The sequence below is a fragment of the Schistocerca cancellata genome, chromosome 3 (assembly GCF_023864275.1).
Source record: "Schistocerca cancellata isolate TAMUIC-IGC-003103 chromosome 3, iqSchCanc2.1, whole genome shotgun sequence".
In the NCBI taxonomy this organism is placed as follows: Eukaryota; Metazoa; Arthropoda; class Insecta; order Orthoptera; family Acrididae; genus Schistocerca; species Schistocerca cancellata.
Window position 1 is genome coordinate 910675364 of NC_064628.1, and position 72089 is coordinate 910747452.

Consider the following 72089-nt stretch of genomic DNA (forward strand, 5'->3'; position numbering starts at 1 on the left):
GGGTAGAGCTCTGTCGAGCAGCTGAGAGAAATCTGGTTGCAGGATCCTCGTTGCAATCTTCGTGAGTATTCTTCCCAGAGGACTCGAAAGAGATAGAGAGAATGAAAGGAGAGTGTTCCACAGCTTTTGACGTTAAAACATAAGTCAGGCACAGAGAAGGAACATCACCTCTCTTCTTTAGCATAGTAATAATACAGGAAGCACTGCATGCAGTAAGCAAAGAAGGAGAGGGAATTAACATAGGAATAAAAATGAATTACTTGCCTTTGCAAATGATGTAGCGTTAATCAGCGAAAATCTAGATGACCTGAAAATATTGGAAAGAATGTCATTTACAAACAATCAAGAGAAATTGGGTAGGAGGTAAACGACGAGAGAACAAAAGTTCGTAAGGAGAGAAAGAAATTACAAGGCAGTAAGGTGAGAAACCATGCAGATAGATGACAACATCCTTGAAGAAATAGATGAGTTTAAAAATCTGTGGGTGGTAGTTAACAAGAGAAATTACGACAACAAGAAACAGAAGTGAGGATCGAAACGACATCCAGAGCGTCAAATATACTCAACAAATTATTATCAGCCAAAACTTTTTAAGGGAAAGCAAAACGAGGATACATAAAACAATAATTAGAGCACTGTTACTATATAACACAGAAATATGTTGAATAGGTAATTATAACAGAGAGAATGACAAAGGTTTTCGAAAATAAAATGTCCCGGCGAATTTTTTAGGCAGGAGCATGACAAAGAGGACATAACAGGCAATTCAGGGAGATATAAAATGAACCACATAGTGTTGCGGACGCCTAGGTGAGGAGACTGAGACCGGTTGGCCATGCCTATAGTAGACGTGGGGGGGGGGGGGGAGGGGAGGGAGGGAATCAAAATTGATAGAAGCAACAGAGAAGAAACCAGGACGAAAATCTTTAGGCAGAACGCAAACAGATGTAGATACCCTGTGGCCAAAGGATCTTCAGCCACGTAGAGCAAGGGAAGAAGATGCGGAGGATGAACGCTGTGCAGAAGGTTACTTGACGCGGTCAAAAATCGACTGTGGATTGCGGGGCCAGGAGAGTAAGAGTAAGTAATTACTTAATATCGGTGCATTGAAATACGTAGACGCTACCACGTACAAATAAACAGAAAATTGAGAACGAAGAGTAAATTAGAAAACTGAGGCACTGGTTTTACGGTTTGGTCGCTGTTAATTTTGTTTCATCAGCTAGCTTCTATCTTTATAACCGAGGACAGGCTTTATTATAGTCTGCAATGAAAGCAGTCCTTTGAAAATATATTCACAGAGATTACAAAGGGATTTCACAGCCAGAGATTGTACACCATATCTCTTTCCCAGTTTTATCTCAGCTACTTTACAGAGTTCTAGCCCTGGAAGGATGATGTCTGGATTCCATCACGACAGTACCGTGTTCCTTGTTATAGGGAGCGCCGTTTCGTTTCAAATGAAAAAAAAAAAAAAAGCAGCAGCTCTGGCTCCTGAATCACTGCAGTTACATGAACGTAACAGAAAAACTGGGCTACGCCTTGTGCAACCAAATCCTAATTATAAAACCTATCTCACTTAAGATGACGGCATTAAATGGAAGGTAAAGAAGTTATTTATTTGGGCCAAATTTACTGTTACTAGGAATTTCGACCCGCGTGGACTTCTGGGTAAATAGGCATACGCATCCCACCAGTCCAAGTAAAACGAAATTCAAAGCTATAGACAGTGAAATTCCCACGAGGAATTTCATCTGACTGGGGAAGACAATATTTGCTAGTATTTTCAGAATCAATACTTGTTGTGCGTCCTATATCCAGAGTATTAGTGGGTACAGGATCTGACCACGGAATACTTTGCTTGCTTCGGCAGGTTAGGAAGCGTGAGATGACGAAAGCAGGCGTACATTTGGTAGTAGAATTTGTTTAGCCAGATAGGGCTGAGAAGTGTGAAGCCACTCTCAATCAGATCCGTTGTAGGTAAGTCAGGAACCCCTGCCATATGTCGCATGACCTCAGAACATAGAATCTGGGTTATATGCATGATTTGGAAGCAGAAGAATATCTTTCCAGACAAATTACATAACTGAGGAAAAGTACGCGTATACTCCGGCAATCAAAACGCTTTAAATCAGATTTCGAAAAGTTTTAATCTGTGCATTTTAATATGCTTGTATTTCGAGGTGGCACTGCCTAACATGGCTCTGTGACTCAGTGTTTTCTCTGTTGGCTTGTCCTCTTTCCAATCAAATTCGGGCAGTAAGTTACTTATTTTTCTGGAAAAGGTGACCCTCCAGGAGACTTTACAAAGGAACAAATTGCGACACTTCAGAAACAGGATAGCTCTGGAAACAGAGCCTTCAATTCCGGACACGACTGCTTGGCAAGACTGTCTAAATAGCAGCGTGCATCATGCACACTGTGTGTCGTAGTAAATGGGACGTCCTGACAAATGCTGAACGAGCTGACAGCGATCCAGGGAAAGAGGCAGAGGTGTGCACGCGAGGTCGCTGGCCACAGGGATGTTGGGAGACCTCGGCGGCACGTCGTTTCGCAGCTGCTTAGGCGGCTCCATGGTGTCTGGCGGCAGGTCTTCCAGTGGACAGGTGGGATGGTCCAGGACGTTCATCAGGAGCTCCAGGAAGCCAGTGTCCGCGGAGAGCGTAGCGTTGCATCTGCTCTGCAGCTACCACGCCTCACCTACCAAACAACAACAGCAAAGTAGGTGGTGCTCATAAGCTAAAGGCAGCTCAGCGGACCAACAACAGCAAGTAGATGGTGTTCGTACGCCAAAGGCACCTCAACTCACAATCTCCTCTGGAGGATAAGACTGGGTGATGTTTAAATAAATCGATGATCGATGATTAGATGATGATTAGATTATGTCACAACCAAGAAATATCCAACCCGGTATGAAGTAAAATAACAAGTCTGAAATTTGTCAGATGTTCATTGAATGAATACTACGTGAGTCTCTGTATGTCCCTCTTCTCAGAGATTGTTGCGGGACTGGGCTGTTCAGTATAGAATAACAAATCGAACACGTTTCAGCCGTCTAACTTTTTAACAGTTATTTCATTTGGCTAGCAGTTTCGGCTATTTACTACGCCATCCTCAGGCCCTCTGACGAACGTGTAGGATGATTTCGACCTCAGTTCCGGTCAAAATAGGTCCAAATCTGTAGATCTACATATACCGGTCTTTGACTGCAGGCCCCTACTTTGTCCGGGGGTTGGAATCTTCCTCCACATCGGTCAGGGGACCTGAAGATGCCGTAGTAAATCGCTGAAACTGGTAGCCAAATAAAATTTATGGTTTGGAAATGAGACGGCTGAAACTTGTTTGATTTGACATTCACTGTAGAGTGAGAAGCGCTGCTCCCTCCTGACATCGTAAAATTGAGGAAATAAATAAGTTTTATTGGTATCTTTGCTTTGAAGCCGACAAGAATCATTGTTGTTAGTATTGTATTGTTTTGTTTCAACGTTCCATTGTCTCGAGATGTGGAGCTAAGGCGACACAGTTACACTGTAAAAGAGCTATTAGTGGCGTGTGCGTGACGGTCGAATGTCCACGGATAGGGCAAATAGTGACTAAGATAACGATAGCATTTGCCATGGTCCACCTCGTAATACAACCCAGCTGGATTGAGAGGGATATGTTGTCTTTTCAGGCTTGTCAAAGACATGCCACTTGTTGGACGTGTGGTGCCTCCACCAGCGACAGCTGCAGAGAGGAAACTCTCAGGCCAGGCACAGCGGCGTGGTGCGAAATGTCTGAGGAACCAAGATTCAGGCCTCTCTACGACTGCCGTAAACGTAAACGTGTATTCCTTCGGTGTCGATCGTAGAGTAAAGCGCGTGTTGTGTCATCGTGTCATTGCTACGCGCTACCTTTAACCCATATCGGGGTAAAATCTACTTTGGTGACCAACGACGACAACGTACGGCTCATCTGAACACTTCTACGTTCTCATTTCGGATACTGCGCGCCGACAGTGGAGCCATCTCGCAACTTATTTACTTATTCATTAACATTACAGAGTAACCCATCACCTTGGTAACTGTAGTCCGCCAGCTTAGCTGGGTAGTAACGTGCTCGCCTCCCGTGCAGCGGTCTGGTTGGCGATTTTCTCCGCTCGTGGACTGGGTGTTACGTTGTCCTCATGATCATTCCATCCTCATTACAGGCACGCAAATCGCCAAGTGTGGCGTCTACTGAAATAAGACTTCCCCAGATGGGGCCTCCCGGCCAACAATGCCACACGCTCATTTCATTTGGGTAACAACTCGTATAATTGGTCGTTTATTACTGCAAACTAGACAAATTTCAGAATTTTAGTACTTTTATTGTTTTCTTAACAATTAAATCGTTACTTAAGAAAGAAAAACAAAACAAAAAACGCACGATACCAAAATTACCACTGGGAAAAGTTACTATACTATTAAGAAGAAATCAATACACGAAAGAAAAAATTTAGATAGGAAAAATAGATCCTTTTACCAAGCTGTTTAGAGTGGGAGGAATTCAGTAAATACTTCTAGTCTATCTCACCTGAATGAGCATATTCTATTCTACTATAGCTACTAGTATGTGAATGTAGGTTCTGGTATTACCTCTACACGGTTTGTGTTTGGGGCATGACAGTACTGTTTGTTACTACTATTGCTTCCTCCACTTCACTGCGCCGTAAGCAGGAGAGGAGCCTTTTGTGTTTGTCTATTTACATCTTATTACACTGCACATGTACGTTTATGCACAATTTTACAATGTTCACATGTATCACAGTTCGAATCTTATACATTTCACAAATTACACATTTACATGTTTGAAAATAATGATCCAAAGAACTAAATAATTACTTGTTTTACTTGCACAAACAGGAAAATTTGTTGTTTTATTTCTGTTACTAACTGATTTCTAAATTTTATGTTTGTATTACTTGTACTATTGTTGCAGTCGTGTATCTGTTACCATGTCGTACATGTACCTGGTGATACTGGAGTGTTCATATCGTCACCTGTATCGATATGTTCATCTGTTTCCATAACATCGTTTAGATCTCTAATATCCCATGACTCATGCTGTGGTGTAGGGTGAGTTTCGGGTCGTGATGTCACACATGGTCGTTGCTGCTTATAGGCCTTGTTTAGCGCTATTGATATTTCATCAGTGATATGGTTAAGCATGATACAGTTATCTGGGTCTCTTAAAGCTTGCCCTGCGTCTTCGATTTCTGACGTCGGCCTTAGATGTGTGAGGGGCCACATTTTAGTGTCACGTGTTCGGGGGATCCATGTTGCCCGTATTCACACACATCACTTTGGCTAACGGCAAAGCGGTGCAAGTGTGTAAGTGTGTAAGGTACGGGCCATGCCGCGTCAGGAAGTGTACCATACGGTGACTTGTGTCAGCGTGTCTGAGTCTCAACTGTTCCCTGATGTTTGGGAAGAAGGAGAAAACCCGAACGGACCTTGTGAGATGTTTCCTATTTTTTTTGCCATGTCTCAACCTTCCAAAGATTTAATTGGCGTTTTTCTGTAATATGCTCTCCTGTTATCTCATGTACTTTATCCACTCTTCCCCTTTTGAGCCAGAATGCTCTTCCTCTGTGTCTACTGATTATGTCAACAGAGTATGTTGCAAGTACAACGCAACTACTGCAACTACTGTCGCGAACAACTATTCCTATGTGAAGACAGGGATCAGTTTAGTGCTCCGCAGCGAAGTATTGAGAAACCGCCACTATTCAAGAAGGAAAATGTCCACGCTCCTTATCAGCGCAACCTCATCGGTGCGAACAGTGCTACCCGTGTTACCGAACGACTTGTTCCTACCGATAGTTTCTTGGGTGATTTCGTTCCAGTCTTTACTTCGTATGCGTAAGTTATCATTCCAGAACAGTGCACCAGCTTCTTGGACATGCGTTTTCCCGAATCGCCGATGCCAGCCGCTGTGGCCGAGCGGTTCTAGGCGCTTCAGTCCGGAACCGCGCTGCTGCTGCGGTCGCAGGTTCGAATCCTACCTCGGGCATGGATGTGCGTGATGTCCTTAGGGTAAGTTAGGTTTAAGTAGTTCTAAATCTAGGGGACTGATGACCTCAGATGTTGAGTCCCATAGTGCTTAGCGTCATTTCAATCGCCGATGCTGACGTGCCTACATCCCCGCATCTAACCTCGAACCACCCGTTCGCGCTGCATCACGTGCTCCATTGGGATGGACGACTTCTGGACACTGCTAATGTCCTTACACCCACGCCGCATACGATAACTGCGAACTTAGCCCCTGTGCCTCTCCGAACAACATCCCGGCCGTCAGTACAAACCATGCATCAACGACTCCGCCACTTGTTATGGTTCAGAATTTAAGTTGCCTCCATTCCGCCCAGACCAACCTGTGATGTGGATCGCGATCGCTGAGTACATTGAGGCCTCCCACGGTGGCTTTGCTCAGCCACCTGGGTGAAGACGCTATCAGTGACAAACCTGCTGTGATTAATATGTTTCTATTTAGCATTGGCCACCAGTCAACATTGGCGACGTCTCGTTCGCCGCCATCAGAACACAGGACACCCTCACTACTTTGTCGACGATTGTGTTCAATATCAGCTAGTAATTGCGAATTCTAAGCCTATGTTAAACAGAAGCTGGGAGAGGCCATCTCCTAGTGGAGCTCCTGTACGTAATTCAAAAGACTCACATATTTGTAGTACGAAAAACAGTCCAGATTACAAAGTTTTACACAACATGTTATGATGATTTGAAAATGGGACACTAGTCATCGAATGAATTTGCAACTTTGGACTGGTTTTTTGTTCTACTGATTAACAGAAGTTGCTGATCCAAGCTACTCCAGCATCTTGGAAGTTCGTAGACTCATGTATTTCACCAGGAAACTTCATTTGATTTTCTGAGTCTGTGATTACAATGTACTCATAAAAACTACAACTACAATCACGGTAATAATAATAATAATAATAATGCTATATTCAGACGTATCCGCTCGTTAGCGACCGCCATAAAACCAAAATGTCCATGAGAAAAGGCGACCGAAGACTTTCCGATACAAGCAATGACCCCCATTCGGGAAGCGGCATCGTTAAAGAGGGTGGAGGAACGGACAGACGATCGGAGCACCCTCTTGCGCCTGGGATGGGAAATTGCCCCTAAAAATCAGAAGAATCAGCAATCATTGTCAGTGGCCTGAGTATGCAGAAGGCAGTGGACACGTCTTTAATGAAGACATAACGCAGTCCACAGTATATGTGGCCTGTAATCAAAAAAGTGTCTTTATCGTCTCTCCATTGCAAAAGGTTCCGAATTCGCCCACCAGTCGCGTCTCTACGAGTGGACCGCCAAGGGAGAGGCTGTCGGGAGAAAAGTTGAATAAGTGACGAAACAAGCTGGAGCGTTGAATGTCAGAAGTCTTCATATGCTAGAAAAACTAGAAAACCTAAAAAGGGAAATGTAGAGGCTCTGCCAGTGAAGTGAAACGAAAGGAAAATATGGGTTTCTGGGCACACAAAGTAGTGTAATATCAACAGCATCAGAAAATAATGTTACAGGCGTAGGATTCGTGATGAACAGAAAGGCAGAGCAGAGGGCTAGTTTTTGTGGATAGTTCCTATGTTGGGAATCTCGCACTGCTTTATAATCTAAATTCAGAAGAGGTAATGACCTCGGTTTCTACTGCCGTAAAACATTAACCCTTTGCACGAGTACAAAATACAGGAGAACCAAAGGGAAAAAATATGGATGGAGACCAACAATAAAGTGCTCAGATTAGAAAGGATGTAAGACCTAGATGTAATTTTTCAACCCTTGTATTCAATCTGTGTGTAGAAGAAGCAATGACGGAAATAAAAGAAAGTTTCATAAGTGGTATTAAGATCTATGTTGATGGGTACGAATAATAAGATTCGTTTATGACGTCCCTATTCTCAGAGAAAGTGAAGAACAGCCGTAAGACCGGTTGAATGAAATGAAAAGGCTAATGAGCACACACATTCGACTGAGAGTTTACCGAATAAACACGAAAGTAATGAAGAGCAGCAGAAATGTGACTAGTGATAAACTTAACATCAAAACTGGAGACGGAGAAGTAGATGAATTGAAGGAATTTTATTAAGTTGGAAGCAAAAAAAACAGATGACTGACGAAATAAGGAAGACATAGAAAGCAGACTAGTACAGGAAATGAGAGCATTTCAGTCCAAAAGAAGTTATCTGTTAAGTAACGAATGAAATTTCTGAATTAAACGTTCCATGTAAGGCAGCATCTAAAAATCAGTCCTTAGTAGTTTTAAAACCTGCCCAGTACTGTAAATCAAGAAAGGACTGAAGTGAATGAGCAGGTGGACGAAATGGAAAAGAACCAACGATTTAATATTCTTCGTAGAGGCTTATTTTAGTAAAGCTCAAGGAGTGCAAACAGAACTTACGGAAAGAGTGAAAGTAGTAGAGATTAACGTAGCTTCTTCACATACTGTTGTGTTTCAGACCAAATAACGAGTAAGCAGACAATTAAATGACAGTGAGTTTGTTTATCACGCAACCCGTTTCAGGCTTGTACCCATCTTCAGGTGATTTACATTCTTGCACGTCACCACACTCAGTGCTGGAGATCACTGTTTCGATCAGAAACAAATAAGCTGACATTGACTATCACACACAAATGAAACATCTGGAAGTGGCTAAGTGACAAGATCGAAACGGAGATAATGTAGTTAAGGGGCGCAAGTCACAGGTTTAGGCATTGTAATTACGCAATTCTGCACCTTATAACCCATGGGGTGGTTGCGACCTCCCTGATGTTATATTTTTAAGTCATTTCAGCGTGTATTTCCAAAAGGTTGGTCAAATGGACAAAAAATCAAATTTATTTTTAGTTAATTAAGAGGTAATGTGGCACAGCGAGGAGTTTGGAGATTTGTGCAATAAGACAGTTACATAAAAATTAGCGAATTTCAGGGAGCGTTTAAAAATCCATTTTGGTTAGAGTGTGCCCAACGTAAATTAAGTTTTGAAATTCTGGGTCCTGGAGAATATACTAGTAAATATTTTATTTATTTTGAAAGATGTACGTATTTGGTTAAACATTTAGATGATCCTTTAAGTTCGAAGCATATTTTACATATTTTACTGAGACGATTTCTACATTGTCAGAGAAAAAGTCATTATTAGAAAGCTCATTGACGCATAAGGTTTGCTAGACTATTTCGACTGTTTAGACGGTTTAGAAAGAAACAGACTAGTTGGAGAAAACTATGGAGGAAGAGCTACTAGGAATACATACTTCGTGAACTTAGGTGGGAAGAATCTGTGCTCTAATAGAGACATAACTGGATTTTATAACCACCAGGAAGATGCTACTAACAGTACAGATGTTAAATAAAATAGTAAAAATCCGTATTGGAGAAATTGGAGACCCCCTGGTAATAATGGAGTACGAAGAAAGCAGGAAAACTAGACGTGTTCAGAGAAGTGTCCCTGTCGTCGATCAGAACTCAATTAGGGGCAATGATATGGGAATCCGGGATGATGTAGTATTCAGACAATGTCGGTGATTTATGGTTGTAGAAGCCTATTTGACAGCTTGGGAGAGTAAGGCAGCCTATGGTGAAGGTAAATCGAGTAGAGGAAACAGCGGTGTAGAAACAAGTATTTTGAGCAATCCTTTCTTCGGATGTCGTAATACTATGAAGAGTGTGAATGTACTGATGACTACCTTTGGAAAAGGAGAATTAACTAGAGGACAAGTATTGAGTAAAATGAATATGAATGAACAAGAAATGATTCATTATTTCCAATTATAAGAAATTTGTCTATTCCTGCTTTGCTTAGAGCTGATTGTCAAAGTACTGTGTGAAGTTGGATGTTAGTGATCGCATGCTTAAAGTAAAAGTTAATGGTGAAGAGTTTACTGATGGTTTTGTTGGGGTTGATAAAGTGTAAAGTCACGTCCAGAATTGGAAAAAGAACTGGGTTAATAATGTACTTGCATGAGAGGAAGGATGGTGCTGTAAGTCGAAATTTCAAACAGCAAGATCAAGACACATTTACAGTGACAGAAGAAGTTATAATTAAAAGGTAACAGAGTTGGAACAGTTGAAGACAGAAAAGCTTAGAGAATTAAGGGATGTACTTTTGAAACATCAGATAGCATTTTCAGAGAATCCTGAGCTTATAAAAGATATTGAGTGTGGACTATTGGTCAAAAACTATGAATATTTTTTCATCAGGCCTTATCCAGTCGTTTTGTCACTGAAGCCAGGGATCAAAAGTGAAACTGACAGAACGCTAAATTGGGGGAATTGTAGAATTGTTTACTGGTTGTTAATACAGTCTTATAGATGCAGTAAAAATCAAACGGTAGTATACATTTGGTTTTGGATGTGTGGAATGTTAATAAATGTTTGGTAATAAAAAAGAGCAAATGATATTTTGGCTGGGTTCTGCTGGGTGAAATAACTTTCAACCATGAACTTGACTACAAGGTATTGGCAGATTACATCAGCTTATAAATTGAGCAAGTATATGGCTTTCCTCTTCGACAGTAAATAATACCCTCTAGGGTTGTACCATTTGGGCTAAATTTATCGGTAAGCATCTTTACTCGTGTGCTGGACCAAGCCCAGGGAGAGGAGTTAAATAGTAAACTAGTTTATTATGCCATTCTTATTGCTACTAAACAGTGGGAGGAACCCAACAGGACTTCCTTACATGAGTGAAGCATTAGGGAGTGACAATCAAGTCGTGCAAATCTCATTTTGGGAGAAATAAATCTTTGGGGCATACCGTGAGCAAGGAGTGAAAAAAAAGAGAAAGGAAAAAGAAGGATGGAAACTATAAAGAACTCTGCTTGAATTCGTTTAAAACGACAAATTCGTTCGTTTATTGGCGCTGTTGGATTTTATGAATGTTTTGTTGATAACTAAATATTAAACAGTGATTCATTGCTAAGTTGAATTGGGGTGTGGGCTAACTTGAAAAGGGATGAACAGTGCGAAAGGGATTTTATAAGGATGAAAGTATGCTTCGTAAATGTAAAATTGCTGGAACGCCCAAGTCTGAATAAGAATTTGTGGCTTGGGGCAGATGGTATGAGTTTTTGCCTGTGATGTGTTCTAGGAATACGCTGCAGTAGAGGCAGCGAGAGAAACAAATGTGGCATTTCCTAGTAGGATATTAAATGGCATTTAGAGGAATTATTCCACTAAGGAACAAAAGCCCTATCCTTGTGTGGGCATTTCACAAATATAGATACCATATTGTTATTGGACAGGCACATGAAATTCTTCATGGATTACAAATCTTTGGTAATGTTCAATACATGCAGATCGTTTCATCCAGGGTACATTACTTGAGCACTGGATTTACAATAGTATTCATTTCAGATTAAATACAAGAAGAGAGTTAAGAACATGGTACCTGATGCTTTTCACGGCTACTTTTTGGCCTAGAAAATAAAGTGGTACATTTAGAAGAATAATGAAATATCTTTCCTTAAGACTGCAGAGTATGTGGATGAGATTCAGATGTGGGCTAAACGAGTGATAGTAGGACAAGAGGCTGATGATAAGTTAGCATTAGTTAAGAGACAGTAGCTAGTAGATAATTCTACTGGCAAGTGGAAGGAGTATTCGTTAGTGCATCAAGACGTGTTGCTTATAAGAACCAGAATGGAAAGTATTGATTGGTGGTTGTGTATACTTCAATACTGTGTAGAAGACCTTATATGGTACATACATACAGGGTTTAAACATTACAGAGCAACTGAATGTGTGTCAAACATGAGGAAGTATTACTATTTTGAGCCGTATTTACCTACAATCAAGAAGATATTGAGAAAATATTATGTGCATCAAAGACTGAAGGTGCCTCCTGGCCATAATTTAAATGTAATTTTCTGTATAGTACCAGACGTAATGTAGGGTTTGATTATGGTAGATCTATATAGTCCATTACCACTTGCGAGTTCTGGATAAGCTTCTCTATTGGGTACTATGGAAGTTTTATATAATTATGGGAAGTTGTATTTACTGAAAAGAGCTAATGCCAAACCTCTAGTGATGTGTTTGGAGTCTCAGTATTTCTAGATCACCCAAACAGGATTCCTTCAGACAGTGGAACAAGTTTTACAAAGAGGACCAGCAAGGAATTTCTAAACAATAAAACAATGCAGTCAGTAGTCATATCAGATTATCACCCACAGGAAAACCCGGTGGCACACGTTATGAGGGAAATACAGAGTGTGTTTGCTGAACTTATGTTGGGAGTAATCATCAAAGCTTGTGTCTGCATATAAAGGACTTTGAAATTATTGAGAATAATTTTCCTGGCAGCATTATGGGAGGAATTAATCAAAAGCTAACAATAGAAAAAGCAGAGGAGGAACCCATCATTGACAATATTTGTTTGCCATAGCAAATTTTAGCTAACAAGGAACAGTGGGGGAGGTTGCTCTAAGCAGGGTGAAAATGAGGGCACAAAGACGAGAAGTAGGAAAGAGAAGTAGGAAGCAAATGCTATCCTACAAGGTGAGTGAGGAAGTGTTGTTAAAGACATACCCTCTGTCATCGGTACAAGAAGGCTTAATGAAAAGGTTTTGCAACCTGTTTGAAGGCCTGCTTGTGGTTCAAGCTATTCTTCACCCTAAGGCTGTAATTTCAGGTAATATTCAGAATCGAAGTATTAAAAGGTTCTGTAATTTGGAAGATACGAAGAAATATTATTCACAAGGCGACCCTCATAATTAATTAATATGTGATGTAGTTTAAGAAAAAAATTGTGACTAGGTTACTGCATAACTAACTGGTTAAGAGATTTTAAATGAAATAATAAGAATTATGACAATAATTCTATGTGGTTATATTAAGTTAAGAGGAAATTTGTTCAAAACGCGTGTGCATTGCTGTACAGATAAGTGGATGATTTTTAAAGAATGAAATAGGAGTTGATTTTACAATGTGATGCAGTAACACAGGAAACCCTTTCATTAATTATACAAGTGATTAAAATGGTACTAGAGATATATATTGGACATTACTGATGTATCCCTTAGATGCCTATAATACTTGCATTAACATAAATGTTGTTATTTGAGTTCAGATGTTGTGAGAGAATTGCAATAGAAGCTTGAGGTCGTTCAGTCATCTCTGGCCACACACAACAGAGGGAATATTTAAAAGTTTACATGAATATGTAGAAGATTCTTAGAGTAACTTTGGTGGAGGTGCCTAACAAATCAAAATCTTATCGTACTCATTCTACATGAATGAGTCATTATTAGAAACTTTAATAAATTGGTACATAATGTGCGTGAAGTAAAGTGGAGATGAAGGTGATTATATTTGTATTACAAGCAATTGTCTGACTATATAGGCCACACATTCGCCTTGTATTTTCCCTGCAAAGTGATAACGTTAGCCCACTGCCATAAATACACTCCTGGAAATGGAAAAAAGAACACATTGACACCGGTGTGTCAGACCCACCATACTTGCTCCGGACACTGCGAGAGGGCTGTACAAGCAATGATCACACGCACGACACAGCGGACACACCAGGAACCACGGTGTTGGCCGTCGAATGGCGCTAGCTGCGCAGCATTTGTGCACCGCCGCCGTCAGTGTCAGCCAGTTTGCCGTGGCATACGGAGCTCCATCGCAGTCTTTAACACTGGTAGCATGCCGCGACAGCGTGGACGTGAACCGTATGTGCAGTTGACGGACTTTGAGCGAGGGCGTATAGTGGGCATGCGGGAGGCCGGGTGGACGTACCGCCGAATTGCTCAACACGTGGGGCGTGAGGTCTACACAGTACATCGATGTTGTCGCCAGTGGTCGGCGGAAGGTGCACGTGCCTGTCGACCTGGGACCGGACCGCAGCGACGCACGGATGCACGCCAAGACCGTAGGATCCTACGCAGTGCCGTAGGGGACCGCACCGCCACTTCCCAGCAAATTAGGGACACTGTTGCTCCTGGGGTATCGGCGAGGACCATTCGCAACCGTCTCCATGAAGCTGGGCTACGGTCCCGCACACCGTTAGGCCGTCTTCCGCTCACGCCCCAACATCGTGCAGCCCGCCTCCACTGGTGTCGCGACAGGCGTGAATGGAGGGACGAATGGAGACGTGTCGTCTTCAGCGATGAGAGTCGCTTCTGCCTTGGTGCCAATGATGGTCGTATGCGTGTTTGGCGCTGTGCAGGTGAGCGCCACAATCAGGACTGCATACGACCGAGGCACACAGGGCCAACACCCGGCATCATGGTGTGGGGAGCGATCTCCTACACTGGCCGTACACCACTTGTGATCGTCGAGGGGACACTGAATAGTGCACGGTACATCCAAACCGTCATCGAACCCATCGTTCTACCATTCCTAGACCGGCAAGGGAACTTGCTGTTCCAACAGGACAATGCACGTCCGCATGTATCCCGTGCCACCCAACGTGCTCTAGAAGGTGTAAGTCAACTACCCTGGCCAGCAAGATCTCCGGATCTGTCCCCCATTGAGCATGTTTGGGACTGGATGAAGCGTCGTCTCACGCGGTCTGCACGTCCAGCACGAACGCTTTTCCAACTGAGGCGCCAGGTGGAAATGGCATGGCAAGCCGTTCCACAGGACTACATCCAGCATGTCTACGATCGTCTCCATGGGAGAATAGCAGCCTGCATTGCTGCGAAAGGTGGATATACACTGTACTAGTGCCGACATTGTGCATGCTTGTTGCCTGTGTCTATGTGCCTGTGGTTCTGTCAGTGTGATCATGTGATGTATCTGACCCCAGGAATGTGTCAATAAAGTTTCCCCTTCCTGGGACAATGAATTCACGGTGTTCTTATTTCAATTTCCAGGAGTGTATGTTTGCTGAGCATTAGAATCAGAAGTACCTACCACACAGTATTTCATTTCACTGAGGAATGGGGTACCTAGTTGTAAGCAGCATGAGTGATGATGCCAACAGGATAATAGACTGGTCAGCACAGAACATTAAAAACAAGATGAGGATTATATCGTAATGCATCAGTCAGAGCATTATATTCTGATGAGACTAATTCTAATTATTCATTACGCTAGGCCAGACTCATTAACATTTTGATTAACTTGATACAGTTTTATTTACATAAAGGTTAGTCGATTTTATGAGGCACAATGGTTGTAAAATTGTCTTTCAGAATTTATGTTGATATTCTTTTATTCAACTAATTCACCATTTCTGCAGATGCTCTGAGAAGTGTGAGTGACTGTGGAATTTTCATTCTACATGAGAGCAGTGCTAGTTATCCTTTGATTAGATGGATATTAGATAAATCACTATTCCTCGAAAGTGCTATTTACTCATTTACACACATTTTGTGTGTTGGGCCACTGTTTGTTGGACGGTTCGCCTGAGCCAAAGGCATATTTTTTGTGCAGCACTCGCGACGTGGAAGGTAGGACAGTTACCAGTAAAACCCAATCACGTCAAAGCCCACTGAATAAGAGATGCACAGTGCTCTCTTATTGTGATTTTTAAGAGTGTTTTCGCTAGTATTACGTGGAATTTATTGCAGAACTGAAACAGTCTTTTACATCTATCATTCTCACTCCTGCTACTACTACTACTACTACTACTACTACTACTTCTGCTGCTACTGCCTACTCCACTACCTCTTTCCCACAACCGGGGATTATTAGATTATTATCTCCCTTTACATACTGCATCGCCCGTTCTATATCCTCTTACACTTTCTGTATCTCCTCATCTTCTCTTTCTCACGTCTCCATATATACGTGAACCATTGTTGTTGGCGCCGGTCTGCTGTCGATTGTGCCGAGAACAACACTACCACCGTACTGTTCACAGTTGCTCACTCGTTGTTCTACCATCTTATTCACAGGGAATCCTATACTCCCATGATACCACTTTCTGCTGCTGCTAATATCACCCTTTATTCGTTTGATCAATTCATTTCTCTTCGCCTACTCCCACTTCATCTAGATTGAGCCTTTGCATTTCGTTTTTCAAGTTTTATAGCTTCAATACCATGTTCATACTTCTGACATTTCACTCAACGCCTTTTGCTGGTTATTCAGTCTTTTTCTCGTCCCCTCCCAGAGATCTAAAAGGGTGTCTAATCCCGAATCTTTCGCCAATGGAGAGATTCTTGTGGTACTTTTTCAGTTACAGACAACCCGCCCTGCGAATACACATTAAGCATATTTAATGCTGTGGTTTCCATTGCGTTCTGCATCCTCAGCTGGTTGATGATTACTGATTCTCAACCTTTTAGCAGCAGTTTCCCACACCAAGATCAGGAGTTTGTTTTGAAACTCTGCTTCTTCGCACTCTTTGACAACGCCGTTAACAGAGCGATGTTCACCCGTAGTACTGGAAGTTTTTGGCTAACATCGTAGATGATTTTATTCAGAATTTAGCATTGACAGTCGTAGAACCGACACCCGGGTTCGAATCCTCGTCTGACACAAATCTTCATGTGTCGCCCGATAAATTGTACAGCTGGAGCCTGTAATGGTACTTGAATTACTTAACCATTACGGCACCTCACCTGAACCTCTCGATACCAGTAATATTCTACTGTGTTTCTGTAGAAGTAGTTAACATATTTCTGAGACAACATTCAGATTTGATTTCATTAATGTAGAGATACTTTGATACATCGATATGTTTATGTTGCATTGATATTATTCTTAAGTGTATTCTTTCTTTTGTCACTATGATCTTTGACGTACTTGTAACTCTGATTTTTGGGTGCGTAAGCGATTATTACTAGTTAATTAGCTGTTAGAGAGTCGCACCTTGAATAAGTCAAGTCTTGGACGTCATGTTGGAAAGATGCATATTGTAGCCAGTTTATAAACTGTGAACTTTAACAATGAGGAAGATGTTTTCAAGTATGTTTTATATTGTGAAGTGATGTTTTGTGTGTTACGTGATATTGCAATAAAAGCAATTAAAAGCAAGTGTAAATTAAATTCAGAGCGCTGATTATTTTTTTACATCACTATTGTGCTAACTTTGAAAGGTTTAATCTTCAAGAACCGTTTGTGAAGCGCATCTACAAAAATTTTGAATATAGCAGAATAAAACCTAGGCCTCTTTGCGTCCGAGCTTGGAATCATCATCTTCTAGATTTTCGACGATTGAGCCATGATTTTACGACGAGACCAGCGTGGGAAACACGAAAAGATGAGTGCCTAGTTTTTTCATTATTACATGAAATGACTTTAATAACTGTGGTGTCACCGCCAGACACCACACTTGCTAGGTGGTAGCTTTAAATCGGCCGCGGTCCATTAGTACATGTCGGACGCGCGTGTCGCCACTGTCAGTAATTGCAGACCGAGCGCCACCACACGGCAGGTCTAGAGAGACGTGCTAGCACTCGCCCCAGTTGTACGGACGACTTTGCTAGCGACTACAGTGACGAAGCCTTTCTCTCATTTGCCGAGAGATAGTTAGAATAGCCTTCAGCTAAGCCCATTGCTACGACCTAGCAAGGCGCCATTAACCATATCTAGAGAGAGTCTCACTTGTATCATCAAGAATGTTGTATACAAATGATGGATTAGAGTGAAGTATTCCAGCAGCTACGTACTTTTCTTTATAGCATTCATTACGTATCCTGTTTCAGACCTAAGCAAGCCTGCGTGAATTAAACGCGTGCCTTTCGGTTACCCGTCACTGTGGACTGGCTGTCTTGTCAGTCCACTACAATAACTGTGCTATAATGACACCTGCCACATAATTACTTTGTTGTTGTCTGAAAATGCAGTATTTAGCAGCGTCAGCAACACCACAATCATTATTAAATTTTGACCTTTGTTGTGTGGTAGGGTTGTTAGAAGCCTCACCGTATTCGCAATTGGGAATACATTTCTAATAATTTTTAGTTCCGGACTTCTTCTGCGTCTTCATGCTGTGGATGCTGTGGGCACTCCTAAGACAACGGTAGTGTTCACAGGGCTACATGGATACGTTTCTGTATTGGCGAACACTCAAGAATCCTATCGCATCTCGACTGGGCCGCTAAACCATCCGATCTTCAACTTACAGAAAATATTTGAGACTACAGTGTCAAACGTAGCAATCAACATCCACTAAAATCGGTACCTCTATTTCATCTAATGCGTGATCCCAGCCGAATACGGCGTACCTGAATAAACTTTTGGACTCTTTCTTGCCGAACTTACGCCGTTACAAAACTACAAACAGTATCCTGTACAGAGGTGTTAGGGTGGCCTCTCCTGGGGCGAGGATGACTAATTCGTTTAATTCTTTATCAGATGTGCTTATATGGTATCTAATTAAATTTGTCAATGTTCGCGTTGATAATTAAGAGTTGTAGATGCCGTGGATGCAGTCTGGTTATCAGCAGATCTAATTTTTTCGTATAGTGGGGTTAATATTTAGATCTAAGTATTTTGTTTTCAGTGTACTTTGTTTAAGACGAAGTTATCACCAGCCGGCCTGTGTGGCCGTGCGGTTCTAGGCGCTTCAGTCTGGAACCGCGTACCGCTACGGTCGCAGGTTTGAATCCTGCCTCGGGCATGGATGTGTGTGATGTCCTTAGGTTAGTGAGGTTTAAGTAGTTCTAAGTTCTAGGGGACTGATGACCACAGATGTTAAGTCCCATAGTGCTCAGAGCCATTTGAACCATTTTTGAAGTTATCACCAACATTGTCCCATTATCAAACCGTTCATTATATTAACCGAAATTTTGTCACAACATACGTTATTGATACATTAGGCTATACTTAACAATTAGCTGAGTACCCAGCGCTGCCCGGGGATGTATTCATTCTAATCATGTGTTAGTCTGTCTCCTCTTTCCCCTTCACTCCGTTCATCTCCTCCTCCCTTGCTTTTGTCCATCTCCTCCTTCTCCCTTTCTGTCCGTTCCCCCTCCCCTTCTCTGTTCCATCTTCTCCTCCCTCTACCTGTGCCCATTTCCTACTACCTCCTTCGCTTTCTGCGTTATCACCCGTATACCAAGAAGAGTTGCTAGTTCATAACCCCGAAATATTTCTATCCATATAGTAAGTAGTATGTGTACCAAGTTTGGTTTAAATCGGTACAGTGCTTTAGAAGGAGATACATACATACATACATATATGTACATCTATTTTTATAATTAGTATGGGTATAAATACATGGATAATATATTTTCAAATAACATACTCACAAGTTTTGTTGGAGAACTGGTAGAGCAGAATAAAATTTCAGCTATATTTATCGATAAGTAGACTTCTCGTGATTATGACTGTTGAGATGCGACGAAAAGCCTGCAGCAACTGCGAGAAGATGGGATGTCTCAGATGAAGTCGTTTAGCCTGTCAAAATAAAATGGAGTCACTTGATGTAACAGATCAGTTTCTGAAAGCTGATTATATTTAATAGAAACGAAAAGTGAAAGTTAAACTCAGCTTTTCTCTTTTCCAGTTCTTATCTTTTCCTTCTAAAGAAATGCCCAGGTCAATATAAATGAATGAAAATATTAAACCGAGCTATCTTGGCGTGAACTGAATGGTAGCGTGTCTGGTGACACATTTTGGTTGAAATCAGCGGTCTCTGTTGGAATAGAAGAATGTTTGTGCACACACACATATAAAATTGAGGCAGGACAAGGAAATGCTTTAGTACAGGAGGATTAGTATTATTTCACGGTCTTACAGAATATACACATAGACACTGTATTTACAGGTTAATGTTTAAATTTGATAATCAGATCCCAGCACTTAGTGTCACTTCGTACAAGCGTTTCACACCACCTTTATAGATAAGGACTGGGCAGCTAGCCAAAACGTGTCTCACTACATGTTCCTCTGCATCACAGATATGTACAGCACTTTCACAATAACCCTTCTCCTTCAAGGTGCGGCCACGTCTCTCTTCTGCTATTCAGATGTGGTTGATCTTGAGCGTTCGCGACGAGGGAGACCAAACCCCGCAACCCTCCGGTATCTGAATCAAATGGGTTTTCTAGGCAGATGTTCATGCCAAGGTTCTCCACTTCTTGGTGATGTCGAAAACTTGTGTCACCTGATCATCAGAATAAAGTGGCCACTGTGATTTCAGGCATACAGTTCGCGAATTCTGGAAAGCGCTATTCTCATGGATCTCTGTCTCCTTAACATTTTTGCACCTTGGCAGCTTTGGTCATGAAATAAGTAGAGCAATGCTGGATATAACAGGCATCCACTGAGTGGGAGTTGATTTGACAGTGCCATTAACGGTCGTAATGGCCTCATCCTGTCTTATTTATATGTACGCTCTTTTCCTATGCAGGGCACAATTTTCAGCATCTGTGTATACAAGTTAAATCAGAGAATTGCGTGGCGTACTATCTGCATTTGTCCTCCAGATGTCTCTTGGATTATCGTTCAGTAGATCTCCTACTGAGCCAAGATTCTTTGACAGATTCATGCAGGACTGCATAAATAACAGTGCCAGGTAGAGGGAGACACCAAGATATTGAGAGCAGCAGTTGTGAGAAACTCTGATCTCATCTAAAAGCTCGTGTAATTTCCTGTGTGCCTCTATATCATGGAGATCGATCATTGTGACCACTGTTTTACTTGTGTTTGTCCGGAGTCTGCATTTGCAAATATGCCCATTAAGTACGGTGTCAACTTGGAGGGATACGCCGCCCCGGCCAGGGTGCAACCAGCCCCACGCGATCAATTTTTCTCCTAGAAGTCCATTACGAAGAGCAGTATAGACTGCACAGGACCTTGGTGTGTGAAGATATTGGGCAAGAGAACACTTGCAATGGATCCTGGATCTACGGCGTCAGTTTCTACTCACTGGCGTGTACAGGATTCTTATGACGCCTCATGGTCGTCGTAAGAAGAATGTGACCACACTCTTCCTAATCTCTATTGGCAGAACTGCGGCGGAGTCTTTGTAGGCTGCTGACGAGCTACCTAATGCATTTGAGCAACAGGGGTCAGATCCGCAATCATCACTAGCTACAGTTTTGAGTTAATACTCTCACCTAAGAGAAAATCAGAGCCTCTCCAGCCCGAAGTGCATTCACGGAATCTTGCATGGCTGCACCCTGTACTCTTCATGGCATCCGGACGCACCCTTTCCGTACCCGGAATGACTCCCCACTGAATGCACACGGAGTGCACGCTGGCTTCCTTCACCTGCTTGGCAGCCATGTTCCTAAGTGACCCCACTATGCGCCTAACGTTGGAGCTCCCAACTACCAGTAAACCCACCCTCTGTGAAATATGGAAGTGCTCTGATCAGTTGTACATGAGGCAGCGGCATCTCATCTCTGTACCTCTTGGAGTTAACAGTTTCCTTCCAGAAGTCAATGACGACGTGTGGCTTCCTGTGCATAGCCAGTATGAAACTTCTACAGGCCAATGGATAGTGATCATCAAACAGGTTTCATTCCAATTTTCAATATTTTCTAGTGTTTCGGCTAGTACCTCTATCATGCTAGGCCAGCGTACAGCGAGAGGCGTTACTTAAATTTAAGTGGAATTTGCCTTCGGAAAGCAGATTTCCCCAATCACTTACGACCCAGAGAACTGCCTACACACTTGACATATCAAGAATTTAAATCACAGCTTTTTCTTAGCTTTCACTGATGTTTCTTTTCCAAGCACGGAATACTAATTTCCTGAAGATATAGCACAACCTGGCATTTTATGGAAATCTTGGAGGTCATTTACAGTGTTGGGTCCTTTTTCTACTTCAATAAATTCGTTTTCTCCCATTGTGCTTAACGTTGGGATAATGATATACCAACACAACAGGAGAATAAAATGTAATTGCTGTAGAAACATTGCTCCAGTGGTCCAATCAACTTAGGACTACAGCTGATCGTGAGAGCGTTGGGTGACCGAAGAATCGCTGTTTTGCTTGTTTTGAAATTATTAAGAGGCCACGTGGGTCGGCAGCCTAATGGGTCGGTCAGCGTGCAGTGTGCTGGGTGTATTTCAGGCCGGAGGTTATTCTCGTCCGCTGAACCACAGATGGTTATCTCATGCAAAGAGGCCTGCGCGGTTAAGAAAAGTACTATCCACATCCGCGAAACCAATACCCGCAACCGCGTCGACATCCGCATTTGAAACAGGAAGGAAGATTAGAGTTTAACTTCCCGTCAACAGCGCGGTTGTTACAGGATGAGCATATGCTGGGGTTACGAAAAGACAAAGAAGGACTTCGGCCGCTCCCTTTTCGAAGAAAATTTCCCTGTATTTGCCTGGAACGATTTGGAGGAATCGCAAAGAATTTCAATCTGGATGACCCGACGAGAATTTGAACAATCGTCCTCTCGAATGCGAGTCCAGTGTGCTGACCACTGCGTCACCCCGCTTGGTGCAATCTGCAGACGCTAAAGTTCTGTAAAGCAGTTTAACGCACCACTGCTCCGAGTAAATGCTTATGCCTGGCCTGAAATGTCGACTGGTGCAAGCGCTTACCCGGATTTGATGCGAATTACGGCTGGACGTGTTTCAGTGACAGTCGTAATAAATTCACACTCTTTCCTTTTGGACACAAGAGTGGCACAAAACGTATTAGTTCCTCATTTATGTAGAAAGCCTATTGATGAAAAGAAATTTCCTCTCATTTTTTACATTTCGCGCGCGGACCACGCAATTTGGATATCTATATTTTACTATAACGTGGGCTGCCATATTATCGATACGGTCAGTAAATAATAACATAGTTATAATCACTGAAGGAGATTTTACGAATTATTCGCGTATCATTTCTGCTGTAATCGGAAGACAAGTGAAGTCGGGGCACAATTTGTCATTTTTTGCACACTGTTAAAAGTTAGTCATGTAATTGGTTTAGCATAAGTACAGAAATTATGACGATGCTAAATCGCGTCAATTTGCTACTCTTCTTACAGTAACACACAATAGCATCGTGTAGTTTTATAGAGTACAGAGAAAAGTTGATAGGTAGACCGATTATATACCGAGCATTGCTAGTGGCATAAGTGATTAGCAAATAGATGTGAGATTATGAAACGAACATTCCAAAGCAAAAGCCCACTTATCACGCTGTGGTTCCTTTTTGGAATTGCGTAAAAGAGCAGAATAACTACAAAACACACAGGAATTACTGAGATGTAAGACCGCTGCTTATTAAATGAAAATAGAAGCAAAATTTAAAAGTATAGAAAAACTGGAAGAAGAACATGTGGCCGTCTTTAACCCTAGCAAATATTAACAATGCATGCGTTCGTCTCCAGAGCACTGCACAGTCAAAACTGTATATTGGTATGTATCAAATAGAAAAATAGTAATTGTGAAGTTCAGTTAAATGGCTTAAAGCAATTGATGGTCCATTGGGATAGTAGACGTCTAGTGGCGAACTGTCAAATGGGCACACACACCGTGGAGCGTTGTCAGTTACTGTAAACACTGAAAAGTGCCAGTCGATGGAGCCTTGAGATCCGTCAGCGGGGCCTTACCTGATTGGGGGCATCATATTCTTAGCGTCATAAGGAGTCATTCGTAACTTGCTTCGGAAACTGGACGACAAAAGAGAAAGGTACGGTCGCAGTAACGCATAGTCAATAGGTGCAGCGGTAGTCGCCAGACGGCAAGTCAGACTTCTGCTTTGCCTGTGACAAGCAACAGTCTGTTTCTGGTCTGGCACGATTTAAAATCATTACTATCTTAAGTTAATTCCCATAAATTAATAAAGTAATTATCTCTTTTAATCAGTAACATCAGTGATTGCGACGAGTAAGCCGTCTACTTCTATACTAATTCTTCCTGTTCCCTAGTAGCTGTTTTGTATGTAATTCTTTGTAGTTTAGTTGAGTACACGTTGAGCCATGCTTGGTGCAGTGCGTCAAGCTAGTGGCTAGATACACTCCTGGAAATGGAAAAAAGAACACATTGACACCGGTGTGTCAGACCCACCATACTTGCTCCGGACACTGCGAGAGGGCTGTACAAGCAATGATCACACGCACGGCACAGCGGACACACCAGGAACCGCGGTGTTGGCCGTCGAATGGCGCTAGCTGCGCAGCATTTGTGCACCGCCGCCGTCAGTGTCAGCCAGTTTGCCGTGGCATACGGAGCTCCATCGCAGTCTTTAACACTGGTAGCATGCCGCGACAGCGTGGACGTGAACCGTATGTGCAGTTGACGGACTTTGAGCGAGGGCGTATAGTGGGCATGCGGGAGGCCGGGTGGACGTACCGCCGAATTGCTCAACACGTGGGGCGTGAGGTCTCCACAGTACATCGATGTTGTCGCCAGTGGTCGGCGGAAGGTGCACGTGCCCGTCGACCTGGGACCGGACCGCAGCGACGCACGGATGCACGCCAAGACCGTAGGATCCTACGCAGTGCCGTAGGGGACCGCACCGCCACTTCCCAGCAAATTAGGGACACTGTTGCTCCTGGGGTATCGGCGAGGACCATTCGCAACCGTCTCCATGAAGCTGGGCTACGGTCCCGCACACCGTTAGGCCGTCTTCCGCTCACGCCCCAACATCGTGCAGCCCGCCTCCAGTGGTGTCGCGACAGGAGTGAATGGAGGGACGAATGGAGACGTGTCGTCTTCAGCGATGAGAGTCGCTTCTGCCTTGGTGCCAATGATGGTCGTATGCGTGTTTGGCTCCGTGCAGGTGAGCGCCACAGTCAGGACTGCATACGACCGAGGCACACAGGGCCACCACCCGGCATCATGGTGTGGGGAGCGATCTCCTACACTGGCCGTACACCACTTGTGATCGTCGAGGGGACACTGAATAGTGCACGGTACATCCAAACCGTCATCGAACCCATCGTTCTACCATTCCTAGACCGGCAAGGGAACTTGCTGTTCCAACAGGACAATGCACGTCCGCATGTATCCCGTGCCACCCAACGTGCTCTAGAAGGTGTAAGTCAACTACCCTGGCCAGCAAGATCTCCGGATCTGTCCCCCATTGAACATGTTTGGGACAGGATGAAGCGTCGTCTCACGCGGTCTGCACGTCCAGCACGAACGCTGGTCCAACTGAGGCGCCAGGTGGAAATGGCATGGCAAGCCGCTCCACAGGACTACATCCAGCATCTCTACGATCGTCTCCATGGGAGAATAGCAGCCTGCATTGCTGCGAAAGGTGGATATACACTGTACTAGTGCCGACATTGTGCATGCTCTGTTGCCTGTGTCTATGTGCCTGTGGTTCTGTCAGTGTGATCATGTGATGTATCTGACCCCAGGAATGTGTCAATAAAGTTTCCCCTTCCTGGGACAATGAATTCACGGTGTTCTTATTTCAATTTCCAGGAGTGTATTTCGGTCGACCCCAAGGGCCTGAGGGCCGCTTTTTCACAGGAAAGTGTGGGGTGAGGTGACAATCCTGAGCAGGTATCAGCTAGCGACCTGGTCACTTCCAGTGCTGCTGACTGGAGTCGCATCCCTACAGTTTCTGACACAATGCACTCTGCACAATACGGGATCCAGTAATACATTAACGGAAGTCGTTATCATAGCTAGACGAACACCTACACTCGTGGAGAATCTCACAATCAGATTTTACAAGCAGACCCATCTGGCCAAAGGACACATCAAAGGAACCTTCGCTTACACCGAAAAGTCGCCTTCCAGAAACGTTGTGCGAGGATAGTCCGTGATAGGAAGAGATTTTGGCATTCTGTGAGAAGCATCTGGGTTGCATTGTGAACAGGAATTCTTTTCTCTTTGTAAATTGATGTCGCCACTTTACATGTGGTGAAGAACCTCTAGCCTACATAGTTGTAAGGGCGCTCCTCACTGGATAATCTAAAAAAGACCTTTCCGAGAAGTGCAGACGTTTCTGCAAGCGTATTGGCTGAGGCTACAAACTTAGCTATCGAATAGAGGATTGATTCAAATTAATGTAAGAACTTTGTGCATGAGTGTATAATGATATGTTAATGTTGAATAAATACTGGAAGGAAGGAAGATAATTGTTCAAAATGGTTCAAATGGCTCTGTGCACTATGGGACTTAACATCTGTGGTCATCAGTCACCTAGAACTTAGAACTACGTAAATCTAACTAACCTGACATCACACACATCCATGCCCGAGGCAGGATTCGAACCTGCGACCGCAGCGGTCACGCGGTTCCCGACTGAAGCGCCTAGAACCGCACGGCCACACCGGCCGGCTGAAGATAATTGTCTTGATAGCAAATGTGACTCTGAGCAGCATTTTGCAGATCCTTTTTCATTGGTGCATTGAAGTTGCATGGACTTGTAGAGAAGAAGAAGGATTTTCTGTCAGAGGAGGACACACTTCGGCTCGGCAGACAGAGGACTGGCATCATTCCGGGGTATGGAAGAGAAGATTTGGCCTAGAGACTTGGTCTGGAGCAGAGCTGCCATCTGTAGTAGATCGTGGTACCAGCTATGCTCCATGTTTCTGAATGCTCAACATGCTGAAATATGGCACCTTAGGTGGGCGGGGTGCGAGAATTACTGTGTGTTTCCATGCGGGTTGTAAGGATTAGGTGCATTTGCAATACATTTCTCGAATGACTGAAGACTCTGCATGGCCCAGTCAACGATGTCAGTTGCATTTGTAGTTCTTCACGCTTCTGGCTGGTTAGACACTGGACTCGCATTCGGGAGGACGACGGTTCAATCCCGCGTCCGGCCATCCTGATTTAGGTTTTCCGTGATTTCCCTAAATCACTCCAGGCAAATGCCGGGATGGTTCCTCTGAGAGGGCACGGCCGTCTTCCTTCCCCATCCTTCCCTAATCCGATGAGACCGATGACCTCGCTGTCTGGTCTCCTTTCCCAAAACAACCCAACCCAACGCTTCTGGCGAATTAAGGCGATCACTCCTTGCGGAACAAGGACTTATCTTTCCATAATTCAGGTGCTCATTGCGGTCTTGTTGTGTTCACCTAATTTATCCAACCTTTGCTGGGACACTCACGTGTTAGATTACTAATGTCCCTTGATAACTATTAATCTTCTTACTCACTACATTACTTGTGATCTAAGAGAGCCTGTTCATGTATGTCAGCACCGAACTTTGTGATAAACAGCGGTTAATGTGAACCTTGAAGGGAAGAGGCCGTTCCTCCTGCGCAACACTACTGAGAAAATTGAGAGAACCGGCATTTTAGGCTAAGTGCAAAAGGATTCAACGGCCGGCTACGTACATTTCACGTAAGGATCATGTAGACGAGAGAAATTGGGTCCAGTATAGAGACGTATAAGCTATCATTGTTCCCTCGCTCTATTTACGAGGGAATAGGAAAGGAAGTGAATAGAAGTGGTATAAGCTAACCTCCGCCACGCACCGTACAGTACCTTGCACATTGTGTATGCAGATGCAGATTTCATAGCTAGTTGAGCACCCTGTTTGCTATCTCTTCTGAGGTACAGCGTCGATGTATGATGTTTGCTAGGGCCATCCATGTCCTATTAGTCATTTGTTGCACAATACGTTTTTCATCAAATGCACGCGACCCATAGCGAGTGATCTGACTATCGGCCAGTCCAACTGATGCGGATTATTCTGACATCTATTGGGGTTTATCGAAGGTTCACTTGTACTCTCACACATGTACCTTGCAAACATTCCAAAAACAGCCACAGAGTTCAAGTTATCAGCTAAAATTACAAGAGACGAGCGGTGCCGATCCATGCACTGATCACAGGTAGCTCAATTTGACGTAAATCATATAATATGATTGATACTGCCCTTTGATTTTTAACTTCAAATCAATTATTACGGTTACATCGACACCCGTTTAGACATCTACTCATAGAAAACGTCTGCAACTATTTCTACCACTGGGTGAAACACTGCAATCAGTATCCCAGCAGACTCCTCAATGGGTAGCTTCAAATGGTTCAAATGGCTCTGAGCACTATGGGACTCAACTGCTGTGGTCATAAGTCCCCTAGAACTTAGAACTACTTAAACCTAACTAACCTAAGGACATCACACACATCCATGCCCGAGGCAGGATTAGAACCTGCGACCGTAGCGGTCGTGCGGTTCCAGACTGTAGCGCCTTTAACCGCTCGGCCACTCCGGCCGGCTAGGTAGCTTCAGCTGCGTGTGATATACAGGGTGTAAACGGTATAAGGCACCAAAATTATACAGATGGCACATGTGGTGTCACCGCCAGACACCACACTTGCTAGGTGGTAGCTTTAAATCGGTCGCGGTCCATTAGTACATGTCGGACCCGCGTGTCGCCACTGTCAGTAATTGCAGACCGAGCGCCACCACACGGCAGGTCTAGAGAGACGTACTAGGACTCGTCCCAGTTGTACGACGACTTTGCTAGCGACTACACTGACGAAGCCTTTCTCTCATTTGCCGAGAGACAGTTAGAATAGCCTTCAGCTAAGTCCATGGCTACGACCTAGCAAGGCGGCATTAACCATTTCTAGAGAGAGTCTCACTTGTATCATCAAGAATGCTGTATACAAATGATGGATTAAAGTTAAGTATTCCAGCAGCTACGTACTTTTCTTTATAGCATTCATTACGTATCCTGTTTCAGACCTAACGCCAGCCTGCGTGAGTTGACGCGTGCAAATCGGCCTTCTCTAGCTATATAGCAGCACATCTCGCAATGCTTGACAAAAAAGTCTAGTAACATGTATGGGTATTTCCTACGGTTGTCCCAGAAAAAAAAAAAACAGTTCGTCTCAGGATAATGGTTTTGGAAAAGTAAATACTTGGCCTTGCACGTACGTAAGCAATCGGTTCCTGTTATTAGCCGCTACGCGTATTTACATCGCTAGCGTAAATCGTAAACAAATAGGCAACTGCGGCCTGAGTGGCTGTGTCATTGTAACACACGGAGCGACGACAGTAGGCGAGTAACCTGTGCAGATGTTATTGCAACTCTGTTAACTGTTAGGATGGAAACGAGTTTTACTATAGCTGAACTATGCGATATGCATTTAATTTATGGCGAGGCAAAATGTGTTGCGAGGTCAGCTGTACGAATTTATCGAGAACGCTTCCCACAACGACGACTTCCTGCACGAAAGACATTTGCTGCTGTGCACCAAAGGTATGTGTCATTGTAATTCTCTACTTGTATGCCATTATTATGCATTTACATCTTAATAAAGTACAGTAGTTATCTGCAACTTTGTAAATTTTCGTCCGTATGCGAAACATTATCTTCTGTTCTGATATGCTTTCCGTTTTTGTTACATCATGACAGAATACAACTGACGAGTACGTATTTAATTTCCTTAGATTGAGAGATACTGGCTCTTTACTGTCCCGCGCAGAAGGCAGAGGCCCACAACGGGCCGATCGTACATTGGAAGCTGAGGAAAGAATTCTGGACCGCATCCAGGAGGATCCTTCTCAGAGTACTAGAAGCATCGCCCGCCACGTGGGTATATCGCACACAGTCGTTCATCGCACTTTGCAAGAGGAGCGTTTGCGGCCTTACCAGATTCAACGCGTAGAAGCATTGGAAGAACAAGATTTCCCTCCACGACGTGAATTCTCAGAGTTGTTTTTGTTACACAGTGCGCAGCATGATTTTGTCAACAAAATACTCATCACAGATGAAGCGTGTTTCACTCGCGACGGAATAACTAATTTCCGTAACATGCACACGTGGAGTGTAAACAATCCTCGCCACGTAGTGGCAACACATTTTCAGCGACGATTTTCCGTAAATTTGTGGGCGGGTATGCTCGATAATTACATTATTGGGCCCTGTGTTTAACCTGCACGTTTGACTGGTAACTATTACCGAACGTTTCTAGAGGAAACATTGTTACCAACGTTGTTAGAAGACATTCCGTTAGGCATACGTCATAACATGAGGTTCCTCCACGATGGTGCTCCTTCCCACATTGGTCACAGAGTACGCATATTTTTAGATAGTCGATTTCGGGGACGATGGATCGGGCGTTCGGGTCCACGTCGATGGCCAGCACGCAGCCCTGATTTAAATCCATTGGATTTTTACTTTTGGGGCCATATGAAAGAACTTGTTTATGCTGAGCCAGTAAATAATGTGGACGAATTGACGCAGAAGATTTTAGATGCTGCCAATACCATAAAGGCCAATGTGCATGTGTGCGAACGAGTGCGACGAAACTGGGTTCGCCGTAATGAACCACGTGTAGAAGCGAATGGTGGTCATTTCGAACATTTATTGTATTGTTTTATTTATTGTATTGGTGTAAAAGGACACGAAGTAATGGGTTTTCTTTTCGTTACGATGTTCTTGTACAGAAGGAAAATAATGTGAATTTAGTATTCGTTTGGCATTGCCGTAAAAAGGTGAAACAGTTGATTGTAATTAATGGACAACTATCTACTTGGTGATTGATTAAATTTGTACTAATGGAAATACATTTTGTATGATATTAGCTTGTCATTACTAGTACGACATTAGTTATCGACTTGTTGAGAAACAGACTGGTTGTATTCAATTCACGTAAAGCGAATTACACATTATTGACAACCAAAAAACCGTTACATTCCTTTTTTCGGTACCAGCTGATTATCACACCACGTCGTTGTACACGTCTAATGATTCCAATCCTCTGGTCGGCTCGTTGCCTTTCTCTGGCCGCCCCGTCATTGTAGGCAATAAGCTCGGTTCGCCGTGTACTGTCGGTTGACTACGAAACAGAAATGCGTATACTATCTATCCTACGAACATTAGGTTTTAATTATATAAAAATAAAGTACATGATACAAGAAAATTTCCCTAGACTTTTTTCTCAAGCACACCGAGATGTACCATTTGTATAATTTTGACGCCTTATACCGTTTACACCCTGTATTTCAAGAAACTTATAGACTCTCTTCCTCGCTGTGGTATCACCGCCAGACACCACACTTGCTAGGTGGCAGCTTTAAATCGGCCGCGGTCCATTAGTACATGTCGGACCCGCGTGTCGCCACTGTCAGTAATTGTAGACCGAGCGCCACCACACGGCAGGTCTAGAGAGACGTACTAGGACTCGTCCCAGTTGTACGACGACTTTGCTAGCGACTACACTGACGAAGCCTTTCTCTCATTTGCCGAGAGACAGTTAGAATAGCCTTCAGCTAAGTCCATGGCTACGACCTAGCAAGGCGGCATTAACCATTTCTAGAGAGAGTCTCACTTGTATCATCAAGAATGCTGTATACAAATGATGGATTAAAGTTAAGTATTCCAGCAGCTACGTACTTTTCTTTATAGCATTCATTACGTATCCTGTTTCAGACCTAACGCCAGCCGGCGTGTGTAAACGCGTGCCTTTCGGTTACACGTCACTGTGGACTGGCTGTCTTGTCAGTCCACAACACTTGCCAAGTAGAAGCCATATCATATGAAGGCTACAGGCGGTATCATAAGGTATCAGCAATCTGTCTCCTAGAGGTAACCAGTGATCTGTGCGGTGTGTGTACCAACGGTATTATTCTCGACATATTGGACAAACAGATGTTAGCATACAAAACAAAATAATTTAGAAAGAGGAGAAGAGGATTAGATGTACGATTCGTGGCTGATGCCTTCAGCGGCGTACACACCCCTTTCGGCGGCGACGAGGCATACGAGGTCAGTGGTGGCTTCGCTGACTGCGGGCCACGTGAGGCCACGGATCGCAGCCAGGGCGCACCCACAATTCTCCCCGCATTGAGGCTGCGGGTTTTGCGCAGCAGGCAGCGGCAGTTCATAGCCGCTCCTCAGTATCCAGTGTTCACAGGCGGGTATCGCAGTGGATGGTGGCTTGAGGTTATTGCACGGTTCGCTCCAGAGAGAACATCCTGCGAAATGTTTTTCAGTCATAATAATCAAATGCCGTGAAGATCGAGTGACTACATATTTAAAGTGATTGTAGGTACCTAAATACTAACTATACACCACTGGTTCATGAGAATCAGAGTGGCATGCCATTAAACTTTTGACAAATTGAAACTTCCTGGCAGATTAAAACTGTGTGCCCGACCGAGACTCGAACTCGGGACCTTTGCCTTTCGCGGGCAAGTGCTCGGGGCACACAGTTTTAATCTGCCAGGAAGTTTCATATCAGCGCACACTCCGCTGCAGAGTGAAAATCTCATTCTTTTCACAAATTATTCGACGGATTTAAAATCAAGTTCACTGTGGTCATCAAGACATCGAAACTCTCATAAACGTGAGTAAATTCCAGTGGGCTAAGTGGGGCCCGGTTAAGGGTCAAGCGACACAAGGAGCCGCTTGCGGCGTCAAGCTGAGACTGGCGCAGGAGTTGCCACAACTGTAGGATTTCTGAACAGGCGCTCGTCGCCACAAGTAGCGACCGCCTGGAACGCTATGCAGATGGGGGCCGACCAGGTGCGAGACTTATGTGGGTGTGTATCACAGTTTGTCCAGCAGCAAAAACTGACACGAGTGAATATATATAATGGAAAAGGGGAGGGGGAGGTGGGGTGACAAATGGCAAGTCAAGTCGTTTGTGTGGACAACTTTCTAGAACTGGCGGCGAGACTAACCAATAATAAATCCAAAACACAGCTCAAATCAATTTGAGTTCAGACTTGCTCATTACCTAACACTCGCTTAAAGTTAGAAGTACAAAGTTCCATTCAGTCTGAAATCATTTCGAGCACAAACAGATGCTAAAGTGTGACTTTTCATGCTTTCCCGACGGATCTGTTGCAAATACGCTTTTCGGATCGTATTGTGTAAATCGCACAATATTTCTTCAATGCAACTGCTCGACATCATCAGGTGGTGGTAGTTGCTGCAAGGCGCGACTGATAAAGTATTTGCGTTTCCACTTGGCACCTGAAAGCTACATCACTAACAACAAGTTCTAAACAACGCTTACACTAACAACTCCCCTATGTACAAGCTACCTCAATGCCCGTGTAGAGCAGAATGACCACTTGAAGCAAGATGGCCCACAGTCGTCACCAGTTCGCCCTTAAAAGCCCTTGCAGTGCCCTCCAAATTCCACAACGAACACAATTTCCGTAAATAGACGACCAATTAAACACAAGTCGCGAATACATGATATACCAGGTGCAGAAGTATGAAACCGGAATTTGGTTGCAATAATTACACCTCTGTTGTTTCAAACTGATGAACAATATTTTATTCAAAATAATCTCCATTGCTGTTTACACATTTCTCCCACCCCTCCGGCAGACTATGAATGCCACGTCAAACAAACAGTTCTTCTTGTGAAGCGAATCACCCAGCGAATCATTTTCATACGAACTGAAGCGTTGTTCAGCGAGAGCGTGTTCCAGTGATGCAAACAGATGATAGTCGGACGGACCCAAGTCTGTACAATGAGCCGCATGCCCTAGTATTTCCCAACTGAATGCGTTCATCGTTTTCCTCAACCGTTCCACTGTGTGTGATATGACTCTGTGTTGCCTTTTTCCGTATTCCGGTCCTTTTTCACGTAATGCTCGATTTAAATCGATCATTTGCTGTTGGTAGCGATCAGTTTTAACTGTTTCACCAGGTTTTAGCAGCTGATAATGGATGATACGCTTCTGGTCCCACGAAACACAGAGCATTGTCTTCTTTCCAGAGCGATTTTGTTTTGCAGTGGATGACGTTGGTTTGCTTGGATTCACTTATGATTTACGACGATTAGGATTCTCAAAATATATCCATTTTTCATCTGCTGTCACTATCCGATGGAGAAACGACTTCCTTTTGCATCTGGCGGGGAGCACTTCACTAGCGGTCTTTTGATGTGCTTTCTGTCTTTCATTCAGCTCATGCGTTACGCATTTTTCCACTTGCTGCACCTTTCCCATAGCATTCAACCAAAGAGAAACGGCTTACTGCGTCACATTCAGTTGCTCGGGGAATTCCTGTTGAGTTTGAGTATCATCCGACAAGGCCTGCAATTCCTTGTCTTCGAAAGTTTTCCGTGGTTTCTGGCGCTCTTCGTTTCCACGTCAGAATCACCACATTTGAAGTTTTTGAACCATTCGAAACACTATGTTTTCCCAACAGCATGTTAACCGAAACCTTCGACAAGCGTTCGATGCGATTCTGCAGCAGTTTTCTTCAAATGATAACAGAAAACCAATGCTGTCCTCAAATCGTAGTTCATAGGCACGAAACTCGACATGTTTACAGTGTTCGAAACCCATACCGATGCATGGAACTTAGGTTACGGTGTGCTGAGAGTCGTTTTCAGGCGTTCTAGGAAGTAGACGGCGCTGCGGACGCGGTCTGACGGGCGCTACACCGACGGCTAGCACAATCGATAAGGAAATTCCGGTTTCGTACTCCTTCACGTGGTATGCTAGATCAAGCGTTGTTCTCTCTCGGTCCCCCTAAGTCCATGCACAGTGTCCTATGACTATTAGTTTTACACAGTTAACTAAAACGTGACTTTACTGCATACACAGTCAAGATTAACGACAAAGAAATTGTTGTTCAAACATGACAACAATAAAGATGGCCTGATCAATACAAGCGTCTATTGGCGCTCTACTGAATTGTGGTACCAAATATTACATTAAATGTACTACTTTCAAGTGACGGGTGTCCTTCTTACAGACCTAATTAACACTTCACTGAATAAACAAGAAATCAGCTAGTTATCTACACGCATGTCATATGGTTATACAGGGTGTATCATAATTAATGGCGTAAACGCATACCGTTGAAAGTACACGATACTAGATGCAAAAAAGTCTCAGTAAACATAGGGTCGAAAATGCATACCTTAAGAGCTACGATCAATTTTTCATCTTCGATACTGTGAAACAATAGGACGGATACGTACAAACCAAAAATCAAGCGCAACTTGCAAAATCAAACACATGATCTGAATTGACGATAAAGTCAGTCATCTTTCAGATGATACGTAGATCCCGCAATTTATTAAAATAGTGCACTCAAGAGCTACTTCCTTATAACTAACATCACCCTAACAGTACAAAGTAATATACTATCTCGCCATTAACGACCATTCCAACGGAGGCTCAGCCCCTGCAGAAGTATTCCACCTGGATGTACGACATATGGGACAGAGCGAGTCTCCCTCTGACTTCAAGAAGGGTGTAATAATTCAATGCCTAAGAAGGCAGGTGTTGATGCACATGAATATGACGAATGTAAGAACACGCTAGAGTGTGCTGATTTAACTTACAACATAGGCTGAAGAGAAACCTAGGTATATTTGTGGCATTAGTAGATACAGAGAATGCTTTCGCTAATGTTAACCGGATTACACAGTAAAATTCGGCAGATGGCAGAGATTGATATACGACGTTATCTACTAGCATAAAGCCTTCTATAAGGGATCCACCTATGACACTTAACATTCCACCCGTACGTCAAGGCATACCGCCTTCCGATTCACAGCGCTGGCGCAACGATCAAAATGTTGTACTTTCTTTTACATTCTCGGTGTATTGCTATTCAGTAAACAGTTACGACCGTTTGCGTAAACACTATATTAATTTTGAATTGGGCTATATTGTAATGTCTGTATGTCTGTAATTATGAACAAAAATACAACTATACAAAATACATGAAGGGACCGATTATGGCAAGGTACGTCACAACATCCTAACCAACGTTTTAGGCTCAACGAAGAGCTGTAGATGGTTAATTTACAGCCCCTCCGAATCGCAATTCATGATATTGTCCGATTCGCCAAGTTCTTAGACTTTGAAGTTTCACAATTAAGTGTTCTTTCCCTTAACAAAAAACAGTCCAACACTGCCATGCTGAGAACATTATATCCTGCTTCATTATAGTACGTGCAAGCCAACCCAACCGCCTTATAGTAGTTGAAAACTACACACCACAAAAAAGGTCTTACCGTAAGATTTACAGTTGGTCCAGCATGTCTGTTTTTCGCCGCAGCTGATTCCTCTCTGGCCGTTGCCGACGTGGTAGCAGACACAACCGAGCATGGAAGTGTCATTTGCTGCCAGCTACGCACCCTGGACGCATTATGGGCTGTTCAGACTCAGACTGGAGCTGTCGGAGTGCGTATCGTAGGCAGTGCAGGCTCAATATAACGATATGCGCGGCGGATGTCCATCCGCAGGATGTTTCAACCACAGGAAGTGTGACGTCTGTCGTTCAGACCGCAGTCTGGGAGCTGCGTAGTCGCAGACACAACGAGAGCTTCTACCGCTTACACGACAGCTAACTTCCCCCTATGTAGGACGGTAAAAAAGAAAATGCTTCAACGCTCTAACAAAACATTAAGAATCCAATCCTTTTAGATTCTGCTCTCCACACTTAATTTCTTTCTTCTAGATCAGGGGTCCTCATAATTTTCCTCTGACGGATCACTTTGAGATCCTGGTACTTTGTTGGACGTCTTGTTTATTTTGAAGGTTAATAAAATTAACAACATATTTAAAAATAAGAACCACTTGATTTATTCAGTAAGTACTTCAATTTCAAATCATAGCTCATCATCGTGACAAGTCTTTGTTATTCAACGAACGAAGCGTGATCCAGTGAACCAAGCATCTCCATGCCGGACGGTCACCAGTTTCTCTTAGAGCCTGGTGAAGAGGTAGAAGCAAAGATCTTCTTCATTTAATCAATGCACCTGCTCGCTGCTCTTTCCCGTGATCTCTTGCCATAGATCTTCTCTCCCATGTTTATTTTCTCTAGACTTTCTCGATCAGAACCAATAACACAAAAATCGTAATAAAATTTTAAAAATGTAAAAGAAAAGTCGAGAACAAATACCTTATTATTAATAGTATTTTTCGCAGAGCACTTATTCACTTCCCGCGGAGCACCAGCTTTTCTGGGATCATAGTTTGGGAAACCCTGCTCAAGACAAGCTTGTTACCGAAATATTACTAATATTTTGTGACATTTGAAGTAATGCAGGCGAAGTCGCTTCTGGCTTGTGTCCACTTACTAGAACTGCTATCTGAACAAGAAGAATTAATGGTAGTTTCTCTTTTTTGTCGATCCGACATTGTCAGATGAAAATGAGTAGTGGTAAATCTTCTTAAGTGAGTGCCTAACCGATATCAAAAGAAGTATGAAAGAAAAAATAATCATTTAAATAAAAATCAATTTATAGTATACCACGTTCCCGAACCCGACTAACACATTATAAAATAATTTCTCCTAGCACCATACAGATTCCTAACCCCATATACATGATCATCAAAATTTGTGAGCGTCAATTTTTAATAGGTATGAAAATACTTACAAGATTTACAAAGAAAAACATGGGACGCATGCAACAGATAACAGCAAGGAGGTGAACTATTCATATATCAATTAAGTATTTCATACGCCCTAAGTTTTTGCGTTTTATATGTTACAAGAATTCAAAATCACAAATTTTCAGAACTATCTGTATGGGGCTAGGAGAAATTATTCTATAATTTTTAGTCTGGTTTACGAACGCGCTATATTAAAAACTGATTTTTATTTTAATCACTTTTTCTGCTTTTCAGTTGTGTATACGCAATTTTTCAATCGATTTAAACAGAGATATGCTGTAATATCAGATTTAATTTACATTCCTTTCACCTGAGTCAACCAATTTATTGCATCCTCCTAGATATGTCGTGCGATAAGACCGTGGAGGTAAACATCGGACAGATTCTAGCTCACACGGAAGCATACCAGCATACCGACAGGTGACATGTACGTAGCATCAGGTCTAATCACTTGCATCCATTGTGCAGTCGCACGGACTTGGGCAATTCCAGGAGGACCATGAAACATCTCACACGTCCATAATTGCTGCAGAGTGGCTCCAGGAACACTTGTCAACACTTCTGCTGGCCACCAAACACCCAAGACGAACATTATTGAGCACATCTGGGGTGCCTCGCAACGTGCTGTACAGAAGAGATCTCTACCTCTTAGTACTCTTCCGGATTTATTGACAGCCTTTCAGGATTCTTTGTGTCAGTTCCCTCCAGGACTACTTAAGACATTAGCCGAGTCCATGCCACGTCGTGTTACGGCACTTCTGCGTGCTCGCGGGGTCCTACACCATATTAAGCAAATATACTACACTCCTGGAAATTGAAATAAGAACACCGTGAATTCATTGTCCCAGGAAGGGGAAACTTTATTGACACATTCCTGGGGTCAGATACATCACATGATCACACTGACAGAACCACAGGCACATAGACACAGGCAACAGAGCATGCACAATGTCGGCACTAGTACAGTCTATATCCACCTTTCGCAGCAATGCAGGCTGCTATTCTCCCATGGAGACGATCGTAGAGATGCTGGATGTAGTCCTGTGGAACGGCTTGCCATGCCATTTCCACCTGGCGCCTCAGTTGGACCAGCGTTCGTGCTGGACGTGCAGACCGCGTGAGACGACGCTTCATCCAGTCCCAAACATGCTCAATGGGGGACAGATCCGGAGATCTTGCTGGCCAGGGTAGTTGACTTACACCTTCTAGAGCACGTTGGGTGGCACGGGATACATGCGGACGTGCATTGTCCTGTTGGAACAGCAAGTTCCCTTGCCGGTCTAGGAGTGGTAGAGCGATGGGTTCGATGACGGTTTGGATGTACCGTGCACTATTCAGTGTCCCCTCGACGATCACCAGTGGTGTACGGCCAGTGTAGGAGATCGCTCCCCACACCATGATGCCGGGTGTTGGCCCTGTGTGCCTCGGTCGTATGCAGTCCTGATTGTGGCGCTCACCTGCACGGCGCCAAACACGCATACGACCATCATTGGCACCAAGGCAGAAGCGACTATCATCGCTGAAGACGACACGTCTCCATTCGTCCCTCCATTCACGCCTGTCGCGACACCACTGGAGGCGGGCTGCACGATGTTGGGGCGTGAGCGGAAGACGGCCTAACGGTGTGCGGGACCGTAGCCCAGCTTCATGGAGACGGTTGCGAATGGTCCTCGCCGATACCCCAGGAGCAACAGTGTCCCTAATTTGCTGGGAAGTGGCGCTGCGGTCCCCTACGGCACTGCGTAGGATCCTACGGTCTTGGCGTGCATCCGTGCGTCGCTGCGGTCCGGTCCCAGGTCGACGGGCACGTGCACCTTCCGCCGACCACTGGCGACAACATCGATGTACTGTGGAGACGTCACGCCCCACGTGTTGAGCAATTCGGCGGTACGTCCACCCGGCCTCCCGCATGCCCACTATACGCCCTCGCTCAAAGTCCGTCAACTGCACATACGGTTCACGTCCACGCTGTCGGGGCGTGCTACCAGTGTTAAAGACTGCGATGGAGCTCCGTATGCCACGGCAAACTGGCTGACAATGACGGCGGCGGTGCACAAATGCTGCGCAGCTAGCGCCATTCGACGGCCAACACCGCGGTTCCTGGTGTGTCCGCTGTGCCGTGCGTGTGATCATTGCTTGTACAGCCTTCTCGCAGTGTCCGGAGCAAGTATGGTGGTGACACACCGGTGTCAATGTGTTCTTTTTTCCATTTCCAGGAGTGTAGTTTCTTTGGTTTTTCAGTGTTCGTGTGTAAGCTTCTGCTCTCCCCCTAAAATTTTTAAACTCTACACGACCGTTAATTAGGGAGTGTAGCGGATGCGATTCCAGTACTGGCACGAGAGGAAGTCTGCGGCTTTATGACGTCACAGGGGTCACGGAGGAACCGTGGAGCGCAGTGTTCTCATGTTCCGCGCTGCGATTTACCAGCGAGCACTCTCTGTTCTGGCTGAACGTTGCAGGTGGCTGTGCCTGTCCGTGTCCCGAGCCTTCCAGGAGGGCAGGAGGACATTTTATTGCCTTCCCTAACAAGTCTCCGTCGCGCTGCTAGTGCAGTCTTGAAGACGCCGGCAGTGCCACAGCCATGCAGGCGGGTAATTGCACCGGTCCGGTCGTAGCACGGCGCACGCTTCGCTAACTGCCCTGATGACTGCGCCGTTGCAGGGATGGGAACACCGCCGCAGGTGCACCTTGTTTATACAACGCAAAAAACGTGCTTGAAGCTATCTGAAATGCAAATGTCGCTCTTAATATGACCTACTGGCGATTGCTGCAATGTACGCGCACAATCACGCACGAAGCAAGTAACATTATGCACAAAATTGCCCACGACTCCGACGTTAACTATATGCTACCACTGTATACGGCTAGGACCTACCACGATGCCACCACGTGATCTGCAACAAGTGTCTGGGCGCACAGACTTTGTGCGTGCGGTACTGACAAATCCTGCGACGTGCGCAAAGGGCTGTGCCTCTCGCTGTTCACATTCCAGGGTCTTCAGCGCCACACAAACCAATGCTTTGCTGGTTACTCTCGGAATCTACCCAGTAGATATTTTAGTTCAACGATATCCAGGACAAAGGATAACTCCCTACGGCCCAACTCCTGAACTAGAAGGTACGTGTATAAGGGAACGACTGGGACAATAGTGAAACAGGCCGAAGACACTATTTACTTCCCTGTACCATTAGCGAACGTCTAGGCAGATTTAACAGAAAGACAGTACTGAAAACTGGGACATCAGCTGTTAAGTCTTATGTAGTGGTGAATAAAAGATCTACTCTTAATACTTTTCCTCCACTCGTATGTTTTCTCCGTTTTTATGGATTCCGTACCTTAACCGGTGGAAACGAAACTCTTGGAGGATCACTTCGTTGTCTATCTGCCTGTTTGTCTGTCTGTCCGCCTTTCCAAAACCCTTTTTCTAAGGAACGGGTTGAAGTATTAAGGTCTACTGTTCCTTGAGGATGTAAAAAAGTGACGCACCTAAGTCAATGCAATCAAAAGATACGGCCTCTTGTGTCACGTATTTTGATACTCACAAACTCAATCATTAAAACCTACAGGTACTTCCTAGCGACTTACAATCGTGAAATTTGGCAAGAAGCAAGCATTCGCACTACAAGCAAAAGAAAAAAATCCGAAAATTGTTAATCTGTAATTATATCACACGAAAAGTTTTTTCGTCATTTGTTATCAGTGTGCATCGATTAAGACCCTTCTCTCTCAGGAACGAGTAGACGTATCAGGTTTAAAGTTGTGTCTCGTGTTGTCGTGTCCTGCCCACTCGCCTAATATAGTGTGCTTACGAAGCTTCCTCGGACAGCTAACAACGTAAGCAAATCTTAGTAATGGAGTTTATTACAGTAAATTGAATTGACAACACTTCGCATTTTTACAAAAAGGTGTCGCAACCAATTGGTGATATGCAAATAATCAGTGTCCTTCGATATATACACATTTTCCATGCAAGCAAATATCACAAGTTCATACACTACTGGCCATTAAAATTGCTACACCTCGAAGATGACGTGCTACAGACGCGAAATTTAACCGACAGGAAGAAGATGCCGTGATATGCAAATGATTAGCTTTTCAGAGCATCATACAAAGTTGGCGCCGGTGGCGACACCTACTACGTGCTGACATGAGGGAAGTTTCCAACCGATTTCTCATACACAAACAGCAGTTCACCGGCGTTGCCTGGTGAAACGCTGTTGTGATGCCTCGTGTAAGGAGGTGAAATGCGTAACATCACGTTTCAGACTTTGATAAAGGTTGGATTGTAGCCTATCGCGATTGTGGTTTATCCGTATCGCGACATTGCTGCTCGCGTTGGTCGAGATTCAATTACTGTTAGCAGAATATGAAATCGGTGGGTTCAGGAGAGTAATACGGAACGCCGTGCTGGATCCCAACGGCCTCGTATCACTAGCAGTCGAGATGACAGGCATCTTATCCGCATGGCTGCAACGCCTCGATCCCTGGGTCAACAGATGGGGACGTTTGCAAGACAACAACCATCTGCACGAACAGTTTGAAGTTTGCAGCAGCATGGACTATCAGCTCGGAGACCATGGCTGCAGTTACCCTTGACGCTGCATCACAGACAGGAGCGCCTGCTATGGTGTACTCAACGACGAACCTGGATGCACGAATGGCAAAACGTCATTTTTTCGGATGAATCCAGGTTCTGTTTACAGCATAACGATGGTCGCATCCGTGTTTGGCGACATCTCGGTGAACGCACATTGGAAGCGTGTATTCGTCATCGCCATACTGATGTATCAGCCGGCGTGATGGTATGGGGTGCCATTGGTTACACGTCTCGGTCACCTCTTGTTTGCATGGACGGCACTTTGAACAGTGGACGTTACATTTCAGATATGATACGACCCGTGGCTCTACCCTTCATTCGATCCCTGTGAAACCCTACATTTCAGCAGGATAATGCACGACCGCATGTTGCAGGTCCTGTACGGGCCTTTCTGAATACAGAAAATGTTCGACTGCTGCCCTGGCCAGCACATTCTCCAGATCTCTCACCAACTAAAAACGTCTGGTCAATGGTGACCGAGCAACTGGTTCGTCACAATACGCCAGTCACTACTCTTGATGAAATGTGGTATCGTGTTGAAACTGCATGGGCAGCTGTACTTGTACACGCCATTCAAGCTCCGTTTGACTGAATGCCCAGGCGTATCAAGGCCGTTATTACGGCCAGAGGTGGTTGTACTGGGTACTGATTTCTGAGGATCTATGCACCCAAATTGCGTCAAAGTGTAAGCACATGTCAGTTCTAGTATATTTGTCCAATGAATACCCGTTTATCATTTGCATTTCTTCTTGGTATAGAAATTTTAATGGCCAGTAGTGTACTTAAACCTAACTAACCTAAGGACATCACACACATCCATGGCTGAGGCAGGATCAGAACTTGAGACCGTAGCAGATAATGTGTTCCAGTTTTCCGCCATCTTAGATGAAATATCTCAGAAATATACATTGAGGTTTGTACTGCAGTAGTATGACAGTTCGTCAGCCAGAGTACCGACGAGCTACTGTGGTAAAGACTGTATGATACGTTCCATACATTTTATTGTATCTAGTATTTTAACACACTGACCTTGTCTGGAAAGTTCCCTTCATTTTAATCGAACCTGAAGATAAACGCGAAGTAAAATTGTATTATCTGGTCTCCTTATATGAAACAAGTGTACGGATCTACACTTTATGATAAAAAGCTTTATCCACTTGGTGTGCAATATGCAGGGCGATTCAGCTGCCCCTACCGACGTCGTTTTATGCAACTCCACATGTCATAACAATTCCTCGGACAGTTTGCTCTGGAGATCTGAAGCACATTGTAAAAAGTCGCAGAAGAACTGGTAAAGTACACGAAGATATCTTAGAACTATTGTACAAATTTTTGTTTATGAAACTACGTTAGCATATTGTCAAAATATCGTAAAATATCTGGTAAAGTATTCGAAGTCATCTTAGACCTATTGTACAAATTTTGTTTATGAAAGTACTTCAGCATATTAATGCGACGAGTCATTCGCTGGGTTATGTACTGGAACGTTGCTTTTTGATGTCTCCTGTTAACTTAGCTGTTTTCAGTGGTGAAACACAATTTATAATGTAATGTTTCCGGACCATTTACGAAATACTATGTACTATAAACAGAATAAACTTGCAGAGTGATTTAAAAGCAATATGACTACACTGCTAATTACACAAAGAAAGACTGGAAGCACATGGATAAGTATGGAAGTATGATACATCTTGGTAGAGAAATACTGTGCAACTCATGGCCAACACTCACTTATATTACCTACCAGGCTGTCGCTTGTCTGGATACCGTTTCTGATAGAGACGTATTGTGGATTGCATAAAACGACATCGTTAGGGGCAGCTGAATCACTCTGTATGAGAGTGGGGAAATATCTTCAGACTTCTACAGGAATGTAGCAGTTCAAGTTACAAAGAAGTCAGATAATGACAAGTGTGAATATTAGCGAACTTGTAACTTAATATGCCATGGTTACACAGGCTGACAAGAATTTTATACAGAATAATCGAGAGACTGGTAGAAGCCGATCTCGGGGAAATGAATCTGGTTTCTGGAGAAATAGAACAGTATGCGAGGCTACACTGGGCTTACGACTTATGTTAGAACACTGTTTGAAGAATGGCGAACCTATGTTTACAGGAACTGCAGATTTAGAGAAAGGATTTTACCGTGTTGACTGGAATACACTCATTGAAATCTTGAAGTTAACAGAGAGATAATACGGGGACCGAAAGGTTATTTACAACTTGTACAAAAATCAAACTGTAGTTATGAGTCGAGTGACAGGGTGTGAAAGGGACGCAGTAGCTGAACAGGAAGTGGGACAGGATTGCAGGGTCTCCCCGATGATATTTCAAATGTTCAAATGTGTGTGAAATCATAAGGGAGCATACTGCTGAGGTCATCGGTCCCTAGACTTACTCACTACTTAAGGGGCTCCGGAAAGGCTCAAAATCATGAAAAGTTCAATTTTTACTTTTTAGCGTTTTATGAATCTGCAGACTATTAACTTTTAATAGATATATAATTTATTCAATTCCGAAGACTACAACCGTTTTTAAATTTTTTTTTAAATGTGTTCTACATGGGCGTGACCCACTGTGGCGCTGTTAAACTGCTGTCAAATGGTGTTATTATTAACGTCCGTGTTCATCAGGTACATTTTAGTGATGTGAGATAAAGTATGTGTTGTGGCTAACCTGTGATGGTTCAATATATATCGCTGGTGTGATTGTCGATTGTTTCATGTTTATTTACTCTGTCGTTATCTCGAAAATATTCGTAATTAATTCTGTTTCTTGAGTCTCTGTTTTGTTGAAGTATAATAATGAGTAAAAGTAAAGGCTATTAGGCAAAATACACAAAGTGTCGACGAAATGAAGAAGGCTGTTTGGGCCCTTTTTTTTTCATACTTCTTCAACCGATGAAAATCCCCAACATAGCTTATGTCCCAAAGAAGAAGACAGTTGGTGTAAATATAACAAAGGACTGCTAACTGGTGAAGTGTACACTCATAAGCATAGTCTGCCTCATGCAATAATGGAGGTGATAAAACCTATTTTCAGAGACTTAGCAGCACCTGAACTGTTGAAAAAGTGTATTCACGGAAAAACTCAAAACCCCAATGAAAGTGTAAATAGTGTTACATGGTCGAGAATCCCAAAGACTGTATTTTTTGGAATAGAAACACTTCACTTTGGTGTGTATGATGCTGTTGCGACTTTCAATGATGGCAACATTGTAAGGTGCAAGGTATTTAGAAATATGGGAATGAAGATAGGTTCTAACATGGTACGAGCGATGCATGCTTTAGACAAGGAACGCCTTCGGGCTGCAGACAGGGCTGTAAAGAGTCTAGAAATACAAGCAAGAGTAAACAGGAGGAGGAACAAGAGGAAGCTGAAGGAGGAGTTTGCAGAGGATGAAGATAATCCATCCTATGGACCTGGAATGCACTAAAAAGTTAATCCAATCTTTGACGCTCGATTCCCAAAACTTTTATTTTCTCATACTAATTACATGTTTTCTAAGGATCTTCCTAACATATTTGTTTCAAACTTTCAGTAAACGTTACACAGTACCTTCTGCATAATTTAACACAGCCTTTTTCCAAAAAACTGTATATTTTTGAATATATAAATAAAAAATTGCAAAAAAATGTTGTGAATTTTCATTACAATTGAAAAATAATCATCTTTAATAACTGAACTAAAATTTTGTAAAATCCCTGTGTTAAGTTGTAGCCCATATTCCAATAAATAATCTGTAAAAAGTTCAACTTCCTACCTCAAATACTTTGTGAGGAAAGATGTAATTTATAAGCGTTATTTTAATATTGCAAGTATAGGGCGTTCCGGAGCCCCTTAAACTAAGGACAACACACACACGCATGCCCGAGGGAGGACTCGAACCTCCGGCGGGAGGGGCCAAACAATCCGTGACTTGAAGCCTCAAATCTCCCGGCGACTCCGCGCGGCCGGTGGTATTAAATCTTTACATTCAGCAAGCAGTAAAAGAAATCAAGAAGAAATTTGAAAATGGTTCAGGGACAAGAAACAAAAAACTTTTAGGTTTTTCGGTAACGTTTCAATTCTGTGAGAGACCTCAAAAGACGTCGCAGAGTTAGTGAACGAGATGGGTAGTTGTCTTGAAAAGACATCATAAGATGAAGATCACCAGAATTAAGACAATCGTAATGGCGTGTAGAGTTAAATCAGGAGGTGCTGGGAGGATTAGATTAGAAAATGAGACACTAGAAATAGTAGATAACTTTCGCTGCATGGGCTGCAAATTAATTCAAAAAAATGGTTCAAATGGCTCTGAGCACTATGAGACTTAACTTCTGAGTCATCAGTCCCCTAGACCTTAGAACTACTTAAACCTAACTAACCTAAGGACATCACACACATCCATGCCCGAGGCAGGACCGTAGCGGTCGCGCGGTTCCAGACTGTAGCAAATTAATTAATGACAGCCGGAGTAGAGAGGATATGGACTGGCAACAGCAAGAAACTTGTCTGAGGTAGAGACACTTGTTAACAAGCGTGCATGACCGAAGGAACACGGCGTCAGAATTCGGAATAGCACAGGCGCTGCAATATCGTATCTACCCGCCGACAACGGGCGAGAGACTTTCAAGCAAAATGCTTCCCCTGTACGGGAATATACACTCCTGGAAATGGAAAAAAGAACACATTGACACCGGTGTGTCAGACCCACCATACTTGCTCCGGACACTGCGAGAGGGCTGTACAAGCAATGATCACACGCACGGCACAGCGGACACACCAGGAACCGCGGTGTTGGCCGTCGAATGGCGCTAGCTGCGCAGCATTTGTGCACCGCCGCCGTCAGTGTCAGCCAGTTTTCCGTGGCATACGGAGCTCCATCGCTGTCTTTAACACTGGTAGCATGCCGCGACAGCGTGGACGTGAACCGCATGTGCAGTTGACGGACTTTGAGCGAGGGCGTATAGTGGGCATGCGGGAGGCCGGGTGGACGTACCGCCGAATTGCTCAACACGTGGGGCGTGAGGTCTCCACAGTACATCGATGTTGTCGCCAGTGGTCGGCGGAAGGTGCACGTGCCCGTCGACCTGGGACCGGACCGCAGCGACGCACGGATGCACGCCAAGACCGTAGGATCCTACGCAGTGCCGTAGGGGACCGCACCGCCACTTCCCAGCAAATTAGGGACACTGTTGCTCCTGGGGTATCGGCGAGGACCATTCGCAACCGTCTCCATGAAGCTGGGCTACGGTCCCGCACACCGTTAGGCCGTCTTCCGCTCACTCCCCAACATCGTGCAGCCCGCCTCCAGTGGTGTCGCGACAGGCGTGAATGGAGGGACGAATGGAGACGTGTCGTCTTCAGCGATGAGAGTCGCTTCTGCCTTGGTGCCAATGATGTTCGTATGCGTGTTTGGCGCCGTGCAGGTGAGCGCCACAATCAGGACTGCATACGACCGAGGCACACAGGGCCAACACGCGGTATCATGGTGTGGGGAGCGATCTCCTACACTGGCCGTACACCACTGGTGATCGTCGAGGGGACACTGAATAGTGCACGGTACATCCAAACCGTCATCGAACCCATCGTTCTACCATTCCTAGACTGGCAAGGGAACTTGCTGTTCCAACAGGACAATGCACGTCCGCATGTATCCCGTGCCACCCAACGTGCTCTAGAAGGTGTAAGTCAACTACCCTGGCCAGCAAGATCTCCAGATCAGTCCCCCATTGAGCATGTTTGGGACTGGATGAAGCGTCGTCTCACGCGGTCTGCACGTCCAGCACGAACGCTGGTCCAACTGTGGCGCCAGGTGGAAATGGCATGGCAAGCTGTTCCACAGGACTACATCCAGCATCTCTACGATCGTCTCCATGGGAGAATAGCAGCCTGCATTGCTGCGAAAGGTGGATATACACTGTACTAGTGCCGACATTGTGCATGCTCTGTTGCCTGTGTCTATGTGCCTGTGGTTCTGTCAGTGTGATCATGTGATGTATCTGACCCCAGGAATGTGTCAATAAAGTTTCCCCTTCCTGGGACAATGAATTCACGGTGTTCTTATTTCAATTTCCAGGAGTGTACATAATGGATGTACGAGTACAGGTTGTAGACACATGATTGACGACGTATGGAAGTTGGGGTAAGGCCATGAATCGTGTGCGGATAGCCAAATGGTAAGGTGACCGATCGCGATAAGCGGGAAATCCGGATTGGAGTCCAGTCCGGCACAAAAAACAAAGCAGTTCAGATAAGAAGAGAGTAGAAGAGTCTTTTGAAATGTAGTGATACAGAAGAATGTCGAAATTTAGATAGGTAGATCGAATGACAAATGAGGAAGTACACTACTGGCCACTAAAATTGCTACACCACGAAGATGACGTGCTACAGACGCGAAATTTAACCGACAGGACGAAGATGCTGTGATATGCAAATGATTAGCTTTTCAGAGCAGTTAGACAAGGTTGGCGCCGGTGGCGACACCTACAACGAGCTGACATGAGGAAAGTTTCCAACCGATTTCTCATACACAAACAGCAGTTGACCGGCGTTGCCTGGTGAAACGTTGTTGTGATGCCTCCTTTGATAAAAGTCGGATTGTAGCCTATCGCGATTGCGGTTTATCGTATCGTGACATTGCTGCTCGCGTTGGTCAAGATCCAATCACTGTTAGCAGAATATGGAATCGGTGGGTTCAGGAGGGTAATACGGAACGCCGTGCTGGATCCCAACGACCTCGTATCACGACCAGTCGATATGACAGGCATCATACCCGCATGGCTGCCATGTCTCGAGCCCTGAGTCAACAGATGGGGACGAACATTTCGACGACGTTTGCAGCAGCATGGACTATCAGCTCGGAGACCACGGCTGCCGTTACCCTTGACGCTGCATCACAGACAGGAGCGCCTGCGATCGTGTACTAAACGACAAACCTCGGTGCACGAATGGCAAAACGTCATTTTTTCGGATGAATCCAGGTTCTGTTTACAGCATGACGATGGTCGCATCCGTGTTTGGCGACATCGCTGTGAACGCACGTTCGAAGCGTGTATTCGTCATACTGGCGTATCACCCGGCGTGATGGTAAGGGGTGCCATTGGTTACACGCCTCGGTCACCTTTTGTTAGAACTGACGGCACTTTGAACAGTGGACGTTACATTTCAGATGTGTTACGACCCATGGCTCTACCCTTCATTCGATCCCTGCGAAACCCTACATTTCAGCAGGATAATGGAGGACAGCATGTTGCAGGTCCTGTACGGGCCTTTCTGAATACAGAAAATGTTCGACTGCTGCTCTGGCCAGCACATTCTCCAGATCTCTCACCAATTGAAAACGTCTGGTCAATGATGGCCGAGCAACTGGCTCGTCACAATACGCCGGTCAAGCTTGATGAACTGTGGTATTGTGTTGAAGCTGCATGGGCAGCTGTAACTGTACACGCCATCCAAGCTCTGTTTCACTCAATGCCCAGCCGTATCAAGGCCGTTATTACGGCCAGAGGTGGTTGTTCTGGGTACTGATTTCTGAGGATTTATGCACCCAAACTGCGTGAAAATGTAATCAGATGTCAGTTCTAGTATAATATATTTGTCCAATGAATACCCGTTTATCATCTGCATTTCTTCTTGGTGTATCAATTTTAATGGCCAGTATTGTAGTAAATCTAATGTGGGGAAGTAGGAATTTATTCTTCAGCTTTACCTAAAAGAGGGGCTGGGTTGACCCTGAAGCATTAAGGAATAGTTAGTTTGGTAATGGAGGAATGTGTGTAGGGGGGGGGGGGGTGGGGGGGGGCTGCAACTGTAGAGGGGGACCCAAGTGGATGCAGTTTCGAGTAGTTATGCAGAGATGAATATGCTTGCACGGGACAGACTAGCACTGAGAGCTGCAAATAACGAATCCTCGCACTAGAGACTCTAACAAGGGTAACAACGACATTACTGAGATCGTTTGCTCAGCTTGAAGACGCAGGAACAGAGCCTGATTTGAAGTGCAGGGCTAATAGTGTCACTGCAGAGTGAAGAGTATTTTTAGTGCTGCATTGTGGGGCTGCGTCCTCGTCTGTCGGAGCACTTGTCTTCGGCCACTGGCTCCGGCTGCGGTTGGCGCCCTGCACTCACGACCACCCCCCCTCCCCTCTCTCTTTCCCCTCAGTGCGCTGCGAGCAGGCTAATTAAACGCGACGCGAAGTCGAGCGCAGATGTCTGCGGCGCGGGGAGCCTCTGCCGCCGGCCCGCCGCTCCAGATGTCGACCAGCCAGCCAGGAATGCCGCGCAGCCAGACCCACGTCAGCGCGGACGCGTCTGCGAGCGCAGATGGCGTCTGTACAGACGGGCTGCGCCGAAACCATTGTCTCTGGCGAGCGAGTTAGCGCAGCAGATAGCAGCCCGGCTGTAGCCAGTCTGCCACTCACAGCGCCGCGCGGAACAGTCACGCGGGCGATGTTGGCACCTTGCAATGAAGGACGACATCCGCGTTCCCAGCTGTGTGGCTCAGAAACGGGTCCTCCCTACCTTGACTGCACATTTTTATTTAGTTGTTTCTTGTAAGGACGGGGGTGGGGGGGACATCGGGTCATCAGCTCATCAGCCCATCACGCCCCAAATTCCTCTCCTATGCCAACCCCTTCGTCTCACAGTAGTACTCGCGCCTGAATTAGAGATGGGGGATCCGCTCCTGAACTGATTCATAGAGTTGAATCTTTCAAAGGAGTGAACAGTCAGTGATTCAGAAAAAAAGAATGGCAGCTCCAAACGTTTCCCAGGGCAGAGAGAGAGAGAGAGAGAGAGAGAGAGAGAGAGAGACTGAGCATATCAGCGGCGCCTCTGCTGGTCAGAGCACAGTGCACGCCACACAGCACAGCCGGCGCCGGCCTCTGCCCTGCTTCTACCTTGGCTGCCTGCAGTGTGCAGTACCCCATTGGATTTTGTGTTTCACATATGCCGTGCCGTCTCTGTGCATCCTCTGCCGCGTGCAGTGTCTGGCGCAGCTTAACTTAGCATCGCACTCTGTCGGCGATCGTTTCAGTTGCACGTCCTGCCCTCTGGGCACTTGATGCGAGCAACAGGACAGAGAGCCTCCTAGCGGATAACAACCTGCTCGCAAGAGAACTGACGATTTGTCTCGGAGCGGGTGACTGGTGGCCGTTCACCACTCCCCCCACCCTCGGAACTCGCCCGCTCAACACTCACCTCACCGTTCTCGACTCTAGCCAGAGCGTTGAGCAAAGCAACTCAGGTGTCACTCTGGTCTCTGCGGTCTTAGCTCATGCAGTAATACAGCTCGCGGCTCGACCTGCTTGACTCAGCGTCTCTACTGGATATTGTTCTTCGTAGTAATACCGCTATATATTACATTATTATGTTATGTATACATCATTTGTTTTTATTTTATTTTTATTTGTTTAAACTGATCAGATTAGGTTCCTGACGACTCCTCTTACTATAGGATTTTTATTATGGACACTCGAATTTACGCTTTAATTACAAGCGAACCGATAAACGTATCGCAAAATGTGATACACCAATATTTTCCTTGTTTTATTCTGCGTAAGGCTATATGCAGCACTTTAGTCTTACAGTCAAATTTATATATTTTTTTCTTATCCTGGTACGGATTTTGCGATTTTAGGCGTCTTCGGAAGGAAACGTTCACTTTAAAAATATATGGCTTGCGATGTATTTGTATGAGGTTAGTGAAATTTTAATACATTATAGCCAAATATATTGTTAATGTAAATCTCAAGTTACAACATTTTCCGATCACCCAAAAAACCACGATAGTGCAAAATAAATCAATAATCAAAAACTTTGTCATATCGTGGAAATTTCAATAAACAATACAAAATTCTTACTCATTATCGGTGTTACTTCAAAATAGGATCAAATAAGATCAAAATACAGGTATAGTACTGGAATAAACCAAGTTTGAAGGGCAATGTGCCTTCCATTTATTTTCTATTGTGAATGAGTGGTGAATCATGAAAAAGAGCTAGTTCATTTCAGGGAGTGAACAGTTCTGATCCGATCTGTGAAAAGAACAGTTTTGCCCATCTCTAGCCTGAACTCCTCAAATATAGACCTGTTCCAGTGTCCATCTTCCCCTTCAGTCTTTGACCTCGACACCTCCCTCTCCTACAGTCGTTCCAAAACTGAGGGTAATTACCCCCTGAGGGATAAAATGAAATGACAGCCCAGACCATCACTCGTGGTTGTCGTGCCAAACGGTGAGCGAGACTCAGGTTCGTCCACGCTGTCCAGGGCGTCTCCAGACACGGTCATCGGAGCTCATTTCGAAGCGGCGCTCACCACTGAAGATATACTCCAGTCAACGAGATTCCAGCCCGTCTCGAGACGCCTGGACAGCGGTGGGATAGCAGCCTGTCGCTCGCCAATTCGGCCCGACAACCAGGAACGATGATCGAGTGTGCCATTTCTTTTCGTAGCAGGACCATCTTCGTTGTCATCCACGGTACCATTATAGTACACCAGTACGTCGACGATATTCTACGCCCCGTTTTTTTTTTTGCCCTTCATTTCAAGCAATATTGGGCTTACATTGCAGCAAGGTAATGCCCGCCTGGGCACAGTGAGATTTTCTACTGCTTGTCTTTACGCTTGCCAAACCCTGCTTTGGCCACATCTCTCCCCATTTGAGAACGTCTGGAGCATTATGGTCAGGCCCTTCCAATCAGCTCTCGAATTTGACGATCTAATTCGCCAATTGGACAGACTTTAAGAACTTTCAGCATTGCAGCGCGTCAGCAGTCTGTGTGTTTTAGCCGTTCTCCTTGTTCGCTGTTTGTCTTAGTCCCTTCACTGCATGTGTTCCTGTTTTTATGCGTTTGGGCGCTGATGACCACGCCGTTTAGCGCCCGTAAACTTCAAACACACACACACACACACACACACACACACACACACACACACACACACACACAAGTATCGAAATAATTATAAAAAATCCGCCACGATTGCACAAGAGAGCCTGTGACCATCGTACATTGGCTGGGGCGAGGCAGCACATACAAGGTTGAGATAAGTAATATTATTGACTTGGTATATATGTACCGTGTACCTGTAAAAAAAAATTTATGGGCCCTTGCCGCTGTAGGTGTTGACTTTAGCCTTTGACTATGCCTATTTAGGCAAGCGTGGTTACCCTCGCTGAAACATAGGTAAACACCAGGTAGTTTGCTCAATCGAGGCAGATTTTTCGTAATTATTTGGACAGACTTTGGCACGATGTCCCTCGGAGGACATCCAGTAACACTACCAATCAATCCCAAGCCAAATAAGCTGCTCGTGTAGGGGATAGCGGTGGACGAACGAGTTATTGAGTTCCTCTGGTTCTGAAGCCCTTTCTCTTCAGTAAATCCAGTTTTTCTAAAATTGCAATCATTTGTTTGTCTGACCACGTGCGTCACATCTACTGGTTTCCGTCCCACTCGTATAATTCCCTCGTGGTGCGTCTTTTTTTTTATCTTAGAATTTATCTACGTTTTGACACAAGATCCAAAAACACATCAACAACGAATTTCACACCATTGATCAACGAAAACAGCACTGAAATAGCTGCCTGTATATGAGATAGTTATTACTGGACAGGGGGACATCGCATGGTCAGTCAGGAAAAACCGGCACATAAGTAAGCAGAAGTAGAAACTGAAGAAACAAAACGCGTAATTGAGGACGTGTAATAGAGAGATACTGTTTGTAGAACGTGGATCATTATATTGGCCATGACTTCGAGACGTTTGCGATGTGTATGATATTTTAATTAATTAGATGCAATCTTAATACCGTACATTCTGACTGTCGCAACTAGCGAGCAACGAGGCCATAAATCGTTTCTCGTACGAAAAGCCAAACTTTTATCTAAATGCTGCTGCTTTTAACTCTGAGTTAAACTTTCTCGACAAGTGTTGTAAACTGTATGACTACTTGGTCAGGAGACCTATTGGACGAGGCACGGAAAGCCCTCTTGACGGCCGAAGAACTCGGATCCCAGGTATCTCCTGCTGTGGCGGTTGTTTGAAACCAGGGGGGGCTCTACGTTTCATACACAACCTACCTGTGCTGGTTTGCAATTTAGAGCACCAGATACTCTGTTACGTTAGGAGGTCGGACACTGACTCCTTTAACGCCCACAAACGCCTCTCTGTGGTGTAGACATGCGTGAACGACTCCTCAAACATCGCTCAGGCCGGTATTACACTATCAAATTTCTTTGTCCAATATCTTTGTCCAATATCTTTGTCAAAGATATTTGATAGTGTAATAGGGACTTTGTCAAATGTCGTCCAATATTTGATCAAATCTAGGGCCTCGCTGTATATTTGATCAAAGAAACCGCTTGTCTTCTGTTCACTGCAATGTGACATGTTAGCACATGGAGCGCTAGCATCGCTGCAGCGTACTGTCGTCTGTAGTGTTTTTATAACCATTGCCGGTAAATACAATTGGTGTGTGCCGACAACTACAAAATTAATAGAGATGTCTGAAGCTGATGAGGCGCTTTACAACGTGAGGCACCCTGAATACAAAAATAGATTAAGAAGATTGGAGACCTAACCTGACCCAACCTAACCTAACATAACCATCTCCTGTAGCAAGGAATCGGAGTGTTATAGTGAGCCTGTCTTCTGAAGATGTAGCAGTTCTTAAGTGAATATTGTGCTTTGTGATATGAGGATACACTTCATTGAGCACATACAGAAATGTATGCTCATCCATTCTTAAGTAATTGATGTAATACTTGACGTCTTCCACTGTAAGCTCACGTAACAAGTTTTGTTGAATGCTTTTATCGTGTCGTCGTAAAACCCACGGCTTCACCCAGATTAGATTACTTTTTCGTTCCATAGATCCGTGCTGAGGAGAGCCTCATGGATGTGGAACATGTCGATTTTTTTAAAGCTGAAATAATACTAATAGTATGAATAAATACAATATATCATTTGCTTCTATTAAAAATTTCGCCAATGGAGTAGAAGGAGTTAGCCAGTAGTAAGTCTTTCAGGCTCCTTTTAAACTGATCTTTATTTCTAACTAAATTTTTTTATGTTTCCTGGCAAATTATTGAAGATGAGTGTTCCTGAGTAGTGGACCCCTTTTTGAACTAAAGTAAGTGCTTTCAAGTCCTTGTGCAGATCATTTTTGTTCCTGGTATTGTATGTATGAACTGAGTTGTTTGTTGGAAAAAGAGATATATTATTTACGACAAATTTCATTAAGAAGTAAATATACTGAGAGGCAGTAGTTAGTATACCCAGTTCTTTGAAGAGGTTTCTGCAGGAGGTCCGTGAATTTACTCCACAAACAATACGTATTACACGCTTTTGTACCTTGAAAACTTGTTTGACTTCAAGATTTACCCCAAAATATTATCCCATATGACATTATGGAATGAAAGTATGCAAGCTTTTTCATTTTTATGTCGCCTATGTCTGCTAACACTCGAATTGCAAATACAGATTTGTTAAGGCCTTTCTGCAGTTCTGTGGTGTGCTCCTCCCAACTGAATTTATTATCAAGTTGTGATCCCAGGACTTTTAAGACTGTCAACCTCGTATGTATGGTTCCATTTTTCCCCCCTTCTTTTCCGCATGTGCACACAATGCAATTTGAGTACGTAGAACTGCTGCGGTTAATAACAAGTTGTTGTCAGCCATCTTGAACGTTGACGAAAAATTTGATGACAGTGTAATACCCCCTCTAGCGCTACGTCAAAGATCTTTGTCAAATATATTGGACGGAATATTGGATCACATCTTTGATCAAATCTTTGACAAAGAAATTTGATAGTGTAATACCGGCCTCACCTCTGCCGAAAATTACTAACATCTGAATAAAACGTAGTTACTGCCATCAAAAATTGTGGACAATTCCCGTGTACTGGGACATAGTTACTGCCTATCTGGTATCGCTCACACGCCCACGTAAAACACACAAAACTATGACTCAACTTATAGTCAAAATTAATTACTTCATATAAGAGTATCTTTACTAGTCTCAAAAGCTTATTAATCTGTAATTAACGTAATTCTGAAGAATTGGATATCTTTGGACAGTGTGACATCGTAGCCTGAAGACACGAGACACATGTTTCGTAACAACATTCAGACGGTCGCAGTCACTTACAACTGAACCGCTCAACACCTCGAATGAGATTTTCACTCTGGAGCGGAGTGTGCGCTGATATGAAACTTCCTGGAAGATTAAAACTGTATGCCGGACAGAGACTCGAACTCGGGAACTTTGCCTTTCGCGAGCAACTGCTCTACCAGCTGAGCTACGCAAGCAGGAAGCACACAGTTTTAATCTGCGTGGAAGATTCATATCAGCGCACACTCCGCTGCGGAGTGAAAATCTCATGCTGGAAACATCCCCCAGGCTGTGACTAAGTCATGTCTCCGCAGTATCCTTTCTTTCAGGAGCGCTAGCTCTGTAACGTACGCAGGAGAGCTTCCGTGAAGTTTGGGAGGTAGGAGGCGAGGTACGGTACTGGCGGAATTATGGCTGTCAGAACGGGTCGTGAGTCGTGCTTGGATAGCTCAGTTGGCAGAGCACTTTCCCGCGAAAGGCAACGGTCCCGAGTTCGAGTCTCGGTCCGGCACACAGTTATAATCTGCCAGGAAGTTTCATATCAGCGCACACTCCGCTGCAGAGTGAAAATCTCATTCTGGAAACATCCCCCAGGCTGTGACTAACCCATGTCTCCGCAATATCCTTTCTTTCAGGAGTGCTAGTTCTGCAAGGTTCGCAGGAGAGCTTCTGTAAAGTTTGGAAGGTAGGAGACGAGGTACTGGCGGAATTAAGGCTGTGAGGAGGGGTCGTGAGTCGTGCTTGGTAGCTCAGTTATCAGATAATGGTTCTTCGAATGGTCGACGCAGGAGAAATAAATACCGCCCACACTGGCAGAAATGGTCAAGATTATATGGCTTTCTGCCAGGTTTATGATGCGACACCGCGTGCTGCAGGGATTGTGATGCAGATGATAACTTCATTTTCACTCCCGCCCGTGACTAGGATTGTCATTTACTTTATTCCTGTTACAAAAAAAAAGAAAAAAAAAGAGGGCGGCCTTAGCGTTCATTTTATGGTTTCCAAATTGTTTTTGCTGTCTCGATACTTTTCTTATCCCTAGGACAGCACAATTGCACGAATAAAGATTGTTTGCTTACCCTGCCTTCCTGTTCAAGAAAAAAAAAAAAAAAAAAAAGAGAGAGAGAGAGAGAGAGAGAGAGAGAGAGAAGTGGTCGCATTGTTGGACCATAAAGCGGAGGAACCGCGTTTTTATTTATATTTTATTTTTTTTAGAAACAAAAGATGGATAGAAAGAAAAAAAAATAGTGGTAAGCGTCGTGCGATCTAAACTTATAGTCGCCTGTTCGCGTCCAGCTGTATTTTTTTTTTTACCACAGTCGGTCTAAAGTTACGAGTCTGACTGAACATCGAAGATAAAAAAAAATAAAAATAAAAAAAAAGTTGGTAGAGCACTTGCCCACGAAAGGCAAAGGTCCCGAGTTCGAGTCCCGGTCCGGTACACAGTTGTAATTTTCAGGAAGTTTCGCTCAACACCTCGTTCTCAGTGCAGCGATGTCGTCCCGCGTCGAAGTGGCCTGTCTTTGGAGGCACCCAAAGGCAGTGCCGGCTACCGGACGCGTTACTTTCCAAGATGTTCATGCAGCACCCCCAACTCCACCGACAACATTTAGGAGAGGATCCACTGGTCTTTTCTGAGTATTTTCGCATAAGGGGCCCGTGGTCTCCAGTTCCGCTATAATAATGTTACCACGTTTTATTCTGTTTGGTACTCCACTCAAAGCCAATCACCTTTCTTATCGTATTTATTAGGATCAGTGTAATTTTAATACAGACATATATGAGTGAATTCTACAGCTTGCAGTAAGGTGGCAGTGTCAAATTTAATGCGATTTAAGAGTCTTCATGTATATTTTTCTATAACTGTTGTGGGTTGGCAGGAGAGCCAACGCCGGGTTACTAGAGGAAGCCGAAAGGCACGCGTTTTAGCTCACGCAGGCTGGCGTGAGGTCTGGAACAGGTCAAGGAAATTAGAATTTAGAAAAAACGGACGTAGCTGGTGGAATACTTAATTTTAATCCATAAATGGTTCAAAAATGTTCAAATGTGTGTGAAATCTTATGGGACTTAACTGCTAAGGTCATCAGTCCCTAAGCTTACACACTACTTAACCTAAATTATCCTAAGGACAAACACACACACCCACGCCCGAGGGAGGACTCGAACCTCCGCCAGGACCAGCCGCACAGTCCACGACTGCAGCGCCCTAGACTGCTCGGCTAATCACCGGCCGCCCATAAATGGTGAACGTCGCTCTTGACTGTACATTATTCACAATATCAATAGTAACTGAACATGGCGCCTTGCTCGGTCGTAGCAAATGACGTAGCTGAAGGTGATGTTAACTATCGTCTCGGCAAATGAGAGCGTATTTTGTCAGTGAACCATCGCTAGCAAAGTCGGTTGTACAACTGTGGCGAGTGCTAGGAAGTCTCTCTAGACCTGCCGTGTGGCGGCGCTCGATCTGCAATCACTGATGGTGGCGACACGCGGGTCCGACGTAGACTAACGGACCGCGGCCGATTTAAGGGCTACCACCTACCAAGTGTGGTGTCTGGCGGTGACAGCACAATAACTATCTTGCAGTCAACTCTAAAATCGTACATAAATAATTAAATATTCAGGAAATATCAATAACTTTTACGAATTTTTATGCAACTTTTATTACATCGTTTAATGTCAGTACTTTTTGTCTTTACGTTTCCCCGCACTTTTGTATTATTCTTTCAAGCTGTTCGTGCTACATCTGGTCACCCATTGTGAATCGTAACCTAAGCTCATTACGCAAGCCTTTCGCGTCGGTTCATTCGGATGCAGTGAAACCAAAGGAGAATATTTCTTTGACGGACAAGTGAGCAGACCGAAAGCCGCTCTGGCTGCGAGGTCAGACGATAAAACCCACCTTCGTGTGCGGCCCCTCTTTGACAGCTACGTGAGTTACTGATAAATTGGAGAGTGCAGTCAGTAAATCATCGAACAGCCGAAGGTGAGAGTCGAGACAAGAAAGCTGCTCAGACAGCGCGCTCACGTACACGGCCTCTGAAACGTGTGGCGCGCAACAGACGCGTCTGCATAATACGCTGCGTTTTTACGAAGCGACATTCATTTGGAACTGGTCGCGTATATACATTATGTATACACGGACCACGTTAAATTGCTCATATTAACGCCTCATCCATAATTTATGGGTTCTCTGAGATGGCGAGAGTTACTAAAACTGGTACACACGGAGACCTAATATATTTAATGTGTCAAGAATTTCGGTATCGACATTGAATTCCCCTCCCATTGAGCAACGGATGTGCTGCAAGAAGCAACATACTTGTATGCGGCGGGACCGAGCAGGACGCGTGTGAAACGCTCTTTCTTTAGGCCTACACGACGAGACGCTGAGAGACTCGTATTTAATATGTGGAGAACAACAAAGCATCGAATACACGCAGTTTACGAAGTAGAGTCTCCAATTTACGATATGAAATTCAATGACTCAGATGCAGAAACTGCACATTTCGAAGTCGAATCTGCTGCTGTAGCTATTATCCTATTTGTGCTCTTTCCAAATTTCTTGGATTGTTTACTCCAATCTCATTGCAGTTACGCATGAAAACTGTATTTGTTCCAACGAGGAAAACAGGTATTAAAGAGAGCATGTAAATCACGAATCTGGGCTATGTTTGGCTACATTGAAAAAATGGTTCAAATGGCTCTATGCGACTTAAGGGGCTCCGGAACGCCCTATACTTGCAATGTTAAAATAACGCTTAAAAATTACATCTTTCCTCACAAAGTATTTGAGGCAGGAAGTTGAACTTTTCACAGATTATTTATTGGAATATGGGCTACAACTCAACACAGGGATTTTACAAAATTTTAGTTCAGTTATTAAAGATGATTTTTTTTCAATTGTAATGAAAATTCACAACATTTTTGTGCAATTTTTTATTTATATATTCAAAAATATACAGTTTTTTTGGAAAAAGGCTGTGTTAAATTATGCAGAAGGTACTGCGTAACGTTTACTGAAAGTTTGAAACAAATATGTTTGGAAGATCCTTAGAAAACATGTAATTAGTATGAGAAAATAAAAGTTTTGGGAATCGAGCGACAAAGATTGGATTAACTTTTTAGTGCATTCCAGGTCCATAGGATGAATTATCTTCATCCTCTGCAAACTCCTCCTCCAGCTTCCTCTTGTTCCTCCTCCTGTTTACTCTTGCTAGTATTTCTAGACTCTTTACAGCCCTGTCTGCAGCCCAAAGGCGTTCCTTGTCTAAAGCAAGCATCGCTCGTACCATGTTAGAATGTTATTATTTACAGTAATAACACATACCTTTGGCTTTCCAACATTTCTCCTTTTCTTAAAAGCCTTCAGTGGATTTCTAATAACTTTACTTTTACTCGTTATTATACTTCAACAAAACAGAGACTCAAGAAACAGAATTAATTACGAATATTTTCGAGATAACGACAGAGTAAATAAACATGAAACATTCGACAATCACACCAGCGATATATATTGAACCATCACAGGTTAGTCACAACACATACTTTATCTCACATCACTAAAATGTACCTGATGAACACGGACGTTAATAATAACACCATTTGACAGCAGTTTAACAGCGCCACAGTGGGTCACGCCCATGTAGAACACATTTCAAAAAAAATTTAAAAATAGTTGTAGTCTTCGGAATTGAATCAATTATATATCTATTAAAAGGTAATAGTCTGCAGATTCAGAAAACGCAAAAAAGTAAAAATTGAACTTTTCATGATTTTGAGCCTTTCCAGAGCCCCTTAACAGCAGAGAACATCAGTCCCGTAGAACTTAGAACTACTTAAACCTAACTAACCTAAGGACATCACACACATCCCTGCCCGAGGCAGGATTCGAACCTGCGACCGTAGCAGTCGCGCGGTTCCGGACTGAAGCGCCTAGAACCGCTCGGCCACCGGGCCGGTTTTGGCTACATCGACGTGACATCTAAAACAGAAATCTCTCTTTCTATATTGGTACCTTGTTTTCTAGCCAGCTTCATTACGCGTGTATTATGGTACTGGAGCCCAAACGAGTTATCTAAGTCTTTTTGCACGTCCCAAAGCACAAATGCGTTACAGACTGCGAGAAACTGAAACTCTAGACCATTGTATTGCTAGCCTATTGTTCAAGTAACTGTTCCTGAAAGACATACATGGCAACTGATACTGGTAGGATATCTGAATTTGACAGAAACTGATAACCTACCTGAAGCTTAAGCTGTCTGGTATAAGCTGTTCGCCAGCACACAAGTCAGCAAAGATGTAGCGCATAGATCGATAGTAGGCGCTGGATCAAGAGCGCCAACCACAAGAAAGGCCAGAGACGTACCAACAAGTAACAATCAGCCAACTCCCTCTCGAAAGCATGTGTTTAGGCCGCCGCTTCTGACCAGAGGGCCTCACAGCCTCACTCGACTCACTGTTCCAGTTGGTGTCTGTCAGTTCAAAAATGGCTCTGAGCACTATGGGACTATGAGGTCATCAGTCCCCTAGAACTTAGAACTACTTAAACCTAACTAACCTAAGGACATCACACACATCCATGCCCGAGGCAGGATTCGAACCTGCGACCGTAGCAGTCGCGCGGTTCCGGACTGAAGCGCCTAGAACCGCTCGGCCACACCGACCGGCTCTGTCAGTTCACATCGCAGGTTACGACAGTACATAGCGACCAGATTAAGGACTACCAGTGAGACTAAAGTTTGTAATAGCAAGATAACCGATATTGTCTGCAAGAAGACTATTAATGATGAGCTCGTACCACAACTCGTGGACTCTATTCAAGCTAAGTAGCAGCTGTCTGTTCTTGTAAATAAAGAACCGTGCTAATCCTCATGTGCATTTGTGTTGCAGAAAGAGGATACCAGCCACCATAACAACATTCTACCCCTTGCTTCCTACTGCACAAGACTCTACACTACTGGTATATCTACACATATGCCAACTGCAGGGATGAGACTTTGTTAGAGCATTGATTTTGCATGATGTACTTTGATGACGTCGAACCGTTCCATGCAAGAGACACCCAAATTGACTACTGCAGTAGAGATAGCTTCCATATTAACTTTAGTTTTCTAGTCGTATTGGTTGAAAATAGTCTTGGTTGAAATTTTAGTTTTTTAGTTTTCAACTACGCGTTTCTCCTTATTTAGGAATCTTCAGGTTATCTACATGGATGAAGATGCCTAAATAAGGCGAAACGCATAGTTGAAAAATAAAAAACTAAAATTGCAACCAAGACTGTTTTTAACCAATACTCTTAAGCACTGGTTTGCTGTATGCCACATATGGATTGTAAGAATTTTCTAGTCGTTTTGGCCAATGGAATACGTCGCCATATAAAATGTAGACTGTCAATGGCAAGGAAAGCGTTTCTAAAGAAGAGAAATTTCTTAAGATCGAGTATAGATTTAAGTGTCAGGAAGTCGTATCTGAAAGTATTTGTATGGAGTGTAGACATGTATTGAAATGAAACGTGGACGATAAATAGTTTAGACAAGAAGAGAATAGAAGCCTTCGAAATGTGATGCTACAGAAGAATGCTGAAGATTAGATGGGTAGATCACATAACTAACGAGGAGGTATTGAATAGAATTGGAGAGAAGAGAAATTTGTGGCACAACTTGACTAGGAGAAGCGATCGTTTGGTGGGGCAGATTCTGAGGCATCAAGGGATCACCAATTTAGTATTGGAGGGCAGCATGGAGGGTAAAAATCGTAGAGGGAGACCAAAAGATCAATACACAGATTCAGAAGGATGTAGGTTGCAGTAGGTACTGGGAGATCAAGAAGCTTGTACAGGATAGAGTAGCATGGAGAGCTGCATCAAACCAGTCTCAGGACTGAAGACGACAACAACAACAACAACATCGTATGAACTAAATCTTCAGCAGGCTGTCCAAGTGACGCAGATGAAGAAGGTTCGAAACGAATGCGTTTCACCGCTTCAGTTTATTAGGGTCACACGCGTGGGGCGTTCGATATCTAGGATGAGGAAGGATGTGGGCTTCTTATGTGCTCCTCGGCAGGGACCTACTGTAGGAATGCCGATTCTGGTACAGAGATGCGCCGCGTACGGGACGACCTGCAAAGGTAAGAGCTGTCGTGTAACAGCGGATAAAGAGCACAACGCAGTGGATCGCTTGCTATCGCAGTGATCATTTGTATTATTTCTCTAGCTGACATCCACTTTTCTCACCACATACTGATCGTACAGGGATGATTGAGCTATCGTCAGAATGATTTTTTAACCAACTTCTGACATTGTATATCGATTTTATGCTAAAGCTTACTATTTGTGGAAAACTTTAACACAAACGACTTTCAACTATCAAAGGCGAAAGGGCTTCATGGATGCCCTGCTTTGTATCTATGTATTACGAAGCTAATTAATTCATCACGAAAAAGAGATTCCCTTTACATATTTTCTTATTACAAATACCATTTTATTTGTTTTAAAGTGCTTATTAGCTAGATTATTTGTTTAGAGCGTTGTCATAGTGGTTCCCAGCCGTTCTTAGACAATTACCCCTGAGTGCAATCAGACATTAGCTAGTACCCGCGCCCTTCCTTCCCCCTCCCACCCCGCCATCTGTTGCCCCCCCCCCCCCCCCACCCTCTCCCCCACATTATCAGCAACTTCAGCATCTAACTTAACTGTAGAAAGAAATTTTCTTGGAACACTTTCATTTTTAAAATGATGAAACATGAATGATATTTAGTTTGTGTGAGTACGCATGTGTGGCTGAATGTCACAGGAGTTTGAAGGGCATCGCAAGTGCTACCCACTACCTCCTCTCTCCACAGTGACGGTAGACACTTGTTACAGAACGTACTTCCTCTGCATTGCTCCTCTGCATTGCAGCACTTGCTTGAATGGCACGCTGAAATCCCATTCAAAATCAAACAGGTTCAGGTATGTGCACTATACCTTCTGTTTGTGAATCACTTGGTCGCTGCACTCCTTACTTCTCTACCGACAGAAATTTGACGAATTCATGCTGTTAATACTTTGTGTTCAACCACTCTAATAAGAAGAAGAGCAATAATAATACTGTGTACAGCACTATAGTAGCCCTTATGTACTGCTGTGGCATGCTGTCAATTAATTCATTTATTTGTCTCCAAGCGAATAATCAAGCAATTTCTGAACAGTAGAGAAAACACACATGGAGAAAACATTTTCTTGAGATATTTACGATTTGTCACGTATATGTATTACTTTTAATACCAGTGATGTATGAGAAAAAGCACAACATGTGTGTGTTGTGGGCGGACTGTGACATCCACCTCATTAATGATACTAATTAAGAAAAAGTAATTATTGAGAATTTATATAATCAATATTAGAATCTTACAAAATTGTGATAGTAGTAATGATATTTTGAAAATAATTTGGTTTTGTGATTGAAACGGAATCGAATCGTTTAGTTTCTACCCATCAGAGAATTTTATTTTACCCCTGAGTGTGTAGTTACCCCTATGTTGGAAACCACTGGACATAGATAATAACCGTGACCACTGTGGTAGTCCGTTATTTCCGCCCGTCGTACAAACTGACTTCTAAACGAATATACTTTCCGAAATGACAAATATGAATTGTGATTTACCTTTGCCTGGCGTGCTTACTGTAACTGACAATGTTTGCCGAGTTAAAATTATAGGTTATATGACCCCTGGTCTCTGCCCGTCGTACAAACCGGACAAACATTCCGATGCAAAACACAATTTTGGACGCACGGAAATGTTTTTACAAGGATGTATCATAAATTGTGATTGTTATTTCACGTCGTTCTGTTCACTTTAAAAGATGTTGTCTCTTCGTTCTAACACCTACCCTTATACCAAATGGTAGACTTACTCCAAATACTGCCATTATTTAAAAATGGGAAAGTTTCGCTCGAGTCCCATGGTGGACAACAATCCGTCAGCAGCTGTGTCCATTATGGAGAGCCCCACGGTGGCCCTGACCCACCTTCCACCCAACAATTGATCCTCATTGGTTGCACCAGATGTTTCACGCCAGCCAGCTATTTCCAAAGGACCCTCCATGCCAATTGGGCGGAACATGTTCACAACACACACGATTATCTTATGGCATAGAGCGGAAAAAGGAAGCCGCATTAGCGGTTTTGAGGCAACAGGAATCTAATCACAATTAGAAATAACTCCAAATAACATTTTAAAGAACAAATAGAACTCAGAAATAAAAACAATGTGTTGATAACTTCCACAATTCTGATCGGTGACAGGTAATTCAGAACAAAAGATAATCTAAAATTTTACACACGATATAATTCGATTCTCGTCAAAGACATAAATTTAATAATAAACAGTATCGCTGCCACTCCTGATGTTCCATCTGGGGAGTGTCTTTTCCACCACCCGCAATCCCATACAGCAGCGACAAACCCCATGGAGGAAGGTTCCCCAGATCCCACTGTGGCAGCATCGCTATCCATAACACTCCATGGGCGCGACGGTCGCCTGCCATTGGTTTCTCTGTCTCCTGTGCTGACGATGTCAACAATGGAGCAGATTGGGATGCTGGCTGATCCATTATGGAGAGCCCCACGGTGGCCCTGACCCACCTTCCACCCAACAATTGATCCTCATTGGTTGCACCAGATGTTTCACGCCAGCCAGCTATTTCCAAAGGACCCTCCATGCCAATTGGGCGGAACATGTTCACAACACAACATCACGATGATGAGTCAGGCCACCATTTGTGATCCACATAAACTGCACATGTTCAAAGATACCATTTGCGCTCATGGTGTCGACAGTCCCCTCCTCCAAGAAGTGATCATCACTGATTTCTATGCACCAGCTACACAGCCCACATCTCCCGTGCCCCTGACAATGGTAGGGGAGCACCCATCCTCTTCTGCACAGGTCTCCCTGCTGAATACATAGTGCAGCTTCCTAATGCTAGGGGTATGACCTTCAAGCTGTTTGGCGTCCACAGCGTAAATATATATCGACCAATCAGTTCCATTCAAGGTCGTAAACGATACAACTTCTTTGCTGACGAAGTAACGCCGCTTTTTGAGGGTCCTCTGTATGTTCTGGTCCTCAGTGGCTACTTCAACTACACGACATTCCCAATGTGTGGCCGTCTCTCTCATCATCGACTTACTTCAGCTTATCGACACATGGATGAAAGTTCGTGGCACGCACGTATGTTTCACATACTATATGGCGCACTCATCCAGTCACCTTGATCTTATACGCTTCACACGTTCCCTTGCTGGCGACACTCGATTTGCCAAAGTTTGGCCTCTGGGCGAGACCTACATCTGTGATGTCACCCTCATGCGCCAACAAGTGTGGCACAGTTGTGGTATGTGAAAATTAAATGTTGCCCCACTGACTTCCCCTAACTGCCAACAGATTTATGAGTGTAAATGGGCCCCCTGTCGTGAGTGTAAATGGGCCCCACCTACACACCCACCGTAAACCTGGTGGTTATCCTCCATGAAACCAGCTCTATGCAGGGTGTTTATGGGATACGGTAAAGTTAGCAAGGCTTGGCATGTGTACACAATGGACTTTTATTGTGCAGTTCTACATGACAGACTTCGATGGCTCTCTCTACCATGTGCAATACTGCATCTTGCTAAAGTGAAAATGACTTCACTCATATGATGATACTTGGAAGAGATCCTTGCCAGGTCCTGCCTGTCTATGTACCACCTCCTAAAATACGCTGGCGTCGTCATCGAGCTCTCATACACTAGCTATATATATATTACGCAATGGGACATTGGTCTCGCTTTCCCTCCCATGCTACCCAGCTGTATGCTCCTTAACTGAGGAGGTAGCGCAACTCACCATGAACACTGTACCAGACAATGTGTCTCTAGAATTTCAGGAAGATGAAAATAAGTCCACAGTACCTGATGCTCTCTCATTCGAATTTTTCAAGTGTTTTAGCGATCTGTTGATACCTACTTGGACGCCCATCTGTCAGGAACTCATGTCCCTAACAACAACAATGCCAGCCACCTTCGTTGATGGGGTCATCATTCCAGTCCCTAAGTTGAACAAACTCTACTCAACAGTGACATGAAAATTGTCACGTGTTTGTTGGCATCATGACTGAAGAAGGCAGCATGATACATTTCGTTCCTTGATCAGACTTCTCTGTATGGTGACACCAATATTAATACGGCCCTATGGCGTTACAGGGACTTGATAACACTCGTCAGGTTGCGACATGTGCCTGGTGCATTGGCATCGCTTGACTTCAGTCAGGCATTCGACGATGTTGATCAGACCTTTTTGAAAGCGTTCTCCAGCACATGAGTTTTTCAGCTCTTATTGTGATAGTGGCTATGTGCCTCTTGAGCGGCTGGACTTGGGGAATGCTCTATAATAGACGCCTGATGGTGCCCGTAGCGACCGAGTGCTCCATCTGACAGGATTGCCCACTTTCCACTATACTGTACGCTTTGGCGTTACAGCCTCTATTCCAAGGACTTTACCAATGCCTGGTGGGCCTGTCGTTGTATGGACACCGCTTCTGTTGCACCACCAATGCTTAAGATCTCGCCCTCTACCTATGAAGTGAAGATGAAGTCCGTGCAGTTCTGACATAAGTGGTGACATATGATGAGACATCGGACAGTTCTCTTAAAGTTTCCAAATCACAGGTTCTGCTCATTTTTGAAGTCCTACCCGAGAGATCTGTCGCTCTTCTAAGTGTGGCCACCACAGTCCGCTTCTAGGGCATCCATTTTATGAACGATCTCCATCGCTCGGCTCAACAAACAGCAGACGTCTTCTCCGAACGATCAGCGCTGGCCTTGTTGATCACTGGCTTGGATCCCTCAGCACTGTACTACATGGACGGTACGTTAATGTTTACCACGCCTCTCGCATTATTCACATGGTGAAAGTGTTCCCATTACTCTCACCATCGTATGTTGATGGCAATAGGATCCTTTGTCTGTACCAGGACGTTATTCGTAGTTCAATATACCTCCCTTGCCCTCCCATGGGACCAGGGTGATGATGGCTTATTCTGCGTGCCGGACAGAATTACGGCAGTTTTTGTTAGCTCCCTACTGAAACTCGGGCGTTGTTGTTCGACAAATCTCACCGGAGTGTTTTTAAATGAATATGAACCAGTCTCCGTGTCAGCCCAAGTCGTTCTGTCAGACATTCCTCCCCATGTTACCACGTTCGTCATTCATTCCTGGAATTAAGTTATATCCTCCAATCCTTACCACTTTCAATACGCATTACGAATGTATCGACCCCCAGTCCCATCGAATAGAAGGTACCAGATCACATGGCATCGTGTTTAGAAAGCGGCGCATGCAGACTTCCTCGACGCCGGCGTCCGATCCGGCTGATATACCACCCTCAGTGGCAAACAGGTCAACCAGTTTCGTTTGCACCGCGTCCGCCACGTTGACACATCCTTTACGTGTTCACTGTGACGTGGACGTCACAGACGCCCATCGATTCTCATGTGGTCCGTCGTCTAGAGCCTCGCGCAGCATATCTTGGCTCTCCTTACCTGACAAACACCTGCTCCGTTCGCTTTCCAGAAGTTTTTATTCGTGGACGTGATTCATTCCCCTGCAACGAACACTAACTCTCTGAATTGCATGCGCGGCCATACGGTCCGCTACCCTTTTGGCCTTGTCGGGATATCGGAACTGTGTTATGGTCGACACTGTCCACCTTTTCGCAACCGCAGATACAAAGAGTTCTTTTCAAATTCTCAATGGAGCATCTTTCATGACCGGCCTTCCAGTTGGAACGTCCAAGCCCTGTGATGCTGATACGTATTTTGCCGACATGATGCCCTATAAACTGAAGCTCCATTAAAATTTTGAAGACGCATTTGGATGTTCCACCATCCAAAGACGCGAGCAACTCCTGGAATTATGGTAGATAAATAAATAAACAAATAAGAAAACTCCTACACAACTCCTTACATTTTTATCGCTTGCCTGTGCTTTCTCTTCCACCACTTTCTTCCTTTCCTATTCCCGTTTAGTGAAAGGTTAGTTGTTTTGGTATACGCGTAGATTGTTGCCAACGCCTGAAGAAGTGCAATTTTTCTTAGGACACAAGTGGGGGTAGCAAGTACAGCTTTTTTTGTAGTTCTCTTTCCTGTCCAGGGGCGAAAAGAGAACAAAAAAACACAATAATAAAAACATAAAATTTTATAATTGCGTTAAAATAAAGTGTGCACCGTCACTTTGCAAAATAGAGAGATTGAATCAAAAAATGTAGACAAACACACAAAAAAACAAAAACAAAAGAAATAAAATAATTTGCAAAAAGGCGGTTAAGGTGACCACTCGCGTAAAGCGGAATAGCTCAGTTCTCTGTAGAGCACAATTTTCACTGTCGTCATTCCCTTGTACAGCTGATGTTGCTCATATGCATAACTGCGAAAACATTTCATGAAGTTGACATTGTCGAATACATAAGGACGGCATATTACACTTGGAACAGGCTCCTGACTGTGGTAAAAAGTTGTCAGGTCCAACTGTTGAGCTTTTTTACGTAGCAGTTCAAGTAAGAGCTGCAAATAAGTGCTCACTTGAGAAACTGAAATTAACTGCACTATACAAACACCAACCCAGTGAAGTTATTTTGTCTACTCTCTTAAGATAACTGGGCAGGAAACGCTGAGTACTTCCTGCAGTTGGTCTGAAGTGCCCGTCATTGGCATATTCAAGCATGCAGTGCAATTCATGTCAGTTAGATCTTTGTTGCATGCCGCCCTCATAGCGCTGCAATTTTAATGCCCTGGAGCGAATTAGGTCAGTTCTAATTTCGAGCTCGAGCGCCATTTCCAAGTGCTCCAGTATACAAAAAAATACGTAAAGAGTGAATTTCAGTTCTCAAAGTTTAGATAAATTGTATAGCATTCTGCTGCCATTAAGTAAATGACAGGCAAAATCAAATGGTATACAAGTCATTCGGTTATGGTCTTACGATTTTCCTATCTAATAGGATGCGGTGAAAAGTCGCTATTCCTTCACACGCGGACTTCCCACGCAGCGTCTCTCTTTACCCGGGTGGTCTGGTGACAGGCAGGCTCCGCTGATCTTGAAAGGGTAAGCCAACGGGTGTGAGGGAGTCGAGTGAATGCTTTCCAGACGCCGACATTGTAGAATAGCGGCGGAGACACGCTCACATCGGCCTGAAGTAGCGGCTGGGCTAGAGGTTCCGTTACTTCACAGAAACTTAGCGAAAACACTTTCTGGCGGGCTACCAGTGACTTGTGTACCCAGGCAGTTGTGGCGGGCAAATTCCCGCGCTTTCTGCAAAATCGTAACTGTGATTGGCTTGCTCAGGGCATAGCTCCGTGACGTACCAAAATCAGCGCAGAAATTGGCGCCAAGAATTTCCATTGGTGGAATGGTAGTGCTCCGGCAATAGAGTGGAATTTTCCGCCGGTTTTCGAGTTGCTGATTGGAATGGTTAACCACGGCCACTGTCGTGGGGGCAGGAATGTTCTGTGTTCGGTTTGTACGGGTGTTCTTGTGAGTAGTCGGCTCTCGGCTTTCGGTCGGGGTAGGTTACAAGACTCTCGCTGCTCTGGACAGCCTGCCTTCCGTTGGCTGTCTAATATACTTTTATTTGATTGTAACTGTTTAACGAAGTTGCTGAAGTTTCGACTTCAACGTAACTTTCCGAGTACAGTTGGCAATTGAGCGTTCTGTGTACAAGCGGCCTATGTCATCTGTCTTGAGCAGTTTTGGCTAAAGTTGACTGTATCAGAGTTACTGTGTGACTTCGCTTGTTAAAATCAATCACTGTACCGTCAGTGATTGTGTGGCGAGCCTTCTTCGTCTCCCTCAGAGGCGCATTTGTATTGCTAGGAAGTCTTTAGTCTGGAACAACCAGACCAGGATAATTTGTTTCGGACTATACTCGCGACATTATCATCACCACGATGGGACTTCGAAGCATCCAGCCATCGCCTCCAGTACGCCAGATCGTGTCCGTGCAGTTAAGAAGACAGCTTGGTAATATACCGGCAAAGCAGGCAATTTTGCTAGGTGATAATCAGAGCTCAGCAGGGCGCGCCTGTTTGTCTTTTCTAACTTTGTTCTGTCTTGGGTGTTCATTGTCTGAGTTCTCACTAATGTAGCAGCAATTAATGTTGGGTTAGCTGTATGTCTCTCTTAAGATTTGAGTTGCAAGGAATTGGCTCCACATACCACTTCGTCATAAACGTCACAATCTAGTTTAGGGACAACTTCACCTTCACAGCATTTATTTGAGTATCCAATTTGAGCCAATTTGATGTATTGTAAATGTTTCATGTGTTTTTTTGTTTATTATTTTGTGTTTAGTCTTAATAAATCATATTGTTATTTTGGACAGAACTTTCATTCTGTTAATCGGTAGAGCAACCCTATCATTTCACACTTAGTTAATGAAACCTTCCTTTATTTAACTTATTTATCAAATTAAATTATTGCAGGTGCAAAACTCTTTTTCTACCCCACTTGCAGGGTTTGTTACAGTCAGTTTGCGTATCTTTTTAATCCATGTGCAGCAGCAAAAGTCGGAGTTAGAATAGGGGGGCTTAGAGCATCATTTACATATGTAGATTCTAGAAGAATTTAGTGTTAAATACACTGCTAGCCCCGGCACCTCGCAACGGAACATTACATATATAAAGAAGTAAATTTGTATATAGGGGTACATTGTACTACTTTTGTTCGTTTGAATCAGTGCAGCTAATTTTTTTGTAAATTTCGTATCTGTCTGTAAACTTGAAACTAGTTAGTTCGACACACTTGTACTTAGGTTATTCATTGCAGGGCTTAGTTTCCTATTACTTATTACTAGTAATGTTTTCACAGAGTTTCACACGAGGTCGTCATGGATGATCATTGATTTATTCCTGGCGGTTGTTCTCCGGCCTCTCTCGTAATGGCATACAATTCTTAATCAAATTCACCGCACTCATGTATGTATGCCCCACTCGAACAGTATGAAGACGACCACGGACTTAATTTCCCATCCGACGGACAGATCTTCATCAAAAGTATCACCCGACCACACCTCATGAGACACTGTGGAGTGGTCTTCAACTTAACCGACAACTCTGATGCAACATCTGGAGATCAGAAACTTCGCACCATCACATTTACCTCGGCAGACAAACAGTCACGGTGTGAGTTTCTACCTCGGTGTCAAGCGCGATTAAATTGAAAGCTAAGATTCACTA

The 72089-nt window shown here is 44.0% G+C and overlaps 1 long non-coding RNA gene across 1 annotated transcript; it reads right to left on the reverse strand.

The window, feature by feature from the left end:
• Window positions 1–2131: 2131 nt before the first annotated feature.
• Window positions 2132–35915, reverse strand: LOC126175984 (uncharacterized). Its single transcript, XR_007535631.1, has 4 exons — window positions 35758–35915; window positions 31502–31738; window positions 19191–19338; window positions 2132–2700 (listed from the first exon to the last, which is right to left on the reverse strand). It is a non-coding gene; the product is annotated as an uncharacterized LOC126175984 (long non-coding RNA).
• Between the last annotated feature and the right edge of the window lie 36174 nt (window positions 35916–72089).